The sequence below is a fragment of the Zingiber officinale genome, chromosome 2A (genome assembly GCF_018446385.1).
Source record: "Zingiber officinale cultivar Zhangliang chromosome 2A, Zo_v1.1, whole genome shotgun sequence".
Lineage (NCBI taxonomy): Eukaryota > Viridiplantae > Streptophyta > Magnoliopsida > Zingiberales > Zingiberaceae > Zingiber > Zingiber officinale.
Genome location: NC_055988.1, coordinates 81,412,005 through 81,477,898, shown reverse-complemented (window position 1 = coordinate 81,477,898; position 65,894 = coordinate 81,412,005). Strand labels below are relative to the sequence as shown.

General features: G+C 37.2%; 2 non-coding genes and 1 pseudogene across 2 annotated transcripts; all 3 read left to right on the top strand.

Annotated features, from left to right (window-relative positions):
* Nucleotides 1–24,361: 24,361 nt before the first annotated feature.
* LOC122044598 lies at nucleotides 24,362–24,469 on the top strand. The gene has a single exon (XR_006129630.1). It is a non-coding gene; the product is annotated as a small nucleolar RNA R71 (small nucleolar RNA).
* A 4,166-nt stretch (nucleotides 24,470–28,635) lies between these two features.
* LOC122043736 lies at nucleotides 28,636–40,617 on the top strand (annotated as a pseudogene).
* A 22,150-nt stretch (nucleotides 40,618–62,767) lies between these two features.
* On the top strand, nucleotides 62,768–62,875 carry LOC122044621. The gene has a single exon (XR_006129652.1). It is a non-coding gene; the product is annotated as a small nucleolar RNA R71 (small nucleolar RNA).
* Nucleotides 62,876–65,894: the final 3,019 nt, after the last annotated feature.

Genomic DNA, 65,894 nt, shown 5'->3' with positions numbered 1-65,894 from the left:
GAAATCTTAGTAGATCGAGTGGACCGAAGGGCAGGACAATAGAAGGGGATGAACCCTCTATCACTAGCACTTTTTTTTCCTACAAATTTCCCAATGTAGCAAATATCAACTAGTTTTACTACTTTCCACTTGACAAAACCTCATTTCAAGTACCAAAAAAGGGAGAGATTTAACAATCCGGAAGCTCATAGAGAAATAAATTCAAATAAAACTATTGATTGAGCAAAATTGAAGCGAGTTGAAGCACAGATCGCTGAGAAAATAGAGGGAGAGAGAGACAGAAGAGGACTCACGTCGAACATCCCTAAAGCAAGCACGCTCCTCCTCGCTTTACCCCCTCACCGAGACCGAGAGTGGGCAGTAGACCCACAAAGAGAAGATAAGGGAAAAGACGAAGCCCACGGTGCCAAGCGAACTCCTATTTGCCTTCGCTTGCTAACTGACAACGTCCTCGCTGCTTAACAAGGATCAACAATGGCTCCTTCTCAAGTCGCCAGGAGAAGAGCGAGAGATTAATATGGCCGCTGAGAATTACGAACACAGATTGAGTGGGTGAGAAATAAGGGCGAAAAGTCATGATCACGATTGGATTTTTTTTTTAATTTTTAATTTCCCACACCGTCAGAAAAAATCAAAGAATTCGCTTGTTATCTTTAATAACCTTGCACGTGATGACTCTGTTACTTTGTTGTCGCCTGCCGATCTTCTCCTACAAGATCACATATCATCTCCCTATCTTATTGAAACACATAATACGAAAGCACCTGATATGATATAAGAAAGAATTAAAGAAAAAAAATTATTTTTTTATTACTGATTAATAATTATTATAGACTAACTCATCTATTTATACATATTATCAAGATAATATATGAAAAATATAATAATAAATATAGAATATATTATTATAAATATGGTAATAATGAAAAATATGGTTTGGATTACAATCCAAACATGGTAAATCATCAATAATTAAAATCAATCTTTGAATCTCCTGAATTGCTATCTTTGTCGTTATTACCCCCAACAAATTCAACGGGAGATACTTGAACATTGAGTTTGGTTGTTAACCAATCATATCTTCTAGAGCAAAATCCACCAGTACGATCAACGAAACGACAGATTTGTTAAACTTTGTCTTTGATGAAAGAAGACAACAACTAGAAGGAGACGGTGAGTTGTTGTTTGATGGCTAGAATCTGATCTGTCTCCGAAATAAAAAGCAGCAGAGAAAGAAGGTTGCATTTTGGTGGTTGCATATGCTGGAGTAGAGGAAGAAAATCTGTTATTGTGTGCTGAGCAATGAAAAAAGCTTGCTATTTGGCCATTTAAAAAAGAAACAATAGTTATGGAGAAAAGGCAATAATAATGAACCTGCTATTGTAAAAAGACGAGATAGAAGGAGAAGAAAGAGAGAGGAAGATAAAGAGGGATGAAATTTGATGTCCTTGAAATTAAGAAGATAAAGAGAAAAAAGGAGGAATTGAACCTCACTAAAAAGAAGATAGGAAGGAGAAGAAAAGAGGACAGTAAAAGTAAGAGAGAGGAGCTTTAGCGTAACTTGTTGATTTTGGGAAAGAAAGAGTAAGAGGAAGATATTTGTGAGTAGAAGTTTCTTATCGAAACTTGAAAGAAGAAGAAGCAGAACATTAATGAGGAAAGATAAGAAAAATAATTTCAGACTTTTTTTAGAAGGAAACAACAAGAGAAGGGAAATAAAAAATAGCTGCTAAAAGCCGAAACAACTAGAGAAGGGAGAAGAAAAAGTAGGGATAATTGTCGGGTGGTGAAGCTAGTACTTGGGTGAGAAAGGAGGACAACGGATTTGGGACAAACTATAATAAGAAGCTCGTGGGAAGTTGTTGTACTTCAGCAATTTGTGGAAGGCCATCGACAACAGGAAAAGGACAGCAAGGTGCTTCTACTGCAATATTTTTAAAAAAGAGAGAAGAAGTTTTGCAGTGGAGAAAAGAAAAGCATGGGTCGACTGAGGGTTCAGCTGATAGAAGAACCTACAAGTAAGGAATAAGAAGGAGAATAAAAAGAGAAAGAACAAAGATAAGAGAACAAAGATCGAGAAGGGATTGAAACATGCATTATGGTAAAAAGAAGCAATATAGAAAGAAAGAAAGAAAGTAAGAAGAGCTAGATACTTTAGCAACAGTGATCAATTAGGAAATTTTATTTATTTTTTCTTAATTAATTCATGTCAAGGAAAGTTAAGGAGATTTTATTGTAATTAAATTTTCTTATTTGCCAAAGCTAAAGATTATAAAAGAGGGGGTTTTGGAAGCCTTCAAGGTGAACAACCTCTATTATTTTCTCCCTCTTTTCTTCCTTGGTGTGGCCGGCTCATCCCTTTCTCTTCTCTCCATCCTTGTGGCTGAAACTTTCTTTCCTCTTGGAGATCAAGTGGTGGCCGGTTTCTAGCTTGGAGAAGAAGGAGAGAAAGCTTGCATCCTTGGAGCATTGGTGGTGTTTTCTCTTCATCCTTGGAGGTGCTCTTGTTGTGACCGAACCTTGCAAGGAGGAGAAGAAGGTGCTTTGGTGGTTTCTCATCTCGGAAGATCGTTGCCCACACAACGTCCGAGGTTAGAAGAGGAATACGGTAGAAGACCTAGAGGTTTTTGCTTGCAAAAGAAAAGGTATACTAGTATTTAATTTCCGCATCATACTAGTTTTATTTCTTTGAAAAATACCAAATACAAGAGGCATGCGATTCTAGTATTTCGAATTTGTCTTAGATGTTGTGTTCTTTAATTTTCTTTTCCTTGTGATTTGATTGTTCTTTTTGGTTGACCTAAAGTTATTTAAGGAAATTAAATATTAGCTTACCTTAAAAGGCTTTGTCTAAGCGGTGGTGGTTGTTCCCATATCCAAGAAGGTCATGTGCCTCGCCATGCAGTCCTGGAAGCCAATTTTGGAAATTAATATTTAATGGAATTAATAACCTAGGTGATTTGGATCGAACGTGTTAAGTTCCGCAGGAGATCCAAGTTTAAACCTAAAAGAATAAATAAATTAAACTTTGGATCAAACGTGTTAAGTTCCGCAGGCGATCCAAGTTTAATTTAAAAGAACACATGGTAGCTAGGGAAAGGTTCAGACCTTTGTACAAAATTTTTGTACAGTGTAACCATTAGGTTTTTCGAGTAGCAACCAACACATTCAACCATTAGAATTCTTTAGGGATATAATTGGGACACACTTGAAATAATATAATAGGAATTTAATGAATGATCATATCTCTTTCAATTCTTCAATTAAATAAGATAAAACATAAACACAGTCATAAAATTATAATTTAAATACTAAAACTAATTTTATTCGAGATAGCATAATTGACACCATAAAAAATTGGAACAATTTACCCATTTATACCTAAAGCACAAATCCTAAAAATTTTGGGGCATTAAAGTGATTAAATTACGTACATTACTCAGTTTATTGATAATCGCTATAAAAAAACTCACATATTTCTTCATTCTTTGAATTGAAGAAGATGCATTACAGACTCATTTATAAAATTACAATTAAAACACTAAAATCTAATTTTATTCAACCTAACAAGGACGAAAACACTCATGAACTAAAGTTTCAAATTTTTACACCATTTTATAGAAACATACACAAACAATAATCTTAATTTTATTCTACAAACAAGAATAATAAATCAGTCAAAATTTAGGGCACAAAAACATAACTTACCTTCTACTCGAATACGTGCCTTCGAAATACAACGCAAGCCACTTCTTCATGTTAGCAATCCTCTGGTTGTTCCGATTACCACATTCTTTCTTCTTCATACTCGGCATGCGTCAATGATCCTTGGGTTGAAGGTGAAAGTTTGGTTATGTACTCGAAGCTTTAAGTTCAGCACTTGAAGGTGAAAGTCAAGTTCTACTGCCTCTCTAATTTTTGGCTTCAATGTCAAAGGAATTGTTTTGGACGGTCGCCTATGGTTTAGGGTGGAAGTCGAGAAGGGAGTTTGTTGGAAGTCAGAGTATAAAATGAGTCGGAGGAGCATAAAATGAAGCAAGATGACAATTTGGTAAATTGAAGCAAATTAGGGAGTTGAGAACAGAAAGAGAGGTTTGGTTAGGGAGTGGGAACACATTTTGTCTGACCTAGGAACTGACGAGCGAGTTGAAGTTGCGGTTAAGGATTTAACGGCAATTTATCGATTCAAGATTTACTTTCTTTCAATTTTGATAAATATGCTTTCTTTTTTTGTAATGTGTTCAACCTTTTTGTTTCCATCGAATCGATTAATCCTGAAGATGATTGGATCTAACCTAGAGGAAAAATAATGATTCATCTAATCAGTCAATATTTTTAAATCCACTTTTCACTAGAGAGAAAAATTCCCTATAGTACACTGTAACTAAAATTCAAACCCTAAAATTTTTAATTATCCTTTGGAAAGTTTAACCATCGCATCATGTTATGGGGCTGTAATCTAGTCAACCTTGGTGGGTGTTGTGGAATTTAGGGTCTTTTTAATCGGCTAATGATGCGTCATGTACTTTTTATTTTTAATATATTTTTATTCTTTAATTAATTAAGCTGGCCATGTATATTAGTTTTTCCTTCTAAATTGTGTGAAAATCGAGATTGCACTTAATTGACCTGAGAATGCGAGTGTTTAATGGGAGATTATAAAGTTGGCTACTCAATTTTATTTAAAAAAAAATAAAATCATAAAAACTTAATCAAAATTTTTAATTATATTTTATCGCAGCGTGGCGCAGCGGAAGTGTGGTGGGCCCATAACCCACAGGTCTCAAGATCGAAACTTGACTCTGATAAATATTATTTTTGAAGGGGAGTCTTGACGCAATTGTAAAATTATTATCATGTGATCAAAATGTCACGAGTTCGAATCTTGAAAATAACCTCTTATAAAAAATAATGTAAAACTGCATACAATATATCCGGATTGTTTTTTTTTTTTAATTTTATCGCTGCAATATATTTCAAATAGTTTAGTTACGCTTTTTCTAAGTATAAGCATCATTCATTCTATTCTATGTTCATATTTTTAGATTTAAAATATTTTGAATTAATCTTTTATAAAAAAAGTTAATAATTTATGTGTTCAAAAATCTTTTTAATATTTTATTAGATATATATAATCTGTAAACAATAGCTCCTAAATATTTTCTAGCTCTCAAAAGAGGAAAAAAAGCATTAATTCAAAATTATCTCAGGGGCTTTTTTTAATCACGCGTAGAGATTTAATATGAGATCGAGAAATTTATTTTGCCCGCCTTAATATCTACCTTGAGGACCAAAAGATCGATCCCACGGGTCATTCGAGTTGGTAAATAGTGATTCATTAACCACTTAAAAATACGGGATCGAACCATGGGACTATCGGAGCGTAAATCCTTGGACCCTATGCACCTCATCTCACCCACTACTTGCCTGCTCGGTTACCATGATTTACTTCTCTCGTGATGACTTAGGGTCGGGTGCGACGAAAATACTGGAGGCGAATGATTTCACCTTTTACCACTTGAGGATCAAAAGGCCATGTGATCGGTATGCTTTTCTTGGACAAGTCCTTTACATAATCAGAATTACTTGGAAAAAGTTCAAAATATAAATCCTTTCTCTTTGTTGAGTACAACTGAGGCAAAGCTTCCATGTCTAGAAAATTATGACTACTAAAGAGGCACACTATTGACCTAAGAAAATTTCTAAATATCATGTGAACAAGCAAAAAAAAGTATTAGGGAACTTAGTTACCTGGAAAGCATATGTTTAAAGCATATGTTTGGATTCTGTAGAGTGAGTTAGTACCTTGAGCATTTGTATTAGAGATAATTGAAATAATCACACACTTTTAAGCATAGAAATATCTATTAACTCCCTCTTACAGGTTCAGTATTTCAAAAGTATACACATGATGTTTCTAAATATCATAAGTATCACGTGGGTCAAGAAGAACTGCACGTTGATATGGAAAGTCCAAGTGAATCAAAGAGAATCATACTTTGGCAAAGAAAAGTCCTAACTATAGTTAGGCAAAGGGAAGTCCAAGTTGGTTAAGGGGGGGTCACACATTGGCAACTAATTGCGGTTAGACAAGAGGAAAATCCAAGTGGGTCAAAGAGGACCACACTTGGTGATCAAAAATCCAATAGAAAGTTAGCAAAGTCCAAGTAGGTCAAAAGGTTGATACACTACAAAAAAAAACCTTTAGGAGCGGTTTTAAGACACCTATAGCAGCGGTTTTCAACCGCTGCTAAATCTATTACACCGGTTCAAAACCGTTGCGGAAGTTGGCGATGCTAAAGCCAACAGATGCGGTAAAATTGACCGGTGGTGCATGACTAAGAGCCGGTTCTGATGGGTACCTATACAAGCGACAAGATTTATCAAAATTAAAGAAACTTCATAGATAAAATTTCAAAGAATTCAATAAACATATATATAAATACAATTCCTAAATATAAAAATGAAGCTTAGCATCATAGACACGCTGTAAGCAAACTACAATAATAAACTTGAAAAATAATACAGATAACTTGCAGAAAAAGACAAATTAAATTAAGCGATTCATTGGAAAAATTTACAAATCTACCTGCCAACACAAATGAAAACATAATCGATTATAATTTTTATCACCATTAACATATAAAAATATTGTCACCATATGAAAACTAAAGAAAGAAATTACCTTGAGAAACAAAATCAAAGACAATTTATGATGTGGATGTCGAAGGATGATGCTAGGGTGCAATTAATCTGATGTGTCGCTAGAATAGAGAGGATCGCTGGAATATAGATGGTCGATAGAAAAGAGAATGTCGCTGGAACAAAGAGGGTCGCCGAAATAGAAAGGTTTGCTGGAATTGTGAAAATAATATGAGATGCGAGCATGCTTTTTTTATTAATCTCGTATGTACCCTTTAGAAGCGGTCGTATGTAACCTTTAGAAGCGGTTCTAAACCGCTTCTAAAAGACACTTATAGGAACGGTTCAAATAACCGGTTCTATATGTGTCCAATAGCAACGGTTTACCAACCGCTTCAAAAAAAAACTCAACCGAAACGGTTTTAAGAGCGGTTAAACTTGACCAATTCTATTGGGTCTACTTTTACAACCGCTTTATCAACCGCTGCTAATATTGCGGTCCTAATGTCCAATTTTTTTTGTAGTGATAGGACATTTGGTGGAGAAGTCCCAACAGGTCACGATTGACCGGAGATTGGGCAAGGGATCCCTAGACTTGGGTAAAGCAAGTTACGGCTAGGTAATTGATCAAGTGATCGATTAAGACATGTACCAATTGATCGATTGAGACCCTTTCCAATCGATCAGCTGATTGATTGAGTGCATTTTTTCACGAAGTGCATGGTGAATTGATACGGTGATCGATTCACTATGAACTCAATAGATTAAGTGATTGATTAAAAGGTGGTTTTCGTGAAACACAGTGTACTGCACTATGTTGAACAGATTGGGATGAATTCTAATTGATTGAGGATATTATGAGAGGATTATTCGATTGACTAATAGATTAAGCATGGTCGTGAGCAAACCGAGAGCTTCTGAATTGATCAGGTGATCAATTGAACATGGTTGATTGATTGGGTAATCGATGGGGAGTTGGTTTTTCATGAAGCACAGTAGCTATGTCACGAAAATGGTGAATCAATTGGGAAGGTTCCCAATCGATTATGAGGGTTCTCGTGAGAGAACAGAGGTGATCTGGATCGATTGGGTGATTGATCCAGAAGCACTTAATCGATTAGGTGATCGATTGGGAGAAAGAAAAAAGAATTGTTGCGAGGTTTGGATGGCTGAAGATGCTCGAATCTGACATGGTAATCGATTGGGGGAAAGGCCAATCGAATGAGAACCCTAAGTTATGGGATAAAAGGCGTTCGTCGAGATTCAAATGAAAAATACTTCTTGTCCATTCTTCATCTCTGATTCTTGAAGGTTCTTTTAGCAAAGTGCTGCTGTATTTCCAAACATCAAGAGGCAATCCACAAGAACAAGAGATCAAGAGCAAAGGTCCTTCATTGTTGTATCTATTTCCTTGTTCTTGTTTTATTTCTTGTTCTATCTCGTATTCGCTTGTGTATTTGCTTGTACGAGGTTTCTCCGCTTCAACGAAGGAAGATTTCATAGTGTATTGTAAGTGAGGAGAGTGGACACTTGGATTAGTTACCTCAATGAGATGGATACCAAGTAAAATCAAGGGTGTTAGCATTTGGTTTGAGTTTCTGCTGCAACAAATCATAAAAGAAGCGATTCGAGCCAATCACCACCCCCCCTTTCACTGGAGTGTCCTAACAAACCAGACATTGTATGTGTCCTCAAAATTCTAATGATAATCAACTAGTTGATTCAGAGATGCTTTCTATTTTCGAATTTTCTAATAAAACAATGGGTGCAACTATTTCTAGATAGTTAAATGAACAAGAATATTTTTTTGATTTATTTTTAATTAATTTAATTTTGTTTATTTTTAATTTTTTTATTTTAATTTTATTTATTTTATTTTAATTTGATCTTGAATTTGAATTAAATCCTTAGTCATCTCATCCGATCTATATTTTCAAATAAGGAATCATATAACACTGTGAGATGAATTAGTTTGAATTTTAGGGTTGAGTTTAACTTCATGTTAGATTCAAGTTTAGTTTTGAGTTCAACAAATAAGTATTCTTTGGATAAACTTCTAAGCTATGGTGAGTCACCTGGACATCATTAGAGTAACTATGCCTTCAAAATTTTTCAAATAGTCCTATCCACTGAACTTAATAAATAAATTCTGGTCTAACCAGTTAGGATTCGTAAGAGGTAGTTTCAGTTAATTCCACTAAGCCAAATGCATCAGGTTGAAGCCGTATCTTCCTAGACATGCATAGACAAAGTTTTCCTAACCTACTATCATCCAAAACTTCACCAGCACCATTGATCAAGTTAAACTTTTGTCCCTCCGGGTAAGTTTATTTAATTTGGAGATGCCAACTAATTTGGAGTCTCCCCTAAATTATTGATCATTTCAGTTTAGGTTTTGGATTTATGTCGATTAATTTTATAATTATAGTAGACTTCGTGGTTATTTGAGTTAGTTTTGTAGTTATTTGATTTATTTTCTCTGTTTAAGTTTGAATTATTTGACTTTATTTTATTCTTTAGTTTGGTTGATTTTATATTAATAGATTTAGTTGGATTTTATTTTAAATAATAAATTTTATTTTTAGCTACATAAAAATGATTGAGTCCTACTTGCATGGTAAAGTACACTTTCGGAACTCAGGCTTTAGTTAGTTTCTTCTTTTGACTTATTAGTGATATAAACGTTTTGTTAGACGAGCTGGACTTGTATCTGAGTCTGGATTTATTTTATACAACTCTTTGTGATCCAAGTATCATGTCTAGGTACTTGAATCTAGTTGTTAATTTCTTTAGTAGTTCTTTTAGTTCAACTGCTTCGCCTTTCATCCGGAATTATCCTCTTCAAGTTTTCCAACTTGAATTGGGATTTCAGCTTGAATTGGTTTAGTTGTTGAATCAGAATTTAGTGATTATTAAGTATTTTATTTTCTTTGATTAGTTCATTTATTTGATCTTTAGATGCCGTCAATTTCTAATGCAAGTACACAATAATTTTAAAAAAAATATTTTGCTTAAAGTAGATTGTACCTCAACAAAACCTTTGAAAACGAGTGCGGAATTATGGCTTGATTCGCGTTCAGACTCGTCTTCTATTTCGCTTTCTGATTCTAGTCCATACACTATTAGTGTGCGGTAGTTGGTGTGCCTTTGTTCATCGTTGTCCGATACCTCTGCAGACGATTCATCCCAAGTTGCCTTGAGGCTTTCTTCCTTTTGAGATTTGGGCAATCGATCTTGTAGTGTCCCTTCTTGTTGCATCCAAAGCATGTGATGTTTGACTTGTTGTCGGAGTTAGAGGTGGAGTTGATCTTCTGCAGACCTTTTTTGGTGAAGTTCTTCTTTCTCCTGGTGAACATCTTCCTTACCAGGTTCACCAGGTATTCTTCATCGTCTGAGTCTTGGTAAGACTCAACTTCAAGTTCTAGTTTGGTTCTGGACTTTTCTTTCAATATTCCTGCAATAAAAGCAACACCTTTCTTAGGTTTGGAATTAGCCTGTTCGTGTAGCTCCAATTCACCAAAAAGTTCATCTAACTTTAACTTGGATATGTTTCTTGAAATCTTATAGGCATCTACGATGGATGCCCGCAGTGCATTTCGAGGAAATGCATTTAGAGCACGCCTTATAAGATCACGGTTCTCCATCTGGTGGTCGATCGTGTGAAGTCCGTTGAGGATGTCCTTTCTCCTTTCATGTAGCTGACTGGTAGTCTCACCTTCCTGTATTTTTATATTAAATAATTTATTTAAATATAGATATCTTTTTGTTATCTTTGCGTTGTTGATTCCCTCGTGTAGTTCTATTAGTTTGTCCCATAGTTCTTTGGTGTTTTTGTTTGGTCAATGTAGTTCAGCTCCTCCTTTGTTAACCCGCACTAGATTGTGTTAAGGGACTTGAAGTCAATCTAAGCCGTCTTCTTCATTTCCGGATTCCAATTTTCTGAGCCCATTGGAATTCTAACGTTGTCAATTGGCGGCTTGTGCCCTTTGATGACGTTGAACCATTGGTCGAAGTCAGTTTTTAGGTAGACCTCCATCTGTTTCTTTCAGTATGAAAAATCATCCCAATTGAAGAGAGGGGGACGAACGTGTTGGACCGATGGGCCGGCTAGAAGGGGGGGTTGAATAGCCCTGAAAAATCAAAACGCAAATACCCTTCTCGAACTCTTAAACTAACACTTGCATAAAAATTAACTTAAACAATAAAAAGCAAGAAAAAGAAGAGGCACCGGATTTGACTTTGTTACAACCGGGGTGGTTGTTAATCCAAGAAAGTTGATCGAACTATCAATCTCCTTCAGGCGGAGAAGCCTCTTACAGCAGTGAAAGCACAAAAGACAGAAGCTAAACTAGAACAATAGCGCACAAGTGTTTGGAATGTAAATTACTGAGTTGATTGAAAGCTTCTGGACCAAGGCTACATTTATAGCCTTGGTCGGGGCGCCTGGAAGGGTTCCGAGCACCCTGGGGGGGGATAAAATTTATCCCCCAACGTTCAGATCGAGATAATTCTCGATCTGGTCAAAATTACTGTTCCGGGCGCCCGGAAGGGTTCTGGGCACTCCGGAGGGGTCCGAGCGCCCCGGTCAGTTCCGGGCGCCCCGGACCCCGAAAGTCAACATAGTTGACTTTTTTATCCGGGACCGCTTCTCTGGTTCAGTCCCGCCTCGGTCCGGTTCTTCCGCTTCGGATCCGCTCGTTTGGGTGATCTATGCCTTCCGGAAAAGGGCTCACCCGAACCCAACTTCCGGTCTTCTCGAGCGTGCTTCCCTCCGGCTTCTCATCCCTCGGAATTACCGCGTGTTTCCTTCTCGTCCGCCAGCGTACTCATCCACAGTCTTCGTCCCTCGGTCGTCGACCTTCTCGCTAGCTGCGTCTCTTGCTCCCCGAGCAATCTTCCGCTCCGGCTTTCGTCCCTCGGAACCACCGCGCGCTTCCTTCTCGTACTCCGGTGTACTCTTCCGCAGCGCCTCGTCCCTCGGACGCACCGCGTGCCGTCCTTCTCGCTAGCTGCATCTTCCGCTCGACTACCTGTGTTCCTAAGCTCCTGCACACTTAGACACAAGGTTAGAAACCAACAGGACCTAACTTAACTTGTTAATCACACCAAAACAACCTTGGGGATCCAACAATCTCCCCCTTTTTGGTGTGATCAACCCAAGTTAAGCTAGGGTCAAAACAGACATAACATAACTTTAACTAAATTTGCAATTGAGTACAAAAAATAGAATAAGTTAAATTAAATTATTTTGATTCTACCTCCCCTAGACTTATACTAATCCTTCTCCCCCTTTGATCATACAAAAAATGGGGTTTAAAAAATCTAAGGGTTAAAAGACTTAGTAAATAAAAAAAAAAATTTAAGTCTTTGAAAAAAAATGAGAATTTTCTAAGTAACTGAAGCAGAAATTTTTAGTTTCACGAAAAAGATTTTTAACTTGGGAAAAGTGATTTTGAGAATTTTTCTAAGTTGTTAAAAAAAATTCTTAAGTAAGAAAAATTTTGAAAAAAATTTCTAAGTTTTTTTTTTTAAATGTTTGAATAACTTTTTAAAGCATTATTTAAATTCAACCTTAATGCTTTTTATTAGAAAGTTAATTAAACATTTATTTCGATATTTTGGCTTCTAGGTCGTGGCGAGGCACTTGGCCTTCTTGGTTATTGGAGCAACAACCACTTCCTTAGACAAAGCCTCATAAAGAAATTCACTGTTTAATTTTCTCGCTGAAAGCGCTAATTTCGATTTAGGGTTTAGGCTAAGCAAGATTTAGGAACCCAATAAAGGTTCCAGCCTACTGGGTTAACCAAATGTTTCTTAGGGACATATTTTTTTGAAATGCTCCTAATTTGTCCAGGATGATATTTAAAGAACCAATTTAAATTATTAGATCTTCTAAAATTGGTTTTAGATGGACATGTATGGATTTTTAAGTCTTCTACTTGAATTTTCAAATTTTGAATTTCTAACTTTAATTTTTCATTTTCTAGTTTTGATTTATCTAATTCTTCTAAGGGACACAACTTAGCTAGAATTACTTTAAAATTTTTATTTTCACTTTCTAATTTGCAGCAATCTTTTGTTAAAAGTTTAACGAATTTAAACATTTTATCGGGAGGAAGAGATCGTACCTGACTTACCTTGTCGATCTTGTTTGTTTCTCCCCCTGAGCTGCTGCTTTCTTCCGACGTGTCTCCCCCTTCATCGATGCTCTCGATGCTCATTTCGGAAGAGCTTGAATTGCAGTCGTCGTCTTGATGACTCGCCATCAGTGCGAGTCCGGAGAATGCTTTGACTTCCGATTCGGACGACGTATCGTCCCACGTCGCCTTCAGGGCCTTTCGTTTTTGGATAGACTTCTTTCCCTTTTCCTTGTCTTTGTTCTTCAGCTTGAGGCAGTTGTCCTTGATATGCCCTTCTTCGTCGCAATGGTAGCAGCGGATCGTTCTTTTCTTTCTACCCTGTGGATGGTTAGTTTTTCTAGAATTGTATAACTTTTTAAATCGTCTTACCATCATTACCATTTCCTCGTCGTCGAGAGAAGATTCCGATTCAGGTTCGTCTCTCGAAGCTTTGAGGGCGACGTTGTTCTTTGGCTCCCTCAATCCTGCACATCTTGACTCATGCACTTCAAATGTTGAAAAAAATTCTTCTAATGAAATTTTTTCTAAGTTCTTCGAAATGTAAAAGGCATCTACTAATGATGCCCATTTTGAATTTCTAGGGAAGGAATTTAAAGCGTACCTGAGCGAATCTCGGTTACTTACCTTTTCTCCGAGATTCATGAGTCCGGTGATGATTTCTTTTATTCTGGAGTGCAGATGTGAGACTGTCTCACCTTCTTCAAGACGGAGGTTGGTGAGCTGGTTTCGGAGTAAGTCCCGTCTCCCACGCTTGGCTTCGGATGTTCCTTCGTGTAGTTCAAGGAACTTCTCCCAAAGCTCCTTTGCCGAGTTGTAGGTGCCGACACGGTTGACTTCTTGTGGCGGAAGTACGCTTAGCAGATGGAATTCTGCTTTCTTGTTTGCCACGTACTCGGCCTGCTCTTTCTTTGTCCATTGACTTTTTGTTTTTCCCTCGGGAGTTTCAAAACCGAGTTCCATTGTTAGTATTAAATCAAAATCGGTACCAAAAAATACCTCCATGTGCTTCTTCCAGCTTGCAAAGTCCCCCTCGAATTTTGGCGGGTGGATGTTAGATCCGGCCATCTCGTTGCTTCGTTCGGCGGCTAGTCCTCGTGAAGCGTCTCGGCTCTGATACCACTTGTTGGACCGATAGGCTGGCTAGAAAGGGGGTTGAATAGCCCTGAAAAATCAAAACGCAAATACCCTTCTCGAACTCTTAAACTAACACTTGCATAAAAATTAACTTAAACAATAAAAAGCAAGAAAAAGAAGAGGCACCGGATTTGACTTGGTTATAACCGGGGTGGTTGTTAATCCAAGAAAGTTGATCGAACTATCAATCTCCTTCAGGCGGAGAAGCCTTTTACAGCAGTGAAAGCACAAAAGACAGAAGCTAAACTAGAACAAAAGCGCACAAGTGTTTGGAATGTAAATTACTGAGTTGATTGAAAGCTTCTGGACCAAGGCTATATTTATAGCCTTGGTCGGGGCGCCGGGAAGGGTTCCGGGCGCCCCGACCAAGGCGATAAAATTTATCCCCCAACGTTCAGATCGAGATAATTCTCGATCTGGTCAAAATTACTGTTCTGGGCGCTCGGAAGGGTTCCGGGCGCCCCGGAGGGGTCCGGGCGCCCCGGTCAGTTCTTGGCGCCTTGGACCCTGAAAGTCAACACAGTTGACTTTTTTATCCGGGACCGCTTCTCTGGTTCAGTCCCGCCTCGGTCCGGTTCTTCCACTCCGGATCCGCTCGTTTGGGTGATCTCTGCCTTCCGGAAAAGGGCTCACCTGAACCCAACTTCCGGTCTTCTCGAGCGTGCTTCCCTCCGGCTTCTCGTCCCTCGGAATTACCGTGTGTTTCCTTCTCGTCCGCCAGCGTACTCATCCGCAGTCTTCGTCCCTCGGTCGTCGACCTTCTCACTAGCTGCGTCTCTTGCTTCCCGAGCAATCTTCCGCTCCGGCTTTCGTCCCTCGGAACCACCGCGCGCTTCCTTCTCGTCCGCCGGTGTACTCTTCCGCAGCGCCTCGTCCCTCGGACGCACCGCGTGCAGTCCTTCTCGCTAGCTGCGTCTTCCGCTCGACTACCTGTGTTCCTAAGCTCCTGCACACTTGGACACAAGGTTAGAAACCAACAGGACCTAACTTAACTTGTTGATCACACCAAAACAATCTTGGGGATCCAACAGAACGGTGCTTTGCTATATCCTTCATTTTGGGTCATTTAGAGCTATAGATAGAAAATTAAAGAAAGGTACCAATACTTAGTGTTGGATTAGCAGAGTTTGAGAAGATGAATAAGAAATTTCGAAGAACTCGAGTGGTGTTGCACCAATTTCAAGTTAAAAACCGAACAAGAAATCATTATTTGAGAGGGTAAGTTCTATAAATTCAAATTGAATACGAAAAACTAGAATTCAAAATCAAAATAAAAGAATTCCCCCTAACTTGATTGGTGATTGCACCAATTCAGAGTGGAACCTGCTCTGATCCACTTGTTGGATCGAGTCACACATGAGAGGGCGGGGGGTGAATCAAGTAGTTTTGAAAATCTCATTCTTTTCAGTTTTTTAAAAGATAAGTACACAGCGGAAATTAAGAATAAAAAACACCAGAAAATACAATCAGTTTTACTTGGTTTGGAGCTTTCGGCGACACCTACTCCAAGTCCCAAGTCCTGCAGACCTATCGATAGGTAATAAACTAAAATACCTCTTTCAGTACATCCAAAAAAGGGAATCGAGTACAAAGAATTTAGGCGAAGTGTAATGCACTACACTTCCCTTTTTTAGTAATTAAGTACAAAAATTTTTGTTACCAACAAGTAGGGATCGATGTGAGAGTGCTCTTGTGCCGGTGTCAGTCTGCCGACCATGATCGGAGGTCCTCGAGTAGTCGTCAGGCACAACAAAGTCGTAGCAGGAAGTTGGAGCAGTCAGAACCTCAAATGGACACGCAGTAGCTCGTATATTAGTTGTTGAAAGAAGCTTGGTAGAGATTGCCTTATATAGGGCATGGAAGGGGCCTTCCATATGTGTTGAAGGCTCCTCCAATGGTTCAAATCTGATCTCGAAGTCTGCTAAAGGTTATCGCTGAATCTGTCAACTTTTATTCTCTAGAAGGCACCTTCAAGCCATTGAAGGCGCCTTCCATGAACAGTGCGAAGACGTCTTCTAATGTTTGAAGGCGCCTTTAGGTATTATTCATCCGAAGGCTTTTTGCTCCTTTTACCCTGCAAATTGTGCTAGTCCAAAACTAAAACATCTAACATGCAAAACAAAGTTAGCAAACTGAAAAATAAGTAGTAATTAGCTTCTGTCCTCCCAAGACCAGGAACTAGTCAATGTCTCAGATTATGGATCCAAAATGAACCAAACTTGGACTGACGCCTACTATCCCTCAACTGGGACGCGTTTTCATAAAGTCACTCTTCTCTAGTGACTTACCTTTACTTTCTAGCTTGCAGTCGGTTGACTAGCCTTTTGACCCACCAAGTCTTCAGGCCAGTTGTTCGGTTCGCAAACCCAACTGGACTTCTACCAGTTGTCCGGTCCCGCAGACCCAATCGGACTTCCTGCCAGATATTCGATCGGCCCGTTGACCTATCTGGAGTTCGTACCAACTATCCGATCCCCCGGATCTAGCTGGATTTTGGCCTGGTGTCTGGTTCTTCAGACTTGTCAATTCCTAAACACTCGGTAAGCTATTAGATCCCAAAGCACCTAACTTAACTCTCTTGTCATTCATCAAAACCTGAGTTAGACCGTTAGTGCAATCTGCACTAACATTCACCCCCTAGACTGACCAACAAACCAGACATTGTAAGTGTCCTCAAAATTTTGATGATAATCAACTAGTTGATTTAGATATTATTTCTATTTTTCAAGTTTTTGAGTAAGACAATGGGTGCAACTGTTTCTATATAATTAAATGAACAAGAATATTATGCTTCTAGGACACAAACTCCTGAACTTTGAAGAGGTTAAATCATACATAAGGTAATAGTTCAAGTATATATATACATACATAGCTTTATGTATATTTAATATGTTATCTAATATGTCTTGAAATTACCTTATTTGACAGCCTGTATGGATAACAATTACACCTACAAAATCTATCAATAAGTACAAGTGAGGTAGATCACAAGTTAGAGGATGAATTTATATTTTGTTTCAAATTTATGTAAGTTACCGATTAAATTATTTATTACAATACAATTGTATTATATGTACATTTAATTTATATCATAATTATTGTTATAGGCGAACGACTATAGAATATCAAATGTGCAAAATGAAAGGCTAAAAAATCTTATCAAGACCTCTCTGCAAGATAATAGTTTACTCCGGTTATTATGTTAATGCATCATGACATCTTCGTAACATAACAATCTATGACACCCATGGAAGAAAACAAATAAACGATTGCTTACCCTTGAAAGAGGATAGATCTCGTTAGAGAGAAGAACCATTGATGAATCTAGTGTTCTGTGGCACCGTATGGCTATGACAGCCAACTTGATGCTTCACTACAAAACATGTGGTTGGTTAGTGGTGGAAGGGTGTTGCTTGTAACCAGATCACCCTCGCCCTTGTCCTCATTACAAGCCAAAGAATGTCGATGATGCTTCTACATCCTTCTACTTTCTTCTTGTGTGCATCTGAGCCTTCAGCCAAAAATAAATTATTGGGTCGTTGTCTTCACAAGATGACCCATGTTCACGCCGACGCCCCGAAATCCGTCCAAGCTTTAGACAAAATTGAAAAACGATACAAACCAAAGAATGCCGACGACGCTTCTACATCCTTCTACTTTCTCCTTGTGCGTTTCTAGGCTTTCAGCCAAAAATAAATTATTGGGTCGATGTCTTCACGGCCAAAATCCGTCCATAGCTTTAGACAAAATTGAAAAAAAAAATAGTATTTTATCAGAGCCAAGTTTCGATCTTGGGACCTGTGGGTTATGGGCCCACCACGCTTCCGCTGCGCCACTCTGATTTTACATTATTTATCATTTGTATAATATTATATCTAGCGGTTTTTTGGAACTTATTTTTAAATAAAATAATCCATAATTTATCTGTAAATTAAATTAATTGAACCTAGAAAATAGATTAATTTTTTATTTCTTAAAATGTTTATGCATCCAAGTCCATGCAGAGCTCAGCGCATTTGGTCCAATCCGCAAACTATTCGATCCTCATGGGTACCTAGTATGTGGACTAGGTCACGCACGATACAACGCAAATACTACGGAGCATTGTCATTTAGATGGCTCCTTTGGGTAGTAACAAAGAAGGTTGCTTCAAGGTGTAGTAAATGGGTAGTAATAAGGAAGAGAACACAAAGTAGGAGTGCAAGTCGGTGATCGCCATGGAATCATACTACATCAGGTTTAACATAAAGTGTAGATGTGACTTGTCGACTCTACCAACAAAAAACCTACAGGTCTTGCAGTGTATAACTCGGGATAGATTAAAAAAAACATTTTTCATGAATATACAAATTAAGTATTTCAGATCTTTATAATATGAAATTTTAAAATCAAATATATTTTAGCTCGAGATCTTCAAGTACGAAGTGAAATAGTGTTGGAGCTAAGGAGGTGCCCCCTCTTCCCCTTCCCCTTCCCCTTTCTCTTCCTTTTTATTGATGAAAAGAAACAAGCGTATATATTTTCATGAATATACTAATTAAGTATTTCAACCATAATATAATATGATATTTAAAAATTAAATATATTTTAGCTCGATGATAGTGAAATAGATTGTCTTAGCTCCAACACTATTTCACTTCGTACTTGGATGCTGGCTGTTTGGATGGACCTTTGACCGTTTCCTGATTTATTCTAGTGGTGAGTAAAAAAATTTTTAGGATCGAACCGATCACCTCTAAAATTAATTGGTTTTCAAAACTGAATATATTTTTAGTTGGCACCTAGTATTCAAGTATTTGGTTTGACTAATGGTAGGATGATCGGTCCGGTCCTACGAAAGTTTCTTATCGGCCACTAGGTAAATTAAGGAAATACACATAGAAACTTATCTTAACTATTAATGTTCTCAGATCCACTACCCATTAGGAAGAAAATCCTCTTAGCAATTGAATTTTGAACGTCATATACCTGATCTATCGTTAGAAGACTTATTTCATTATTCTCATATGATTCAGTCGTGCTTTAAAAAATGACGAGTCATTTTCTCTCCATCACCGGGACTTATGCAAGCGCCGGCACTAGGGCCGGTGACATGTGAACTTTCCAGCGATCACTTAGATCTACTTGCAAGGCGTTCGCGAGGTGTTCGTCATGGTTCGTCACGAGAAAGAGAAGATGAACACTATTTATTACGGTTCATTGGTTAAAACATTGTTTGAGAAATTTTTTGATTTTATTAATTAAAAAGAAAAATTAAATTCGTTTGTGTTTAGTAATTAAACACGATTCTAAGTTTTTTGTCATGTTTTAATGGATTAATTAATCCATTCAATTGAATAAATTGAATAAAATAAAAAAGAACGTGAAATCTGTGTCTTGCGAAAAAAAAAAACAAAAATAAAATAGAAGGTTAAAAACTTTATGTTTTTAATTTTTCAATTAATTATGCTTGGATTTAGATTTACATAACTAGCTAATGATCCAATCTGAACTGATCTAATTTATTTGGACTAAACTGGGCCATATCAGATTTAGAAGGTTCTAGCAAATTTCAATCTGGTTCAAATTATTTATTGGTTCAACCAAATCAATTAGGATAGTTTAATTAAATGAGCTTAGATTAAAAAAAAAACTTAATATCCCAATTGGATTAGTTCCAATATGCACAAATCCAGTTGCCCGATCAATGAATCTAGTGTGTTAGTCAACTGGAACACCCCAAATACAAAAAAAAATTATTTTTCTTATTTGTTTGTATATTCTGTATGTATATTGTTCCATATATATATGTGAGAATTATTACTGGTTTGTTAGTTTTGTACGGACATTATTATTTTTAATTCCAGATACCACGACCAATATACACGATGACTAATTGCTATGAATGACAACATGAGCTTTGGGAGGAGATCAAGGAGTTTGATAATGACCCCGGTCACGGAGTCAGATGGTTTATTGGTCGACTTGATCGGATATTCTAGAAAGGAGAACGAGAAGACTTTCTAATCCTGGACGAACACAGAAGATGGGCTCTGATTCAGTCACTGCCAGGATATCTTCGTGATATAGCAGACCAACTAATGGGTCGCTCGTAAGGGCACATCTCATATTTAGAGATATGCAGAGAATTACTTCAATTAGATGGGGATTCTTGAAGAATCAAAAGAGGATCCAGATCCCGAAGAAATGGATCTCGCAGAATCAGATCAGGATCCCGAAGAATGTGTGGAAGATCCAAAAATGGATCTAAATATGGATCAAATGGATGATACCGAGGTTGATCCTGCCTTCATCGAGTCTGGGATGAATGGGATAGCATTGCTCACTATACTAGTATTTTTCCAGGTGGAAGTGCTGCTAGCTTATCTTACAAAGTATAGTTCGGTTGTTATTACTATTACTATGTGTGGATAGCGTTAAGCTCATATTAATAAAATCATATAATAGAAATTGTTGTTATGTACAAATAGTATTATTTTAATGAAAAGTTATGTTATGCATTCATGAACTTAAAAAAAGTATGTTGTGTTAATAGTCTTAATATAATGATTAGTTCGTTAACGATACATTCATTGCATGATAAGTTCATTTAATGATTAGTTAATTTGATGGGATATGTGTAATATAACTGATCAATGTTGATTGGATTGGAACATACAAATCATGAGTGGAAATATAGTTACCATTTGATTTTGTAAATCAATTCTAATTTACACTGAGTCAATAATTAATTACATGCATATAAATTATATTGAAATAATAAATAATCTATTTATTGATTATATATTATGGTAACTAAGAACATCATAGCTGAATTCAATAAGGGATAGAAATTATATGGGATTACTACAAAATCTGACACCTCAAGATATAATATATTCTTGAGAAACAAGAAGTTCTAGAGACTATAAATTAGCTTATGGAAGAACCGGCTGATGGTTCTTACCCATATATGATAGTTGGATATTTTAAATGTTTTGAAAACCATTCTACGTTTTATTTTCTGTTGTATAGTTATTTTGAAACATATGAATTTAAAACTAGGTTTAAAATTAAGATAAACTTGAGTGATTCTCAAAGTTTTTTAGTTTTTGTTAAAACTTTAAAACTATTTTGAATTTTCATAAAAAAAAAATATATTTTTCCTTGTTAAAGGACATTAAAAGAACTTTGTTTTCAAAATTTCATGATTTTTAAATTTTATAGATTTTTCTATGCATTTCTGAAGTTGGCTTCAGAAAGTTAAAATTCAAGCTGTTTTGTGCTAGTCGGCTGCATCAGATGGCAGTCGACTGGTGACTGTGTTTTTCTAGCATTCTAGTTGCAAATTCAGGAGTTGGTTTAGTTTAATTTAAGTCCAAATTTGGTGTCATAGTATGTATGATTGTTTGGTATAATCTTTTTGATGATGTCAAAATGGGAGAAATGAGAAAGTTTAAGTTAGAAACTTATTTTGTTTAAAATTTAAAAATTAAGTGATAGAGCATATGTTAAGGGGGAGCTTGGGTCTTATGCTTCATGTTTATGCTATGCTTGTAGTTTTTCAAGTTATTATTTATGCCTAACTTAAACATATTGTCACACATCAAAAAGGGAGAGATTGTGGGTGTAATTGACCTAGGTTTGATTGGGTACGATCATAGTTTTGATGTGTATGCCAAATAGTTTAAGTTAGGTTTCATATTGGTTTGATATGTGTTTGAGTCATGCAAGACTTGATGGTTAACTTGGTGCGGCCAAGTTTTTGGAAAGCTCATCCTATGGCTCGGGTCTTTGAGATCGGTGAAGGATGGTGCATCCGAGGAATCGTCGGACAAGGAGCAATAGAGTGGAGCTGAGAGAAGCGGACTTCAAGGCAATGCGAAGGATATATGGAGAGGAGTCACCGGCTCGAGTGCATCTAAGGGACGAAGGCCGAGTAAGAAGGGATTCAAAGGCGACTCCGGAGAGGATGAGTGAGTGTGTAATTGGGATCAATCGACTAATGGAAGTGTCAGTCGACTGGTCCAGTCGACTGAGCAGTCGGCTTGGAGCAATCAGAGGCATTTTATTCACTCAGCCAATAACAACCAGTCGACTAGAATCTTTACCGGTCAATCGGTAAGTGATCATTGGTGACCATTGGCAGAATCCCTGATTCTATGAAATAGTTGTTTGCTACATCCAATGGTAGCACCAGTCGACTGATGAGTGTGCTAGTCGACTGGTGCATGTGAAATGGGTTAATAAGTGATCAACTCATTCCACTCTATTTAAAGATGACTTGGAGGGATGAAGGAGATTATTGATTCTTGCTAGAATTCTCCTAAATCATTCCCTCAAGCTTTCAAACCAATTCTCTTCCTCCTAATCTAAGTTTTCATCTTGTAAAAAGGAAGAGAGCTTTGTGAGAGGTTTGCTCTGTCGAGAATGAGAAAGCATTAGCCGGAGATTTCTAGGGACTAATTCACCGACAGATTGAATGATCGTCCACCTAAAGGATAAGCCGTGGAGTAGGAGCAAGCAATCTCTTAACCACATTACATAATCTTATTAGCATTTGCTTTCTCTCTTACTTAGTTTTTACAATTTCAATTCCGCTCTGCACTAACATTGTAAGAAGGCAAACGATTTGGGGTGACCAAGCTATTAAACCCCCCTTCTAGTCAGTCACCAATCCTCAACAAAGTTTTCTAGTGAGGACAAGTCCCATTTGGCGACTTTAGGTGGAGATCCAATTTAGGTCTATTTTAGAAATTTAAATTAAGACCATGACTAGATCTTGGTCTCAGAAAGATAGGGTCTAATTAATACTGCTTATTGTTATTGTGCTAACTTCGTCTTACAAGGTATACTTTATTTTGTTGAACTAACACACATTTTTATAGGGCGAAAGGAGCACAAAATACCTTGGGTGAATAGTACCCAAGGAGCCTTCCATGCGAAGGGAGGCGCCTTGAGTTGGCCGATGGAAGGCGCCTTGGAGAACTTGGAACGCTCCTTCGGCTGGATAACCCAGAAGGCTTCGTTGATGATAAGTGCCACTTTTGTTGGGATAAAACTTGGTGTTGAAGGTGCCTCCAGTGGCGTTGAAGGCACCTTCAACCCTCTTTAAAATGGATACTCAACCAAGGCTTCAAATCAACTTATTCATGACTTCTGTAGGTGATCTTTCGAGTTCCTGGTTGCTCTAGCTTCATCCTCTTGCTGTGTTGCAACACTGCTATGCCCTACTACTATAGAGAATCCATCCGACACTGAGTTCGATCTGAGAATCTTCAAGTGTTGGGTAACAAAAGTGTAGTTAATTATTTAATTACTGCATTAAGTAAAGTGTAGGCTTTTACACATACCCTTTTGATTTTATTGTACTTGATTCCCTCTTCTGGTGGTTCCGGAAAAGGTTTATAATGATTGCCTATCGATAGGTCCAAGGGACGTGGGTCTTAGAGTAGCAGTTGCCGAAGGCTCCAAACTAAGTAAAATCACTCGTGTTCTTTATTTTTCTTTTCCTTTACTTAAGCATTTACTTTCCGTTGTGTACTCATTTTCAAATTAAGAAAAAGACAATTTGTTCTTTAAAGCTATGTGATTAACCCCTCTCTCACGTGCACAACGATCTTATAGGTTCCTCCAAGGTCCATCCACTTCTGAGCTAAACTTTTTTGCAATGCTAAGCTGGGTTTGCATCAAGATTTCTTAGAAATGACTCAAGTACTCTAGAGGATGATGTAGTTATCTAGGCTACTTGGCTATCTAACATCTTCATATGTTGCTCAGAGTTCTCCATCATTTGACTTAATTGCATGATGTCATTTTTAATTTCAAGTTGATTTGCTAAGATCTCCTCAAGTAGCTTTTCAGTCCTTGATGGTTAATAACTTTGTTGTTGTCGAAGCGGGAAGTTCTATTGTTGCCATAGTTGATAGCCCTTTTGTTGACCTAGTTGATAGCTTTGCTCTTGATTATTCTTGTAAGAGAAATTAGGATGATTTCTCCACTCGGGATTGTAAGTGTTGGAGTACGAATTATTTTGTCTCGAATTGAAGTTGTGAATTACGTCACATTGTTTAATCTAAGCTAGTTGTGCAGCAATAGAACCAAGCAGGCAAACTTCTTGAGTTCATTTTGTCCCTCCACGGGAGTCACAAACTCCCATAATTGAGTTAACCAAGTTGGAACCCATTCACTCAAACTTCTTAGACAAAGTATAACCTTCGCAGATATCAAACTCTAAGTATCAAGGTCATATTTTTTGGGTATTTTGATAAGATTTCTATGAAAAATAGTTTCACTTCTTTCCAATGCCCATTAATGGTAATTAAGAACCACACTCTCTATTATATAAATCTTCTGTTTCATCTAAACCTTTGTTCATAAGTGCTCCGCCAGATGCGGAGTCTAGAAACACTTTAGTCCAATAATTGATTCTATTGTCGAAAGTGTGGATCACTAACTATTTTCCCAATCCATGATGTGGACAAGATCTGAGCATACTTTTGAATCTATCCCACACTTCAGAGAGAGATTCTGTATCATTTTGTTTAAAGTTACCAATCTGATTTCATGTGTGTTGTTTTGCTTGGTGGGTAGAATTTGTCTAGGAATGCTTGCTCACACTGCACCCAAGATATAATATTGTTTACTGGTAAAGAAGTGACCCAAAGTTTTGCTCTATCTCTTAAAGAAAAACCAAATAGGAATAGTATTACTGCTTCAGTTGGTATTCCGTTCATGCTTGTTGTTCTACAAATCTCATAGAAAACCTCCAAATGTACCCAATAATTTATAAATCATACTAATCTCATATAAAACCGATGTCTATGAGCGAAAATCTGCGCTCATAGACACTGGTTTTTGGAAAAATCGGTATAAAATACTCAAAGACATCGGTTTTTGCTTAAAACCGTTGTTGTTCCACCGATGTCTATGAGAGTTTTTGTTGTAGTGATACCTTAATTGGAGTCAATAATGCTCTATTTTTGAGGCATTAAGACCTACTGAACAACATATATATCCAAATTAAAGTGCATATATACTCAAATTTTGTATAATTATATCTAATTAAACTACATATATATTTGATTTTAGATATTTTGTACCTAATTATACCAACAGAATAAAAATCAACAAAAATTTCTATAGCTATTTCTTGATCAATAAGTCATATGTCTTTCTTCAATACTACATCGATTTTACCATAAAAAACTAACAGTACAAAACTTCATACAAAGACAAAATTCAAACTCCCATTATACTACATCTGTTTTACCATAAGAAATAAAAGATGAGATAAACTTGTCAAATGTATTTTTCAACAATCCTTTATCATCTTATAATATAGTTCATGCAACACGGGCCTGATAAGTTCTCATCCTCACATCATTTGCAAATCTCCAGATATCATCTATGTCACGAGATAGACACTTCACCCACATGCATGCATAGATGCCACAATCCAGAGTTGTGCCTTGATGATGACACTGTTCTCTCAATACCTCATGACTATCTATGTCTAATCCTAAAAGATGAAGTATGCAACCAGCTAAAAAATGTGCCTACAAAACAGGGAATGGTTTCATACTACTATCTTATGACTTATTAGAGTAGAATATCGTCAAACTCACATAAACTTTAGTCATCCTTACTATAACTGAATCATGATTTGAATTCCACACTCTAAAATTTTCTTCAGATGTTTTAATAACCAACAAATACCAATGTCACCTGTCATTAATTAGGAAAGTGATATATTTGTATCTTCTAAATAGATCTTCATTCAGTTCCTGCAATCTACCCTTGGTCATGGATGTCAACCTTGCAAAAAAAGCTCTGTAATCCATGTTGCGTATTTTCATGTGTTTACCATATAGCTCCAAGTGATGAAACACTTCTTCCTACACATTCAAAGCAAGATATAATCATGTATCTTAATATAATAAGAAATAAAATCAAATATCAACTATCAAATATTTAAATTGGCTACAAACCTACACAGTTGTGTCCATATAGTAAATCTCAAATCCATAAGTCTGACCATGTTTTACATAATCCTCATTAAAACATTTATGATTTGACTTCCAAAAGTCTCACCAAACAAAAAAGAACGAAATATAAGTCTTGTTAAGCTCAGGAACTTATCTTGTCAAATGGCAACACTATAGGAAGATAAAAATCATTTTTATTATAAAATTTGAGAAAGAAGTGTTACAAAAAAAAATAACATATCAAAAATAAACGTACTCCAATTTCTCCCTAGAGAGAAAATCTGTCAACAACTTTCTCTCTTCTTCAAATGCTTCTTCATGCCTACACAAATTGGTTCTCCCTTTATATGCATTCATTTTAGTGTTGGCATGACTCTTGCCATCCTCATCCTCAACATCTACCCTAGAATTTACCTATGAGCCTACATGGTTAGCAACAATACAAAACTATTAGACTTTAAAATAACGAATCGGGAATTCATGTTCCATCACTACAAGAAAAATCCACATAGACATCAGTGGAACAACAACGGTTTTAAGTAAAAACCGATGTCTTTGAGTATTTTACACTGATTTTTCGAAAAATCGGTGTCTATGAGGGTAGATTTTCGCTCATAGACATCGGTTTTTTAGTCGATGTATATGAGCGCATTTTTTTCATTAATAGACACTGGTTTTAACAGCGATTTTTAAAACCCGGTGTTAATGAACCAAAATAAAATAATTAAAATTTTCCAACAATACTTAGCCAAAATTTGCAACACTTCACTATTCCCTCCAAACCTAAACCTATATCGCGCCGTCCACCGTATACCGTCGCGACACCACCACCACTTTCCTCCTAGCCGCTGGCCGTCCGACCATCTCTCTCAGCCTCATCTCCCACTTCCCCTTCCTAGATCGACGCCCCTTCCTGTCTCGATCAGGATCAAGACATGACGCCCTTACTTCTCCGTCCAACCACACCGCATCTCTTCCAACTCCTCCCTTTGGGTGAGAAGAGGAGGCCTTCTTCACATTCCGATCATTTTTAAGCCAAAGCAGAGATTTCCTCAATGAGCGATGACCTTTCTATAACCAGAACCTTTCCTTTTTTTGTATTTTCTCTGTGAGCCCTACCGGTTTCTTTGATCTCATGGAAGAAGCGGTGTAAAAGAAAGCATTTTCGCCCAAATGTCGATCTTGAGTGGAGGAAGAGTAGTGTGCGTGTTGAGATCCAGGATGTTTCCTAGCCCAATCCAAGGGATTTTTTTAGGTCATCTCGTGGATCATATTTCTGACGTTCGCCACACAACCGTGATGCTTGAGTCTTTTACATTCTAGGTTTTGCCCTTTTCTGGTTCATACAAGGGAGAAATCGCATGCCTACCTGCGTTTACCTATTTAATCCGATCTTTTCTCGATTGACGTCTTATGATGATCTGATCTTGACTTCATCAGTGCTTTTTCAAGCACAGTGGAGGAGAAGGCTAAATGGCTCTTTGAGAAGCTGAAAGGTCAGGGATTCTATACCATTGCTTTGCCATCAATTTTCAACTTCCCTTTTTGCTGTAAGGCACCAAGATCTTTCTTCTTATTATTTTTTTGTAATTCTGATCAGTACAAGATATGCTACAGATGCTCAATCCTTCACCTCTCACGTAACTTTCCTTGTCAACTTTTTTAGTGATTATCTAATACAAGGTAGAGTGCAGCTTTCGTTGGTTGAAATGTCCTTTTGCTTTAAGAACCCCAACTACTGATTGCTTGATTTCCATGCTAGCTTGCCCTTTCTGCTAAAGTTAGTTTTGTTTTTTTTAATCTATCATTTTTATTTCACTGGACTCTGAAGTATCTCTGTTTTCATATCTGAGAGTTTCTTCACTTGGAGTTTTGAGATGTTTCTTATAGAGATATTATTGATTAAACAAATTTTACCATATGACATTGTAAATTTACAGTAGAAATTGAGTTGTTTGTTAACTCAATATGATCTTTGGGAATAAACCAGAAATTGAGATGTTTGTTATAATCCAAATAGAGATGACTAACTAGAAATTGATCTGTTGGTTAAAAATTATGTTAGATGGAGAGGAATGTTATTTGATATGTAAAAAAAAGAGAAGTTAAACCTTATTGACTTTGGTGTTAGATTTTGTCGATAACTACAAAAATTATAATGATGATTACGTCTCTTGAAAAGGAACACCAATTAAACATAATTGTACTTTTCAATTAAACATAATTGAAAAGGAAATCTCCGCTTTGGCATTCTTCGTGATGGAAAAGCTCGCGACCTTTATCAGCGCTTCGTGAAAATATTCTCACGAAGGCCTTGAATTCTAACGAACATGGTGGACATGTGAGAGGCATAGGAGCAAATGTCACTCCATTATCCTTCTTCAAGGTTGCTAGAGGGAAGGTGCAAATTGAAGGAATTCGAAGTGATACTACACCGGTTGCATATATAACATCTAAAAGATGTGATTCGAAGGAATTCATTGGGGCTCGATGTAGAGGTATAGTTCATCTTATTCTTACAATATGTATTGTCATCTTTTGTAATTGTTGGATGCTTTTGTAAAGCATAACTTTTTCATCGACATGTACTAAATCCTTGTTACAAGTGTTGTGGTTGTTCAGGCTTGTACATATAAGTGATAGTTCTTGAATTCCTTTAATTGGTGAAACATCTTAGGATTGAGCTTTGCAAATTCAAAGTGTCCCAGATGATAATGTGCAGCTTTTTGGACCTGTAGACTGTAGTATTTTGGTTTGCACTTGTACTCTATGACTTCAGTTATTCAGATCCTAGGTTTAAGTTTGCTTTGGCCTATTTGCATATATTGCAGCATGAAAATAGATGCTGATACACTGTTTTGGCTACACACTTGGGTGCATCTTTTTTTTTTTTTTAAATTTGTAGTGTTAATTTTAGTTCATATTTTTCTTTATCTGCTTGTGACACTGTCTTATGTTTTTGCCACTTTCAGTTATATTGATTATCTCTTTTTGGGTGATTACGTTGATCGTGGCCAACATAGCCTGGAAACTATTACTCTTCTCCTTGCATTGAAGGTATTACTTTCCCCTTAAGCTTGTCAATGTGATCAGTCTTATCCAAGCAAATATTTTTATGAAAATATTTAGCATCAAAGAATTCTTGAAGGTATTACTTTGCACTCTTCTTGTACAGGTTTATGTTTACAAATATGTTGTATCTTTAAACTTTTCAAAATTTTCTGAATCAATGTTACAGATTGAATATCCACATAATATACATTTAATTCGTGGAAACCATGAGGAAACAGACATTAATGCTTTATTTGGGTTTTGTACCGAGTGCATCGAGAGAATGGTACCACTAATTTCTATTTGCTGTCATTATTTAGTTTATCAAGAAAAAATTATGTTCCATATCATTGTTTATTGTTGGGAAACAGGGAGAACAAGACGGAATCTGGGCCGGGCACCGTATTAACAGATTGTTTAATTGGTTGCCTTTAGCTGCTTTAATGGAGAAGAAAGTTATCTACATGTATGGTGGTATTGGTCATTCCATAAATCATGTAGAGTAGATCAAAAACCTTCAACAACCTATCACAATGGAAACTGGCGCAATAGTTCTTATGGATCTGCTATGGTCATACAAATAAATAACTAAAAAGAAATACCTTATTTCTGTGAATAACTATTTCCTATTTCTTATTCATGCAGGTCTGATCCAACAGAGAACGACAGTGTTGAGGGGTTAAGACCAAATGCCAGGGGGCCTGGCTTGGTTACTTTTGGGGTGAGTGATTATATGTTTGGCTCGGACCATTTTCTACTCAATTCCTATACAATGGTTTCAAATTTTTGATCTTTTGATGTGACAACCTGACCAAGTTAGTTATTGAGTTCTGCTATAATAATGACCTCTAGTTGATAGTAAGGGCACATGAGTGTGTCATGGATGATTTTGAACGATTTGCTCAGGGTCATTTAATCACTCTTTTCTCTGCAACTAACTATTGTGGCGAGGATCCATAGCTTTGCTCAATCTATTGTTTGTCTATTAATTCTCCTAATTTTCTTTCAATCTATTTATCCAAGAACAACAAATAACGCGGCGGCAATTTTAGTTTTGGGACGAGATCTTGTGGTTGTCCCAAAGCTAATTCATCCCTTACCTCCTGCCTTCCATTCTCCTGATGTAAAATACCGAAAATAGACGAATAGTAATAAGGGAATTTTTCAAAATTTTTGAAAATTTTCTGGGAATTTTTCGGAGCTCGTATGGACGAATTAACGAGGATAAAAACGGGGCCGGGAAAAGCCTGTTTTGGCTACCCCATTTAAATGAGGAAAAGTTGAATTTCTTAAATTCCTTATTTATTTTCTCTTTGCTTCATTTTTCGCCGATTCCTCTGTTTCTCCTCCCCGACGCCGCCTCTTTGCCCTAGCCGATCCTCTTCTTCGAGCGCCGACCACAGGTTTGCCGAACCACCGCCGATTCGATCGAGCCCTGGTGTTTCCAGTGCGTGCCACTGCCGAGTGTGAGTTGCTTCTCCCCTCTGTTCTCAGCGTCTCACCACCGTGTCTCTACTCGGATTGGTTTCGGACAGGAGCAAGGAGCACGGAGCCGAAGCCCTCCTCTGTCGTCGCCCAGAGCAGTGCCGACCACCAGATCCGACCCAGCGTGCCCCTTTGCTTCTGCCCTAGGTGTCACCCTCTTCTGATCTCTGCGTGCCAACACCAAAGCCGCCGCAACCCTCTTCTTCTCCCGAATTGACCTCCTGCCCTAACATCGGCTGTCTTCTCTTGGCCTTCTTCCGATCCGGAGGATTGTTTTTGTGCCGTCACAGAGCCACCACAGCGAACCCTGGGCCGATTGCAATAGCCTCATCGAAGAGGGCAGCAGCTTCGCATAACTCCGGCTGTAACTTCTAGCAGTACCTTCTTCGACTGAGTGTCAACAAGGGTGTCTCTGGATTGGGGTAAGATGAGTTTTGGAATTATGTTGATTAGAGGTTGTTAGATAGGTTATTGCTTGATTTGTGATCCCCACTTAACGATACCAATTTGATCTGATCTGTAGGGAAAGATTTCAGCAAGGTTGTGCTGTGAATATTTAATTAAAGCTGTGAGGTGAAGTAGGATTTGTTGTGGGGTTGTTACGTGAGTTTTCAGCAGCTACTTCTTCCCACAATGACCAGCGAAGAAATCATTATATCTAGGTGAGTTTTGGATTGAGATTAATACATTGTTGTTAGTATAAATATGGATTACATGGTTAGTAGGATTATGTAGATTGGATTAGCTTTAGATTTTTAATCTAATGTTATGATTACGGTTAAAGGCAGTTAATCCTAGTTAATCGTTGGATTTAATTTAGGAAGGTTGAAGTTTATGGTTTAGGGTTTTTCCCTAAATTGTTCTTAAGGATTTTTATTTAGCTATTTGTTTAAATTTGTAGCTAAATAAAAATGTATGTTTGATATCACAGGACTTTGACGCGAGACGAATATCTCGGAGTCAGATTTGGACCATTTTATCGGAGGCGGGTACTTTTGACTTATGTCATTTGATATACATAGTAGTGAATTTAACAAGTTGCATTAATTATGTTCCTTATTTGTTTCAGTTAGTCACTACCCAATACCTGTTATATGATTGATTGATTTCTTGATTTGCATCTCATGTATACTTTACCTGCTTATACATGTTTATAGAGGTAGTGATATACCATACTTTACCATGTTCAGGACCTAGGTTTTTATACCTTCTGTGTACCTTTGATTTGAGTTGATTCGTTGACCTATGATACACTTTTATATATCTATGGATTAGGTCAGGATATTTTGTTGTTAGTGCCATGCACCATTTGCATGATTGCATGCTGTGCGATAGTCCGCTCCATTATTGTTGAGCACATCGCCAGTTACATGGATCTGCACACACCACCACTCATGGGTTAGTGGTCGATTCAGGCAGAGTGTGTTGCAGCAGGGACTCTGTTAGGCACCGTTGGTCCGCTCATGGGTAGTGTGACACAACGTGTTATCCGGCAGGGATTCCTCCCCATCATCGTGTACCGGGAGTTGAGAGCATTGCGGTCCCCCATTTATGATTTGGGGTAGGAGGATAGGTGTACTCCGAAAGCATACCGTCCACTCGGTCACTCATCAGGAGTAGTGACGACAGAGTGCACGGTTGTCACAGCCCTACCCACTTGGCCTCACTTTTGTGTGAGATGGTTGACTGGCGTCAGGGGTGACCAGGACGCATCATTGGCATCATATGCATGATGCATTTATTGTTTGTGTTTGTGTTTAATGCATTTATATGCTGCATATTGTTTGGATACCTATGTTTGACATGCATACAGGATTTCTATATCACTCGGACTGTTTGTCCTTATACCCAGGTCCTAGTTAGTACAGTTTCTCTCCTGTTTACTTCAGATGTATTTTTATCCTTCTTAGATCAAGAGACTGTACGTATGATTAGTGCTAGGTGTTATTTCCTTACTTTGTATATCAGTTGTACCTGCTGAGTGTTGGACTCACCCCGCCTCAATTGTTGTTATTTTTCAGGTTGATGCTGTCAGGAGAGAGAGTTCCAATCGCTAGTCCCCTGCTGACCATGAGGGCTTAGTAATCTTTTGGTTTTCTTCTTATTTAGTCTATGTTCAGACTTATTCTGTTTTCGATACTATGGATTTTTGATATTATGGATCTGGTGTGAATTTTATGTGTTGATGGATTTTATTTCGATATGTTTTACTACATGCCTACCTGGACGGCAGAAGAGGTGAGTAAATCGGATTTGAGCTTTACGAGTGTAGTGGAGTAGGGTTGATTTCGAGTTAGAGTATTATTCTTCCGTTTACTTGTTATATAAACTGCGTGGAATGTCTGTGGTTGTATTTTATTGTTTTTATTATTCCAGCCGCCTGTGGCTGAGGTATATGAGGATGTAGAAAAGTTTCAGATTGTCCACCGTACAGGGGAGATGTTGCCGAAATTTTCTCGGACAGGGACTCCTCTGGGGCGTGACAATTTAGTGGTATCAGAGCTTAAGTTTTACGATCTTTGTTTTCATATTTTGGATATTTGGGATAACTTGATACCAATTTATTTGGTATCGGAGCGCCAAAGTTTGGCGATACTTGTTTGATTTTCATGTTACGGATTTTCTAGATTTGGTTGATACCAATTTATTGGTATCAGAGTGGGTTATGATACCTGCTTTTGGTATTCTAGATTTTTTTTGGATTAGCGCAAGTTTGCGAGGCAAACTGGGTAGTTATTTGGATTGCACGGATTTTCCATTGTGTGTATATTTTGGATTTCCGTTTCGGATTTATATGGATTTCCGGTGATTTTCATGTTTGGAATTTTCGGGTCAGAAGTTGGGGATTTGACAGCGATGGAATATCTCCAGACGGCATATAGGTATGATGTTTAATTTTATAGTTTATGATAGGTATTAACATTCTTTATGTAGTACCTGTTTGGTTGTTGTAACACATATTACATGTGATGGGTTAGCCATTGAGCATGGTTGACCTTAATAGAGATCAAAGATTATAGTCTCTGGTGATTTTTCATATCATACCATCAGTAGTTTTAGCTTCTGTTACTACTAGTAGGAGATGGAGGCACGTACCCGCCTCTGCTATTGTTAGCTGGGTAATGGATGATACCTACATATTCCTGTTGACTTAGCCAATAGAGTTTTTATACTCATATCTTTTGGATAATAGGGTACCCGATACGATGAGAATTGGTAATTTGGAGAGTTATCATGTTTGATCATTGTTGAGAATGGTTTGAGGTTGAGGGATATTGTGAGATCAGATATTGTGATGTGTTGATTTCTAATGATTTATGAGAGTAAATGTTATGTGGTTGTCTGATGATCTATTACTATATATTTGTTTTGATGATCTATTAGTGGATAATTATTTTGATGATCTATTATTTGGGTTGTCGTTGATGGTGACATAGTGAGTGTCATGTATGATATTCACAGGTTTGATGATTATAGTTGGTGATCAGATTATAGATCGGGTGCTAAAGAGTTTACGGTTGAGTGTACCTATGAATTTTAATAAATCTGGTTAGTTGTGGTTAGTTAACAGGATGTTAAAGTTGATATTTGCTTCCTCTGATATTAGACTATGTGGATAAATAATGATTTGATGTTTTGAATGCTAACTTGCTCTTATGGGGAGTAGAGACTGATTCATCTGATATTATGTGGGCTGATATTTTTGAGGATAAAAATGAAAGTGTCTTGATGTTCTTGAATTCTGACTTTATCTTTTGGGTCGTACACATTTATACATATGATTATTGTGGGTTTCTAGTAGATTATATCTGAGTGGTTAGACATACATGTCTGATTTTTTTATTGGAGGTATTTGTCAATTAAAAATTATGTTGTGGAATGTGCACATATGTTTGAGTGTTTTATTGGTTGTAACTTATTGATTTAATCTGAGTTGTGATATGTGCAGATGTGTTCGGTGTAATATTTGAGGTATTTTATTGATTATATTTGATTTGTGGATGCACTTGTGTCTATTAGGCTTTGTTGGAAGTATTACGTTGATTATACTATTGGCATAGGTGTATATATGCCATGTGAAGTTGTTTGAGGTGTATTGTCGATTATACCTATGTTGATATATGCACACGGGTTCGGTAGGTATTGTTGGAGGTATCACACTGATTTATACCTGTGCTATGAGTGTGTTTGGTGTGTACAAATTGGAGGATTATGTCGATCATACATATATTGTGTGACAATTGTGCCAGGTGTATTGTTGGTAGCAGCATGATAATTCTGCTTATGTTGAATGCAGGGTGTGGAGTGTCTGCATTATGTCATTTGTTGGATTACCCTGTCAACCCATATTCTTATCAGTGGGTGACTCACTACGATGTTGATGGATTTGATTTATTTACTAGGTTGTTTATACCTTTGGCTGCCCACAGTGATCTGTGGTAGAACGACCCGAGATAGTCACTGGTTAGATAGTTAGGTGCTTTGGGCACTTAGGTTTGTTCTCCCACATATTGTGGATTGGTTGTAGCGGAGCATGGCTCCCATATTTATTGTGGATACATATTTCGGATTATTTGTGGTGGAGCGTTGCTCCCACATATTGAGGATTTCTTGTGGTAGAGCGTTGCTCCCACATATGTGGTATTTCGTGTGATGGAGCATTGCTCTTACACTGGAGGATCTATTCTTTGGTGATTTATATCGTTGGTGATCAGATCTGTTTATTGTTGAGGATCTTATGGTTAGGAATGTTGTGATACGGACATTATGTGTCTTGGTTTTACCAGTAGGGCTTGCGGAGCTTTAGATGTTTTCATAGACTCGATGATTTGGGTATCCCTAGGATATTGGATCAGAATTCGTTATAGTTATTGACGACGTGGTTTTATTCCTGATTTGAAGTGTATCACGTACATTATCTTCGCATAATTCTAGAGATGTTTTGACCGAAACGTCTATATGTGAAGATCAGTAGTGCGTATTTTGGTTGTTTTCTGTGAGATGTTTGAGACACACGGTCACCAGTAGGAATATACCGTGGTTCTACAGGAGATCGAGGTTGTTACCATTGGGAGTAAACGGAGTCTATAGAAGAGACTCGCAACTTCCTTTGTTTGGCTCGATATTTCCGGAGATACGTTGAGGGTTTCTCACGGATTGCTATGTTACTTACACGCCTGACCAGGAAAGGCGTGAAGTTCACTTGGACTGAGGATTATGAGATCAGCTTCCAGGTGCTGAAGCGGAGATTAGTGTCGATTCCGATTTTGGTTTTACCTTCTGGAGAGGATGGATATGTCCTCTACACCGACACATCTATTCAGGGTTTGAGCGCTGTTCTAATGCATCATGATATGGTAGACTCCTATGCTTCTCGTCGGTTAAAGGAGCATGAGAAGAACTACCCTGTACATGATCTGGAGCAAGTCGCCATTATTTTTGCCATGAAGATTTGGCGATATTATTTATATGGCGTTACATTTGAGATTCTCACTGACCATAAGAGTCTCAAATATCTGTTTACTTAGAAGGAACTTAGTCTCTGACAGAGGAGATGGATGGAGTTCCTGAAGGATTATGATTGTACCCTTAGCTATCACCCGGGGAGAGCTAATGTGGTTGTCGATGCGCTTATCAGGAAGTCCGGAGGGACTTTAGATTGCCACCGAGTTGTGGTCACAGACGTGATTTAAGATTTCTCCGATTTGGGCCTTGAGGGGTAAGGACATACAGAGCAGGGTACTCTGGTTACCATGGTTGCTCAGTCGTTGATCAGGACGAGGATACGAGAGCCCTAGGCTGCTGATCAGTATTTGCAATTTATTTGCAGCCAGATAGCTTCCGGACAACAGACCGAGTTCACACGAGATGAGGAGGGTGTTATACACTTCCGAGGCAGATTATGCGTACTTCAGTCTCATCCGGTCTTATAGGAATTACTTCCGGAGGCTCATCGCTCATGATTTACTGTCCACCCAGGCGGTACCCGTATGTACCAAGATTTGAGGCGTTTCGATTGGTGGAATGGTATGAAGGAAGACATCGCGTAATTTGTAGCGAGAGGTTTTGTCTGTCAGCAGTTGAAGGCTGAGCACTAGAGACCTACAGGGTTACTTCAGCGGATTCTTATTCCTGAGTGGAAGTGGGATCACATTACCATGGACTTTGTGGTAGGGTTACCGAGGACACGACGAGACCATGACGCGATTTGGGTAATCGTTGATCGATTAACCAAATCTGCGCACTTTTTAGCAATTCAGAGGACTGATTCCCTGGATCGTTTGGCAGATCTGTATTGTCGGGAGATTATCAGACTACATGGTGTTCCGTTGAGTATCATTTCGGATAGAGATCCACGGTTCACGTCTCGTTTCTGGCAGAGTCTGCAGCAGGCCTTGGGCACACAGCTCCGTTTCAGTACAGATTTCTATCCACAGACAGATGGACAGTTAGAGCGGACCATTCAGACTTTAGAGGATCTGCTGAGGTCATGTGTTATGGATTTCGGAGGCAGTTGGGTGGATCATCTGCCGTTAGTAGAGTTTGCTTACAACAACAGCTTTCATTCGGCTATTCAGATGGCACCGTTTGAGGCGTTGTATGGTAGACCTTGTCGGACACCCGTTCTCTGGGATGAGGTTGGAGAGGCCCAGTTGTTGGGACCTTATAGAGCTCAGCAGAATGAAGAGTTGGTCCGTATTATCAGACGGATGATGTTAGAGGCGGAGGATCGCCAGAAGAGTTATGCTGATCGGAGACGCAGACCACTAGAGTTCTCTGTTGGCGACCATGTATTTCTGCGAGTTTCACCTACGAAAGGGGTGAAGAGATTTGACCTCAGAGGTAAGTTGGCTCCGCGGTATATTGGCCCTTTCGAGATCTTGGAGAGGATCGGAGCGGTAGCATACTGGCTAGCACTACCACCGTCCTTGGTAGGCGTGCACGATGTATTCCACGTATCTATGCTGAGTAGATATGTACCTGACCCGACACATGTGCTGACAGATGTCTTAGTTCCAGTTCAGCCTGACGCCCCTTATGAGGAGATTCCGGTACGGATTCTGGACCAGAAAGAGCGTTAGTTGAGGAACAAGACTGTCCGGCTGGTTAAAGTCGGATGGCAGCATCATTCGGACGAGGAGGCTACTTGGGAGCTCGAGGATACTTTCCGAGCTCGATACCCCCATCTTTTCACTTGAGGATGTGAATTAATTTACCGTTCAGCATTTATACTTTATATCTGTTGTAAGTACTTGCTGATGGTAGATAACGAAATTTGGGGACCAAATTTTTATTAGTGGGGGAGAATGTAAAATACCGAAAATAGGCGAATAGTAATAAGAGAATTTTTCGGAATTTTTGGAAATTTTTTGAGAATTTTTCGGAGCTCGTATGGACAAGTTAACGAGGATAAAAACAGGGCCGGGAAAAGTCTGTTTTGGCTACCCCATTAAAATGAGGAAAAGTTGAATTTCTTAAATTCCTTATTTATTTTCTCTTTGCTTCATTTTTTCGCCGATTCCTCTGTTTCTCCTCCCCGACGCCGCCTCTTTGCCCTAGCCGATCCTCTTCTTCGAGCGCCGGCCACAGGTTTGCCGAACCACCGCCGATTCGACCGAGCCCTGGTGTTTCCTGTGCGTGCCACTGCCGAGTGTGAGTTGCTTCTCCCCTCTATTCTCAGCGTCTCACCACCGTGTCTCTACTCGGATTGGTTTCGGACAGGAGCAAGGAGCATGGAGCCGAAGCCCTCCTCTGTCGTCGCCCAGAGCAGTGCCGGCCACCAGATCCGACCCAGTGTGCCCCTTTGCTTCTGCCCTAGGTGTCACCCTCTTCTGATCTCTGCGTGCCAACACCAAAGCCGCCGCAACCCTCTTCTTCTCCCGAATTGACCTCCTGCCCTAACATCGGCTGTCTTCTCTCGGCCTTCTTCCGATCCGGAGGATTGTTTTTGTGCCGTCACAGAGCCACCACAGCGAACCCTGGGCCGATTGCAACAGCCTCATCGAAGAGGGCAGCAGCTTCGCATAACTCCTGCTGTAACTTCTAGCAGTACCTTCTTCGACTGAGTGTCAACAAGGGTGTCTCTGGATTGGGGTAAGATGAGTTTTGGAATTATGTTGATTAGAGGTTGTTAGATAGGTTGTTGCTTGATTTGTGAACCCCACTTAACGATACCAATTTGATCTGATCTGTAGGGAAAGATTTCAGCAAGGTTGTGCTGTGAATATTTAATTAAAGCTGTGAGGTGAAGTAGGATTTGTTGTGGGGTTGTTACGTGAGTTTCCAGCAGCTACTTCTTCCCACAACGACCAGCGGAGAAATCACTATATCTTGGTGAGTTTTGGATTGAGATAAATACATTGTTGTTAGTATAAATATTGATTACATGGTTAGTAGGATTATGTAGATTGGATTAGCTTTAGATTTTTAATCTAATGTTATGATTAGGGTTAAAGGCAGTTAATCCTAGTTAATCGTTGGATTTAATTTAGGAAGGTTGAAGTTTATGGTTTAGGGTTTTTCCCTAAATTGTTCTTAAGGATTTTTATTTAGCTATTTGTTTAAATTTGTAGCTAAATAAAAATGTATGTTTGATATCACAGGACTTTGACGCGAGACGAATAGCTCGGAGTCAGATTTGGACCATTTTATCGGAGGCGGGTACTTTTGACTTATGTCATTTGATATACATAGTAGTGAATTTAACAAGTTGCATTAATTATGTTCCTTATTTGTTTCAGTTAGTCACTACCCAATACCTATTATATGATTGATTGATTGCTTGATTTGCATCTCATGTATACTTTACCTGCTTATACATGTTTATAGGGGTAGTGATATACCATACTTTACCATGTTCAGGACCTAGGTTTTTATACCTTCTGTGTACCTTTGATTTGAGTTGATTCGTTGACCTATGATACACTTTTATATATCTATGGATTAGGTCAGGATATTTTGTTGTTAGTGTCATGCACCATTTGCATGATTGCATGCTGTGCGATAGTCCGCTCCATTATTGTTGAGCACATCGCCAGTTACATGGATCTGCACACACCACCACTCATGGGTTAGTGGTCGATTCAGCCAGAGTGTGTTGCAGCAGGGACTCTGTTAGGCACCGTTGGTCCGCTCATGGGTAGTGTGACACAACGTGTTATCCGGTAGGGATTCCTCCCCGTCATCGTGTACCGGGAGTTGAGAGCATTGCGGTCCCCCATTTATGATTTGGGGTAGGAGATAGGTGTACTCCGACAGCATCCCGTCCACTCGGTCACTCATCAGGAGTAGTGACGACAGAGTGCACGGTTGTCACAGCCCTATCCACTCGGCCTCACTTTTGTGTGAGATGGTTGACTGGCGTCAGGGGTGACCAGGACGCATCATTGGCATCATATGCATGATGCATTTATTGTTTGTGTTTGTGTTTGATGCATTTATATGCTGCATATTGTTTGGATACCTATGTTTGACATGCATACAGGATTTCCATATCACTCGTACTGTTTGTCCTTGTACCCAGGTCCTGGTTAGTACAGTTCCTCTCTTGTTTACTTCAGATGCATTTTTATCCTTCTTAGATCAGGAGACTGTACGCATGATTAGTGCTAGGTGTTATTTCCTTACTTTGTATATCAGTTGTACCTGCTGAGTGTTGGACTCACCTCACCTCCATTGTTGTTATTTTTCAGGTTGATGCTGTCAGGAGAGAGAGTTCCAGTCGCTAGTCCCCTACTGACCATGAGGGCTTAGTAATCTTTTGGTTTTCTTCTTATTTAGTCTATGTTTAGACTTATTCTGTTTTTGATACTATGGATCTGGTGTGAATTTTATGTGTTGATGGATTTTATTTCGATATGTTTTACTACATGCCTGCCTGGACGGCAGAAGAGGTGAGTAAATCGGATTTGAGCTTTACGAGTGTAGTGGAGTAGGGTTGATTTCGAGTCAGAGTATTATTCTTCCGTTTACTTGTTATATAAACTGCGTGGAATGTCTGTGGTTGTATTTTATTGTTTTTATTATTCCAGCCGCCTGTGGCTGAGGTATATGAGGATGTAGAAAAGTTTCAGATTGTCCACCATATAGGGGAGATGTTGCCGAAATTTTCTCGGACAGGGACTCCTCTGGGGCGTGTCACTGAAACATCACAAGAACGTCATATTGAGGATACATGGATGCAAGTATTGCTGCGTTAACTCTTTTGATGTTTGCACTTTATTGTTACATCTATTTGCATTCTTTATGACTTGGAAACAAAATTGTTGCTGTGTTAACTCTTTTAATTTTTTGTGCTCCAGAGACAAATTAATTCTTAGCGATGGATTTGGGTTCAATTCTATCAATAATAAAAATGAAAAACAGTACTAGACATGATTTTTGTTTAAAAATTCATGCGGGCTATGAAGAATGCTCCTAAACATGGAGACACCAACGTTAAACAAACATGTTAACAACATTTAACATCAAAATAGTGTTGTAAATACAGAAATTGATTTTCCTCATTATTATTCTTCTTCTCTGAACTTGGGATAAAAGCTACTGAGGTTCCTACACAATTGGGAGACTTTGCAAAACCAAAGTAACTAATTTATTAGGTTGAAATGATAGATAGATAAGTGATCTCAGTCTTGGCATGGCTCGCATTTTTTTTTTTATGTTCGAAACCTTTCATTTTGTTTTGTATGGTTCTCTCTAAGAGCATGGACCTAGTTATCTTTTGACAGCTGAATATGATTCTTTTACTTCATTTGTAACTGCAAATTCAACTTTCTGATACCTTTTGAACCACTGAAGATCCTTATTGAAAGCATTGAAGTAAGCATGCCTTGTTTACTTGTGGTACTTGAAAAACTATCAACATGATCACTAACCGAAGGTAACAAATTATTTGATTCTTTTCAATTATCAGGTGATTGAAGAGTTTGCTAAGAGTCCATGTTTGGAGCACTACAAGAACCTTGGAGCAACTTAACATTTCGAATAAGATGTAGTAGGAGCATATAGAGCCTGCGTTGTGTTCTCTCTATAGAAAAACGTTCTACTCTTAATTTCTCTTAATACTGGATATATGATGTAGTAAACTAAATTCTTGAGTAAATAAAAAAATATTTAAGTACTAATGAAGTGCAGCTGGTTTGATATATTCCGAAGAAGACATTTGCATGAATGTTCCAATGATATAACATGGGAAAATACGACTGCGATATTGGAATTAACATGATATGGGAATCCATCAATGTAAGTAACATGATACTTTCTTATGTGATGCATTTTTTTCTTTTCTTTTATTTATTTTCTTATATATATGGTTGCATCTATATATGGTTGCAATTCATGTTGACTAGTTAGCATTTTAGCTATTTTCCCCTTGAAATAAAAACTTGTTTTGATGTTATTGTATCATTGGAAATCATATAAATGAATTGATGTTACTCATCTTTATTGCTGCTGAGGAATTTATTTACTTTTCATGTACTCTTAGTGATAAACAGTTATGTCATTTGGGTCAACTACTAATGAATTGAATTTTCATGTACTCTTAGTGATAAACAGTTCTCAGGAATGATAGATATATCACTATATGATGTGGTTGAGATAAATGATGAATGTGTCTCTTTTTAAGCATTCAAATTAGTCATCTTGTTACCTGGTGCTCTTACTACTTTTTCAACTATAATTTTTGGTCTTGGTTTACTAATATATTATTTATGTGTTTTTATAGTTTGCAAATCTCAAGTACTCCAGAGTTGAAATTGATTAAGTGCAGTTCGAATGGGCTGAATGCATGCTAGATTACATTTGAGTAGGAAAGGTATTTTATTTTTGAAAACTTTGGATGATACATGCATTTGCATGGAATGTAAATTGCGTATATTGTCCCATGTCAATTTCTTTCTGATGGTGATATTCTAGGACTTCTGCAGCATGTATAATTCTTCTGTTTTTGTTCTTTGCTATCGTTAAGTAGACCAAATGATACTTTTATTTGATAGATTAGAATACTGGATGTTTTAACTCAGAAAACTAGGCATTTGAAGGTGAAAAGAGGTGAGATTAGGGAAATGAAAGGCGCAAGAAGAATGGAGTAGTATAGCAAGTTGAACAGATTCTGATTCTCATAATTTAATGTAGCCTTAGCTTGATTTTTGACTCACGATGTTCTACCTTGATGTGTTGTTAAAAGAATCTTCTACCTTGATTCTGATATCTATTAGCTTTTGATGAAAAAAGAATGTTTGTATATTTTATGGATACTGTTGTAAGAAGAATATTTATGTAATTTGTGAATATTTGTGTATTTTATGGATACTGTTGAATGAAGAATATTTGTGTAATTTGTGCATATTTGTATATTTTTTTTGGTTACTGTCGATTTTTCATTGTTTCGGAAATCAAATTTGTATTGTTAAAAAATGTTGATATTACATCGGTTTTCCACCGCTGCAAAACCGGTGTCATTAACTAATATTACATCGGTCGTATACCGCTGCCAAAACTGGTGTTATTAACATATAATATTACATCGGTTTTACACCGTTGATGAAACAGTATCGTTAAGTGATACTTAACCGGTTAATAACCAACTCGAACACCGGTGTCGTTAAGTGATACTACACCGGGTTTAACCCGATGTCTAAAATGGCAGACCTTTTATATCGCCTTCATAGACATCGGTCGAAAATGTAATAGACACCGGTGGAAAACCGATGTCTATGAGGGTTTTTGTTGTAGTGAAACGACCTCATCTACTTTTTTTTTCCTCTTCCTCTTGTGTTTTGGTGTTGAGCTAGGCGGAATCTCAAATATTGACGCCTTTCTTTGGCAGCATACAATCAACCCTAGTCCTCATAGTATCTACAATAGAAGATTGAAAAAGGTTGATCTTCTCTGCTTTTGAAGTAGCAATGTCACTACAAAAAACTTGCTCTTCTTCCAATTCATCACCATTGTGTCGATCATTAGTTGAAGCATTCCCCGAATCAGATCCTACCAATCCTATGTCTTCTATATCCAATTGAGAAAGAACATTTTTAACTATCAAATCAACCTCACCATCAAAGTTAGTAGTTGACCCAACATTCACTTCCACATTCACATAGTCAAGCAACCTAGCATGCCCATTCTCACCACCGACTTTAACCTCAACATTCTTATTATCTTCAAAATCTTTCTCACCATCTAAATCTTCACTAACTTTTTCTGCCTCCTTATCATTACTCTTATCTACACCACTTGGTTCAATCATCCTTATCATATTATCAAATTCAGAACATCTCATACAACATGACACCTGAAAAATAAGAGTAATATAGTAAAAAAATATTTTATCATCATTTTTAAAATAATAATTTCATTATTTCTATATTTACTGAAGGACTTCCTTGTATGCCACTTAACAATATCTCCTCCTCCGAAAATGGTATTATAACCATCATCTTTTTACAATTATAAATAAAACATCACTTCTACAATCATATTTAATTTATAAAAAAATATATTACAACTTACTTTATAAAATCAATGGTTGTAAATAATCTCTCAGCAGCATTATGTTTAATTGAAATCTTACACCGTTTCTAGTGAAACAATAGGGGGAAACAACATAAAGAACATGCATGTCCAAACGAAGGGATTCTTTCATATAACCATGCCTGAATATATAAAGAGATTAATGTAATAATATGAAGTATATCAAAATCACACTTTAAAAATTTAAAATTCACCATCAACCCAATGGTACAACCGTCTATATACATTTTGCTCTCAACTTTTCCTTTTCCATTACCGCTATGTAAGATAATTTGGTGGCACAAAAATCTGTATGCTACATCTTCCCACGAGTAATCAAAGAACCTCATCAGGCTATCAATGTACGATATAATAAATCAAGAAGTGGAATAGTGATCAATAGAAAATATAACACAGTTAAATTGAAGACAAATAAACAGTCTAACAAAATCATCTACTTCAGAATCCTTCTCTGATCCAGCTAATAAACCCATATTATCATGAATCGTGGTCCTATTTATGATGCCAACTTTTCCTCGAAATAGTCGAGCAACAAATTTGAACTCCATGCTCAAATCCAGATCAACCGATTGCCGCACATGGTTCAAACCAAGGATGATGCTAAACTTAGTCAATGTGAATGGAACTATAATATTGTCAGCAAATAAGAAAGAATGAGAAATCAACTGCTAGAATATCTTTAAAACTAAATCTATTTCGGTAATACTAATGGACATCTTAGGCATCTCGAGCCATGGAGCAAGTGGAGTGCTTTTAATCCTCTCTTTTTGTCTAATACCCAAATTCGGTAACACTTTATCAAATACTTCTCTGAAATATGTCGGTGAACAATGAGAATAAGATTACTTGCTTCTCTTTCTCTTTCTCCCCACAACATTCTTTATTTGTAGAGGTTTCTTTCCCATTTATGTATAAAAACAAATTAACAATTTAGCGAAAATAAATTAATTTATCAGTCATACCATTAAATACAAAACATACAAAATTAGATATCAGACCACTTAAATTGAGTACATTATTCAGTTTATTGATAATCACTACCTTTTAATCATTCAATTGAAGAAGATAAAACACAAACACATTCATTCATAAAATTATAACTTTAAATCCACAACCTTATTTTATTCAAACTAATAATATCAACAACACTAAAAATAGGAACATTTTAGCCAAAACTATTCTATTTATAATTCATAGCATAAAGTATAAACCATGGAAAATTTGGCATCAAAGCTTATAAATTGAGTTTATTATTCAGTTTATTGAGGCGTAGTTCATTAAAATTGTTGGTTGCTACTCGGAAAACCTAGAGGTTTCACTGTACAAAAATTTTGTACAAAGGTCTGAACCTTTTCCTAGCTACCATGTGTTCTTTTAAATTAAATTTTGGATCGCCTGCGGAACTTAACACGTTCGACCCAAATCACCTTAAGTTATTAATTCCATTAAATATTAATTTCCATAATTGGTTCCCAGTACTGACGTGGCGAGACACATGACCTTCTTGGATATGGCAGCAACCACCACCGACTAGACAGAACCTTTTATGGAAAGCTAATATTTAATTTCCTAAAATAACTTTAGGTTAATCGAAAAGAACAATCAAATCACAAGGGAAAAAAACAAAAGAACACAACATCGAAAAACATATTCGAAATACTAGAATCGCATGCCTCTTGTATTTGGTATTATTTCCAAAAATAACTAGTATGATGCGGAAAGAAAAATTACTAGTTATACCTTTTAGAAAGACCTCTTGATCTTCTACCGTATTCCTCTTCTAACCTCGGACGTTGTGTGGGCAACGATCTTCCGAGATGAGAAACCACAAATCACCTTCTTCTTCCTTGCAATTTCGGCCATCAAAACATCTTCTAGGATGAAGAGGTTTGGCCACCACCACCATGCTCCAAGGGATGCTAGAAACGAGGCTTGCTTTCTCTCCTTCTTCTCCTTCCTTGATCCGGCCACTAACAAAAGCTCCACCAAGAGATAAGTTTCGGCCAACAAGAGGAGAGGAGAGAAATAGGGCCGGCCACACCACCAAGGAAAAGAGGGAGAAAAATAGAATAGAGTCGTTAGCCTTGAAGTCTCCTCTACCCCCTCTTTTATAATCCTTGATCCTGGCAAATAAGGAAAATTTAATAAAAATTTCCTTAATTCTTTTTCCATTGAAAAGGAAAAATTATTTAATTAAAATAGTTTTCTTTCTCAATTTTATTTGGCCGGCCACATAAAAGCTACAAACAAGGAGAGTTTTAATTAATTAAAACTTCCTAATTTGTCTCCAGAAATTTATAAAATTTCTCCAATAATTTAATCCCTTCATTGGTTTATAAAAAGGAAATTTAATAAATTAAAATCTTTCTTTTAAACATGTGGATAAAAAGAAAGTTATCTCTAAAAATTAAAATCTCTTTTAATCTACAAATAAGGAAATATATCAAATCTTTTCTCAATCTTTTGTAGAAACTAATAAAAGAGAATTATTAATTTTTAAACTTTCTTTTAAATCATGAACATGGTTAAAAAGGAAAGTTTTCTTAAAATTTAAAATCCTCCTTTAATCAACAAATAAGGAAAGATTTTAAATTTTAAACTCTCTTTTAAACATGTAGATGATTTACAAATAAGGAAAGTTTTTACCAAAAATTAAAACCATCCTTTTAAACTACAAATAAGGAAAGAGATTAATCTCTTCTCTTAATCTTTTGTAGAAAACTATAAAAGGAAATTTTTAATTTTTAAACTCTCTTTTAAAATCATGATATCCACATAAGAAATAATTTTAATAAAAATCCTTTTTAATATTCTAGTGGCCGACCACCTAAGCTTGGGACCCAAGCTTTCGCCAGCCACCTACATGGCTCATCCACTTGGTCTTGGCCGGCCCTAGCATGGGTTCCAAGCTAGCTTGGCCGGCCCCATTGGATGGGTAAGAAGGTGGGTATGCGGTGGGTATAAATCTCTATATACTAGAGGTTACGATAGGGACCGAGAGGAGGAATTGGTTTTGGTCTCCCGATGAAATTAAGCATCCCGTGTTCGCCCCGAACACACAACTTAATTTCATCAATAATAATTCATTCCACTAAAGAACTATTATTGAACTACCGTACCAATCCCAAATTATATTTTGGGCTCCTTCTTATTATGAGTGTGTTAGTCTCCCTGTGTTTAAGATAACAAATGTCCACTAATTAAGTAAGTTACTGACAACTCGCTTAATTAATATCTAGCTCCAAGAGTAGTACCACTCAACTTCATCGTCATGTCGGACTAAGTCCACCTGCAGGGTTTAACATGATAATCCTTATGAGCTCCTCTTGGGGACATTCTCAACCTAGATCACTAGGACACAGTTTCCTTCTATAATCAACAACACACACTATAAGTGATATCATTTCCCAACTTATCGGGCTTATTGATTTATCGAACTAAATCTCACCCATTGATAAATTAAAGAAATAAATATCAAATATATGTGCTTGTTATTATATTAGGATTAAGAGCACACACTTCCATAATAACTGAGGTCTTTGTTCCTTTATAAAGTCAGTATAAAAGAAACGACCTCAAATGGTCCTACTCAATACACTCTAAGTGTACTAGTGTAATTATATAGTTAAGATAAACTAATACCTAATTATACTACGACCTTCCAATGGTTTGTTCCTTTCCATCTTGGTCATGAGCTACTGTTTATAATTTATAAGGAACCGATAACATGATCTTCTGTATGTGACACCACACACCATGTTATCTACAATATAAATTAATTGAGCAACTACATTTATCATAAATGTAGACATTTGACCAATGTGATTCTTAGGCTTTTAGTATACACTCTAACAAAAATATCCTTAATATTTCAATCATGTCCCAATTATATCCCTAAACAAACAATGAAGATCTAGAGAATGCTTGAAGATCATTCATAACATAAGTAGCGAAGCTTAGAATACATAACATATGCACATATGTTTATCTCGATACATCCATCAACCTTCATTACAAAAGAAAAAAACTACTTAGTATCATTTATAACACCAAGAGATTTCAATTGTTGTTGTATCTCATCTAACATTCCTGCAACCTTTAAACAATGGGTATGATGCTCATATGCTAACTCTAACTGTGTATCCATAAGTTTAGTTAGCATCTCAGATTGGCTGGGTTTACTAGAATTCGAAGTGGAAGTTGAGCTTGATGCAAATGTTGAGCTCGAAGGTTTCTTCTCAGTATGGGTAAAGGTGGCATCTTGTTTCTCTTTGTATGCTATAAATGCTATTACTGCTTCCTCACTAGTTTTATAGGACTTGTGTACAACTCCGCTAAATTTGTTAACTTGCATTTGTGTTTTTCCCAAGTGCTATAAATGTCATGCTTCCATCCAACAAACACAACATATGTCTTGCCCTATAATTGCAACAAAATTTTCCCAACATTTCCAAAATATAATAAATAATCAAAAACCGAAATTGAAATAAAATGGCTCACCATATCCAAACTTATTTACTCCTCTTCCTTCTTCTCTTAATCGGTTTTGATGATCACGACGTGTTTTCTAGTCCACTTGTATATGGGAAAAACCACGTGAGATGCACATGCTCATTCCGTTAATTATAAACAACGGAGTTAATGGGAAGGATATATTTAGACACATTTAAAAAGATAAGGGACGCATTCAACCATTGGAATTCTTTAGGGATATAATTGGGACACAATTGAAACAATATAATAGGAATTTAATGAATGATCTCGCGTATTGATAATTATATCTCTATCAATTCTTCAATTGAATAAGATAAAACACAAACACAGTCATAAAATTATAATTTAAACACTAAAACTAATTTTATTCGAGCTAGCATAATTGACACCACAAAAAATTGGAACAATTTACCTATTTATACCTAAAGTACAAATCCTAAAAATTTTGGGGCATTAAAGTGCTTAAATTACGCACATTACTCAGTAGATTTATAATCACTATAAAAAAAACTCACATATTTCATTCATTTCTTTAATTGAAGAAGATGCATTACAAACTCATTTATAAAATTGCAATTTAAACACTGAAACCTAATTTTATTCATCCTAAAAAGAACGACAACACTCATGAACTAAAGTTTCAAATTTTTACACCATTTTATAGAAACATACACAAACAATAATCTTAATTTTATTCTACAAACAAGAATAATAAATCGGTCAAAATTTAGGGCACAAAAACATAACTTACCTTCTACTCGAATACGTGCCTTCGAAATACAACGCAAGCCACTTCTTCACGTTAGCAATCCTCTGGTTGATTCGATTACGACATTCTTACTTCTTCATACTTGGCATTCGTCGATGATCCTTGGGTTGAAGGTCAAAGTCTGGTTATGTACTCGAAGCTTTAAGTTCAGCACTTGAAGGTGAAAGTCAGGTTCTGCTGCCTCTCTAATTTTTGCCTTCAATATCGAAGGAATTGTTTTGGGCGGTCGCCTATGGTTTAGGGTGGAAGTCGAGAAGGGAGTTTATTGGAAGTCGGAGTATAAAATGAGTCGGAGGAGCATAAAATGAAGAAAGATGACAATTTGGTAAATTGAAATAGATTTGGAGTTGAGAATAGAAAGACGTTTGGTCAGGGAGTGAGAGTACATTTTGTCTAGTTGAGAACAGAAAGAGGTTTATTTAGGGAGTGAGAACACATTTTGTTTGACCTAGGGACTGACGAGCGAGTTGAAATTGCGGTTAAGGATTTAACGATAATTTATCGATTCGAGATTTACTTTCTTTCATTTTTGATAAATATGCTTTCTTTTTTGTAATGTGTTCAATCTTTTTGTTTCTATCGAATCGACTAATCCTGGAGGTGATTAGGTCTAGCCTAGAGGAAAAATAATGATTCATCTAAATAGTCAATATTTTTAAATCCATTTTTCACTAGAGATAAAAATTCCCTATAGTACACTGTAACTAAAATTCAAACCCTAAAATTTTTAATTATCCTTTGGAAAGTTTAACCATCGCATCATGTTATGGGGCTGTAATCTAGTCAACCTTGGTGGGTGTTGTGGAATTTAGGGTCTTTTTAATCGGTTAATGATGCGTCATGTACTTTTTATTTTTAATATATTTTTATTCTTTAATTAATTAATCTGGCAACACGTATATTAGTTTTTCCTTCTAAATTGTGTGACAATCGAGACGACACATAATTGACCTGAGAATGCGAGTGTTTAATGGGAGATTATAAAGTTGGCTACACAATTTTTTTTTTAAAAAAAATAAAATCATAAAAAAATTAATCAAAATTTTTTATTATATTTTGTCGCAGCGTGGCGCAGCGGAAGTGTGGTTGGCCCGTAACTCATAGGTCTCAAGATCGAAACTTGGCTTTGATAAGATATTATTTTTGAAGGGGAATCTTGGTGCAATTGTAAAGTTGTTATCATGTGATCAAAATGTCACGAGTTCGAATCTTGGAAATAACCTCTTACAAAAAATAATGTAAAACTGCATACAATGGATCCGGATTATTTTTTTTTTATTTTATAGCTGCAATATATTTCAAATATTTTAGTTTACTCTTTTTATCAAGTATAAGCATAATTCATTCTATTCTATGTTCATATTTTTAGATTTAAAATATTTTGAATTAATCTTTTATAAAAAAGTTAATAATTTATGTGTTCAAATATATTTTTAATATTTTATTAGATATATATAATCAGTAAACAATAGCTCCTAAATATTTTCTAGCTCTCAAAAGAGGAAAAAAAACATTAATTCAAAATTATTTGAAGGGCTTTTTTAATCACGCATAGAGATTTAATATGAGATCGAGAAATTTATTTTGCCCACCTTAAAATCTACCTCGAGGACCAAAAGGCCGACCCTACGGGTCATCCGAGTTGGTAAATAATGATTCATTTACCACTTGAAAATACGGGGTCGAAATCATGAGATTATCGGGGCGTAAATCTCCGGACCCTGTGTACCTTACCTCACCCACTACTTACCTACTCGGCTATCATGATTTATTTTTCTCGTGATGACCTAAAGTCGGGTGTGAAGAAAATACTAGAGGCGAACGATTTCACCTTTTGCCACTCGAGGATCAAAAGGCCATGTTATCGGTATGCTTTTCTTGGACAAGTCCTTTACATAATTAGAATAACTTAGAAAAAGTTCGAAATATAAATCCTATTTCTTTGTTGAGTACAACGGAGGCAAAGCTTCCATGTCTAGAAAATTATGACTACCAAAGAGGCACTATGGACTTAAGAAAATTTCTAAATATCATGTGAACAAGCAAAAAAAGGTATTAGGGAACTTAGTTACCTGGAAAACATAAGATGTTTGGATTTTGTAGAGTGAGTTAGTACCTTAAGCATTTGTATTAGAGATAATTGAAATAATCACACACTTTTAAGCATAGAAATATCTATTAACTCCCTCTTACAGGTTCAGTATTTCAATAGTATACACATGATGTTTCTAAATATCATAAGTATCACGTGGGTCAAGAAGGACCGCACGTTGACAACGAAAATCCAAGTGGATCAAGAAAAATCACACTTTGGCAAAGCAAGTGCAAGTTGGTTAAGGGGGCCACACATTGGCAAGGTAAAGTCCTAACTGCGGTTAGGCAAGAGGAAAATTCAAGTGCGTCAAAAAGGACCACACTTGGTGATCAGAAATCCAATAGAAAATTGGAAAAATCCAAGTAGGTCAAAAGGTTGATAGAACACTGGTGGAGAGGTCGCAACAGGTCACGATTGATCGGAGATTGGGCAAGGGATCTGTAAACTTGGGTAAAGCAAGTTATGACTGAGTAATCGATCAAGTGATCGATTGAGACATGTACCAATTGATCGATTGAGATCCTTTTCAATCGATCAGCTGATTGATTGAGTGCATTTTGTCCCGAAGTGCATGGTGAATTGATATGGTGATGGATGCACTATGAACTCAATAGATTAAGTGATTGATTAGAAGGTGGTTTTCATGAAACACAGTGTACTGCACTATGTTGAATCGATTGGGATGAATTCTAATCGAATGAGGATATTACGAGAGGATTATTCAATTGACTAATCGATTAAGCTTGGTCGTGAGCAAACCGAGAGCTTCTGAATCGATCATGTGATCAATTGAAGATGCTTGATCGATTGGGTAATCGATGGGGAGTTGGTTTTTCGTGAAGCACAGTAGCTATGTCGCGAAAATGGTGAATCAATTGGGAATGTTCCAAATCAATTATGAGGGTTCTCGCGAGAGAACAGAGGTGATCTGGATTGATTGGGTGATCGATCTTGAAGCACTTAATCGATTAGGTGATCAATTGGGAGAAAGAAAAAAGAATTGTTGCAAGGTTTGGATGGTTGAATACGCTCGGATCTGACATGGTAATCGATTGGGGATAAGGTCAATCGAATGAGAGCCCTAAGCTATGGGATAAAAGGCGTTTGTCAAGATTCAAATGAAAAATACTTCTTGTCCATTCTTCATCTCTGATTCTTGAAGGTTCTTTTAGCAAATTGATGCAGCATTTCCAAACATCAAGAGGCAATCCATAGGAACAAGAGATCAAGAGCAAAGGTCCTTCATTATTGTATCCATTTCCTTGTTCTTGTTTTATTTCTTGTTCTATCTCATATTCGCGTGTGTATTTGCTTGTACGAGGTTTCTCCGCTTCAACGAAGGAGGATTTCATAGTGTATTGTAAGTGAGGAGAGTGGACACTTGGATTAGTTACCTCAACGAGATGGATACTAAGTAAAATCAAAGGTGTTAGCATTTGTTTTGAATTTCTGCTGCAACAAATCATAGAAGAAGCAATTCGAGCCAATCACCCCCCCCCTCCTTTTGCCGGGGTGTCCTAACAAACCAGACATTGTATGTGTCCTCAAAATTCTGATGATAATCAACTAGTTGATTCAGAGATGTTTTCTATTTTCAAATTTTCTAGTAAAACAATGGGTGCAACTATTTCTAAATAGTTAAATGAACAAGAATATTATTTTTATTTATTTTTAATTAATTAAATTTAGTTTATTTTTAATTATTTTATTTTATTTTGATTTATTTTAATTTCATTATATTTTATTTTAATTTGATCTTGAATTTGAATTAAATCCTTAATCATCTCATCCAATCTATATTTTCAAACAAGGAATCCTATAATACTGTGAGATGAATTAGTTTGAATTTTAGGGTTGAGTTTAACTTTATGTTAGATTCAAGTTTAGCTTTGAGTTCAACAAATAGACATTCTTTGGATAAACTTCTGAGCTATGGTGAGTCACCTGGACATCATTAGAGTAATCATGCCTTCAAAATTTTTCAAATAGTCCTATCCACTGAACTTAATAAATAAATTCTGGTCTAACCAGTTAGGATTCGTAAGAGGTAGTTTCAGTTAATTCCACTAAGACAAATGCATCAGGTTGAAGCCGTATCTTCCTATACATGCATAGACAAAGTTTTCCTAACCTACTATCATCCAAAACTTCACCAGCACTATTGATCAAGTTAAACTTTTGTCCCTCCGGGTAAGTTTATTGAATTTGGAGGTGCCAACTAATTTGGAGCCTCCCCTAAATTATTGATCTTTTCAGTTTAGGTTTTGGATTTATGTCGATTAATTTTATAATTATAGTAGACTTGGTAGTTATTTGAGTTAGTTTTGTAGTTATTTGATTTATTTTCTCTGTTTGAGTTTGAATTATTTGACTTTATTTTATTCTTTAGTTTGGTTGATTTTATATTAATAGATTTAGTTGGATTTGATTTGAAATAATAAATTTTATTTTTAGCTACATAAAAATGATTGAGTTCTACTTGCATGGTAAAGCACACTTTGGAACTCAGGCTTTAGTTAGTTTCTTCTTTTGACTTATTAGTGATATAAACATTTTGTTAGACGAGCTGGACTTGTATCTGAGTCTGGATTTATTTTATACAACTCTTTGTGATCCAAGTATCATGTCTAGGTACTTGAATCTAGTTGTTAATTTCTTTAGTAGTTCTTTTCGTTCAACTGCTTCGCCTTTCAATCCGGAATTATCCTCTTCAAGTTTTCCAACTTGAATTGGGATTTCAGCTTGAATTGGCTTAGTTGTTGAATCTGAATTTAGTTGATTATTAAGTATTTTATTTTCTTTCATCAGTTCATTTATTTGATCTTTAGATGCAGTCAATTTCTCATGCAAGCACACAATAATTTTAAAAAAAATCTTTTGCTTAAAGTAGATTGTACCTCAACAAAACCTTTGAAAATGAGGCTTGATTCGCGTTCAGACTCGTCTTCTATTTCGCTTTCTGATTCTAGTCCATACACTATTAGTGTGCGGTAGTTGGTGTGCCTTTGTTCATTGTTGTCCGATTCCTCTGCAGACGATTCATCCCGAGTTGCCTTGAGGCTTTCTTCCTTTTGAGTTTGGGCAATCAATCTTGTAGTGTCCCTTCTTGTTGCATCCAAAACATGTGATGTTTGACTTGTTGTCGGAGTTAGAGGTGGAGTTGATTTTCTACAGATCCTTTTTGGTGAAGTTCTTCTTTCTCCTGGTGAACATCTTCCTTACCGGGTTCACCAGGTATTCTTCATCGTCTGAGTCTTGGTCAGACTCAACTTCAAGTTCTAGTTTGGTTCTGGACTTTTCTTTCAATGTTCCTGCAATAAAAGCAACACCTTTCTCAGGTTTGGAGTTAGCCTGTTCGTGTAGCTCCAATTCACCAAAAAGTTCATCTAACTTTAACTTGGATATGTTTCTCGAAATCTTATAGGCATCCACGATGGATGCCCGCAGTGCATTTCGAGGAAATGCATTTAGAGCACGCCTTATAAGATCACGGTTCTCCATCTGGTGGTCGATCGTGTGAAGTCCGTTGAGGATGCCCGTTCTCCTTTCATGTAGCTGACTGGTAGTCTCACCTTCCTGTATTTTTATATTAAATAATTTATTTAAATATAGATATCTTTTTGTTATCTTTGCGTTGTTGATTCCCTCGTGTAGTTCTATTAGTTTGTCCCATAGCTCTTTGGCGTTTTTGTGTGGTCGACGTAGTTTAGCTCCTCCTTTGTTAACCCGCACTAGATTGTGTTAAGGGACTTGAAGTCAATCTAAGCCGTCTTCTTCATTTCCGGATTCCAATTTTCTCAGTCCATTGGAATTCTAACGTTGTCAGTTGGCGGCTTGTACCCTTTGATGACGTTGAACCATTGGTCGAAGTCACTTTTTAAGTAGACCTCAATCTATTTCTTTCAGTATGGAAAATCGTCCCAATTGAAGAGAGGGGGGCGAACGGTGCTTTGCTATATCCTTCATTTTGGCATTTAGAGCTATAGATAGAAAATTAAAGAAAGGTACCAATACTTGGTGTTGGATTAGCAGAGTTTGAGAAGATGAATAAGAAATTTCGAAGAACTCGAGTGGTGTTGCACCAATTTCAAGTTAAAAATCGAACAAGAAATCCTTATTTAAAGGGTAAGTTCTATAAATTCAAATTGAATACGAAAAACTAAAATTCAAAATCAAAATAAAAGAATTCCCCCTAACTTGATTGGTGATTGCACCAATTCTGATTGCACCAATTCAGAAGGCTTTTTGCTCTGTTTACTCTGCAAATTGTGCTAGTTCAAAACTAAAACATATAACATGCAAAACAAAATTAGAAAAGTGAAAAATAAGAAGTAGTAATTAGCTCTTGTCCTCCCCGGACCAGGAACTTGTCAAGGTCTCAGATTAAGGATCCAATATAAATCAAACTTGGACCGGCGCCTACTATCCCTCAACTGGTACGCATCCTCATAAAGTCACTCTCCTTTAATGACTTACCTTTACTTACCAGCTTGCAATCGGTTGACTAGCCTTTTGACCCACCAGATCTTCATGCCAATTGTCCGGTCCACAGACCCAACTAGACTTATGCCGGTTGTCCGGTCTCACGGATCCAAGCGAACTTTTTGCCAGATATTTGATCGGCCCGTTGACCTATATGGACTTCGCACTAGCTATCTGATCCTGCAGACCTAGCCGGATTTTAGCCTGGTGTTCGGTTCTTCGGACTTATCAATTCCTAAACACTCGGTAAGCTATTGAAGAGGTTAAATAATACATAAGGTAATAGTTCAAGTAAATATATACATACATAGCTTTCTATATATTTAATATGTTATCTAATTTGTCTTCAACTTATCTTATTTGACAACTTGTATGAACAACAATTACACCTACAAAATCTATCAATAAGTTCAAGTGAGGTAGATCACAAGTTAGAGGATGAATTTATATTTTGTTTCAAATTTATGTAAGTTACCGATTAAATTATTATTACAATGCAACTGTATTATATATACATTTAATTTATATCATAACTAATGTTATAGGCGAACGATTGTAGAATATCAAATGTACAAAATGAAAGGCTAAAAAATCTTATCAAGACCTTCTGTAAGATAACAGTTTACTCAGGTCATTATTTTAATGCATCAGGACTTCTTCGTAATATAACAATCTATGATATCCATGGAAGGAAAAAAAATAAACGATTGCTTACCCTTATAAGAGGATAGATCTCGTGGGAGAGAAGAACCATTGGTGAATCTAGTGTTCTATGGCACCGTTTGGCTGTGACAACCTGCTTGATGCTTCGCTACAAAACCTGTGGTTGGTTAGTGGCGGAAGGGTGTTGATTGTAACCAAATCACCCTCGCCCTTGTCCTCATTACAAGCCAAAGAATGCCGATGATGCTTCTACATCCTTGTACTTTCTTCTTGTGTGCATCTGAGCCTTCAGCCAAAAATAAATTATTGGGTCGTTGTCTTCACAAGATGACCCATGTTCATGCCAACGTCCGAAATCCGTTCATAGCTTTAGACAAAATTGAAAAGCGATACAAACCAAAGAACGCCAACGACGCTTCTACATCCTTCTACTTTCTCCTTGTGCGTTTCTAGGCCTTCAGCCAAAAATAAATTATTGGGTCGATGTCTTCACGGCCAAAATCCGTCCATAGCTTTAGACAAAATTGAAAAAAAAAAATAGTATTTTATCAGAGCCAAGTTTCGATCTTGGGACCTGTGGGTTATGGGCCCACCACGCTTCCGCTGCGCCACTCTGATTTTACATTATTTATCATTTGTATAATATTATATCTAGCGGTTTTTTGGAACTTATTTTTAAATAAAATAATCCATAATTTATCTGTAAATTAAATTAATTGAACCTAGAAAATCGATTAATTTTTTATTTCTTAAAATGTTTATGCATCCAAGTCCATGCAGAGCTCAGCGCATTTGGTCCAATCCGCAAACTATTCCATCCTCATGGGTACCTAGTATGTGGACTAGGTCACGCACGATACAACGCAAATACTACGGAGCATTGTCATTTAGATGGCTCCTTTGGGTAGTAACAAAGAAGGTTGCTTCAAGGTGTAGTAAATGGGTAGTAATAAGGAAGAGAACACAAAGTAGGAGTGCAAGTCGGTGATCGCCATGGAATCATACTACATCAGGTTTAACATAAAGTGTAGATGTGACTTGTCGACTCTACCAACAAAAAACCTACAGGTCTTGCAGTGTATAACTCGGGATAGATTAAAAAAAACATTTTTCATGAATATACAAATTAAGTATTTCAGATCTTTATAATATGAAATTTTAAAATCAAATATATTTTAGCTCGAGATCTTCAAGTACGAAGTGAAATAGTGTTGGAGCTAAGGAGGTGCCCCCTCTTCCCCTTCCCCTTCCCCTTCCCCTTTCTCTTCCTTTTTATTAGATGAACAAGAAACAAGCGTATATATTTTCATGAATATACTAATTAAGTATTTCAACCATAATATAATATGATATTTAAAAATTAAATATATTTTAGCTCGATGATAGTGAAATAGATTATCTTAGCCCCAGAATATAGTGTAGTAGTTAAACCTTCTAAATTTAAGAATGTTGGCTGTTTGGATGGACCTTTGAGCGTTTCCTGATTTATTCTAGTGGTGAGTAAAAAATTTTTTAGGATCGAACCGATCACCTCTAAAATTAATTGGTTTTAAAAACTGAATATATTTTTAGTTGGTACCTAGTATTCAAGTATTTGGTTTGACTAATGCTAGGATAATCGGTCCGGTCCTACGAAAGTTTCTCATCGGCCACTAGGTAAATTAAGAAAATACACATAGAAACTCATCTTAACTGTTAACGTTCTCAGATTCACTACCCATTAGGAAGAAAATCCTCTTAGCAATTGAATTTTGAACGTCATATACCTGATCTATCGTTAGAAGACTTATTTCATTATTCTCATATGATTCAGTCGTGCTAAAAAAAAAACACGAGTCATTGTCTCTCCATCGTCGGGATTGATGCAAGCGCCAACACTAGGGCTGGTGTCTTGTGAACTTTCCAGCGATCACTTAGATCTGCTTGCAATTCTAGCAGAGCAAGGCGTTCGCGAGGTGTTCGTCATGGATCGCTCGGAAGGGCACATCTCATATTTAGAGATATGCAGGGAATTGCTTCAATTAGATGGGGATTCCTGAAGAATCAAAAGAGGATCCAGATCCCGAAGAAATGGATCTCGCAGAATCAGATCAGGATCCTGAAGAATGTGGGGAAGATCCAAAAGTGGATCTAAATATGGATCAAATGGATGATACTGAGGTTGATCCTGCCTTCATCGAGTCTGGGATGAATGGGATAGCATTGCTCACTATACTAGTATTTTTCCAGGTGGAAGTGCTGCTAGCTTTTCTTACAAAGTATAGTTCGGTTGTTATTACTATTACTATGTGTGGACAACGTTAAGCTCATATTAATAAAATCATATAATAGAAATTGTTGTTATGTACAAATAGTATTATTTTAATGAAAAGTTATGTTATGCATTCACGAACTTAAAAAAAGTATGTTGTGTTAATAGTCTTAATATAATGATTAGTTCGTTAATGATACATTCATTGCATGATAAGTTCATTTAATGATTAGTTCATTTGATGGGATATGTGTAATATAACTGATCAATGTTGATTGGATTGGAATATACAAATTATGAGTGGAAATATAGTTACCATTTGATTTTGTAAATCAATTCTAATTTACACTGAGTCAATAATTAATTACATGTATATAAATTATATAAATTATATTGAAATAATAAATAATATATTTATTGATTATATATTATGGTAACTAAGAACATCATAGCTGAATTCAATAAGGGATAGAAATTATATGGGATTACTACAAACTCTGACACCTCAAAATATAATATGTTCTTGAGAAACAAGAAGTTCTAGAGGCTATAAATTAGCTTATGGAAGAACCGGCTGATGGTTCTTACCCATATATCATAGTTGGATATTTTAAATGTTTTGAAAATCATTCTATGTTTTATTTTCTGTTGTATAGTTATTTTGAAACTTATGAATTTAAAACTAGGTTTAAAATTAATATAAACTTGAGTGATTCTCAAAGTTTTTTAGTTTTTGTTAAAACCTTAAAAATATTTTGAATTTTCATAAAAAAAAATATATTTTTCCGTGTTAAAGGACATTAAAAGAACTATATTTACAAAATTTCATGATTTTTCAAATTCTATAGATTTTTTTCTGCATTTATGAATTGGGCATCAGAAAGCTAAAATTCAAGCTATTTTGTGCCAGTCAACTACATCAAATGGCAGTCAACTGATGACTGTATTTTTCCAACATTTTGGTTGCATATTCAAGAGTTGTTTTGGTCAAATTTAAGTCCAAATTTGATGTCATAGTATACATGATTGTTTGGTATTATCTTTTCGATGATGTCAAAGGGGGAGAAATGAGAAAGTTTAAGTTAGAAACCTATTTTGTGCAAAAATTTAAAATTAAGTGATAAGTCTAAGTTAAGGCGGATCTTGGGTCTCATGATTCATTATTATGCTATGCTTGTAGATTTTCAAGTTATTATTTATGTCTAACTTAAACATATTGCCACACATCAAAAGGGGGAGATTGTGGGTGTAATCGACCTAGGTTTGATCGAGTACGATCATGGTTTGATGTGTATGTCAAGTAGTTTAAGTTAGGTTTCATATTGGTTTGATATGTATTTGAGTCATGCAGGACTTGATGGTTAACTTGGTGCGGCCAAGTTTGGGAAAGTCTCATCCTATGCCTCAAGTCCTTGAGTTTGGTGAAGGATGGTGCATCCGAGGAACCGTCGAATGAGGAGCAACGGAGTGGAGTTGAGGGAAGCGGACTTCAAGGCAATACGAAGGATGCATGGAGAGGATCCATGAGTTTGAGTGCATCTAAGGGATGAAGGCCGAGTAAGAAGGGCTTCAAGGGCAACTCCAGAGTGGATGCGTGAGTGTGTAACCAGGATTAATCGACTGATGAAAGTGTCAGTCGACTGGTCCAGTCGACTGAGCAGTCGACTTGGAGCAATCAGAGGCATTCTATTCGCTCAGCCAGTAACGACCAGTCGACTAGTATCTTTACTAGTATACTGGTAAGTGATTGTTGGTGACCATTGGCAGAATCCCTGATTCTGTGAAATAGTTGTTAGCTACATCCAATGATAGCACCAGTCGACTGATGAGTTTGCTAGTCGGCTGGTGCATGTGAAATGAGTTAATAAGTGATCGACTCATTCCACTCTATTGAAAGATGACTTTGAGGGATGAAGGAGGTTATTGATTCTTGCTAGAATTCTCCTAAATCATTCCCTCAAGCTTTCAAACCAATTCTCTTCCTCCTAATCTAAGTTTTCATCTTGTAAAGAGGAAGAGAGTTTTGTGAGAGGTTTGCTCTATCGAGAAGAAGAAAACATTAGCTGAAAATTTCTAGGGACTAATCCATCGACAGCTTAAGGGATCGTTCACCTCAAGGATAAGTCATGGAGTAGGAGCAAGCAATCTCCGAACCATGTTTCTTAATCTTGTTAGCATTTGCTTTCTCTCTTACTTTGTTTTTATTGTTGCTATTCTGCTATGCACTAACATTGTAGGAAGGCAAACGATTTGGAGTGACCAAGCTATTGAAACCCCCCCCCCCTTCTAGTCCGTCATCGATCCTCAATAGAGTTTTCATGTGAGGACGATTCCCATTTGGGGACTTTAGGCATAGGTCCATTTTAGAAATCTAAATTGAGACCGTGACTAGATCCTGATCTCGGGAAGATAGGGTCTAATTAATACTACTTATTTTTATTGTGCTAAATTTGTCTTGCAAGGTATACTTCATTTTGTTGAACTAACACATTTTTACAAGGTAAAAGGAGCACAAAATACCTTGGGTGAACAGTACTCAAGGCACCTTCCATGCGAAGGAAGACGCCTTGAGCTAGCCGATGGAAGGCGCCTAGGAGAGCTTGGAAGGCACCTTCGGCTGGGTAACCCAAAAGGCTTTGTCGACAATAAAAGCCACTTTTGTTGGGATAAAACATGGCGTTGAAGGCACCTCCAGTGGTGTTGAAGGCACCTCCAGTAGCGTTGAAGGTACCTTCAACCCTCTTTAAAATGGCTACTCGACCAAGGATTCAAATCAACTCATTCACGACTTCTACAAGTGATCTTTCGAGTCCCTGACTGCTCCAACTTCATCCTCTTGCTGTGCTATGACACTGCTACACCCTACTACTACAGAGAAACCATCCTACACTGAGCTTGATCCAAGAATCTTCATATGTTGGGTAACGAAAGTGTTGTTAATTATTTAATTACTGCATTAAGAAAAGTGTAGGCTGTTACACCTGCCCTTTTGATTTTATTGTACTCGATTCCTTCTTCTGGTAGTTCCGGAAGAGGTTTAAAGTGATTGCCCATCGATAGATCTGAGAGACTTGGATCTTAGAGTACGAGTTGCTGAAGGCTCTGAATTAAGTAAAATTGCTTATGTTCTTTATTTTATTTTCCTTTACTTAATCATTTACTTTCAGTTGTGCACTCATTTTCAAATTAAGAAAAGACAAGTTTTTCTTTAAAACCACGTGATTCACACCCCTTCACGTGTGCAACGGTCCTACAGGTACCTCCAAGGTCCGTCCACTTCTGAGCTCAACTTTGCTGCAATGCTTGGCTGGGTTTACATCTAGCTTTCCTAGAAATGACTCAGGTACTCTAGAGGATGATGCAGTTATCTGGGCTACTTTGGCTATCTAGCATCTTCATATGTTTCTCAGAGTTCTCCATCATTTGACTTATTTGCTTGATGCCATTTTTAATTTCAAGTTGATTTGCTAAGATCTCCTCAAGTAGCTTTTCAGTTCTTGATGGTTGGTAAATCTATTGTTGTCGAGGCTGGAAGTTCTGTTGTTGCTCCGGTTGATAGCACTTTTGTTGACCTAGTTCATAGCTTTTCTCTTGATTATTCTTGTAAGTGAAGTTAGGATGATTTCTCCTCCCAGGATTGTAAATGTTGGAGTATGGATGATTTTGTCTCGAATTGAAGTTGCCAATTATGTCGCATTGTTCAATCTGAGCTAGTTGTGAAGTATGTTTTGTCCCTCCACAAGAGTCGCATACTCTCATAATTGAGTTACCCAGGTTGGAACCCATTGACTCAAACTTCTTAGACAAAGCATCAACCTTCGTAGATATCAAACTGAAAGTAACAAGGTCATATTTTTTGGGTATTTTGATTGGATTTCCAGGAAAAATAGTTTCACTTCTTTTTGATGTTCATTGATGGTGATTAAGCACCACACTCTCTATTATCTCTTCAGCTTCATCTAGAAATTGTTCATAAGTGGTTCGCCAGATATGGAGTCTAGAGACACTTTAGTTTGATAACTAATTCCATTATAGAAAGTGTGGATCACTAACTATTTTTCCAATCCATTTTGTGGACATGATCTGAGCATACTTTTGAATCTATCCCACACTTCATAGAGAGATTCTGTATTAGTCTGTTTGAAGTTAGCAATCTGATTTCATGTGTGCTATTTAACTTGGTGGGTAAAATTTGTCTAGGAATGCATGCTCACATAGCACCCAAGATATAATACTGTTTATTGGTAAAGAAGTGAGCCAGAATTTTGCTCTATCTCTCAAAGAAAAACCAAATAGGAATATTCTTACTGCATCAATTGGTATTCTGTTCATGCTTGTTGTTCCACAAATCTCATAGAAAACCTCCAAGTGTACCCCATAATTTATAAATCATACTAGTTTCACATACATATATACCTTAATTAGAGTCAATTATGCTTTGTTTTTGAGCCATTGAGACCTATTGAACTACATATATACCCAAATTAAACTACATACATTCTCAAATTTTGTATAATTATATCCAATTAAACTACACATATATTTGATTTTAGATATTTTGTACCTAATTATACCAACAGAATAAAAATCAACAAAAATTTCTACAACTATTTCTTGATCACTAAGTCATATGTCTATCATCAGTACTACATCTATTTTACCATAAAAAAACTAACAGTACAAAACTTCATACAACGACAAAATTCAAACTATCATCGTACTACATTTGTTTTACCAAAAGAAGTAAAAGATGAGATAAATTAGTTAAATGTATTTTTCAACAATCCATTATCATTTGATAATATAGTTGATGCAACACGGGTCCAATAGGTTCTCATCTTCATATCATTTGCAAACCTCCAGATATCATCTATGTCATGAGATAGACACTCCACCTACATGCATGAATAGATGCCACAATCTAGAGTTGTGCCTTGATGATGACACTGTTCTCTCAATACCTCATGACTGCCTATGTCTAATCCTGAAAGATGAAGTATGCAACTAGCTAAAAAATGTGCCTACAAAAAAGGGAATGGTTTTATACTGCTATCTTAAGACTTATTATAGTAGAATATCATCAAACTCACATAAACTTTAGTCGTCCTTGTTAGGATGTATATGTTGATGCAATATTCCCTAGGTCAAGGTTGAATTGGTTAACCAAGCCTGAGTCTTGGTTTGGGTTTCGATGTTTGACAATATATTGGGTTTATATGATATGGACAATGCATGTGCAGTTGTTCATTTGGGGAGATTGTTGATACAATTCTCGTTTGGTCAAAGTTGACCAGTTAAGATTGTGAAGAAAAGTCAAGTAGGTCAAATTTGACTGGATACTTGACTGAAAGTCCTGGTGAGTGAAGCCAGGCAAAAGGAAGTCCTAGTGAGTGAAGCTAAGCAGGAGGAAAATCCTGGTGAGTGAAGCCAGGTGAAAGACCTAGTGAGTGAAGCTAGGCAATTGGGAAGTCCTGGTGAGTGAAGCCAGACACGGGGGAAATCCAGATGAGTCAAGGTTGACCAGACATCTGGTGAAAGTCCAAGTAAGTCAAGGGAATGACTGGATACTTGGCAAGATGAGGAAAAGTCCAAGTAAGTCAAGGGAATGACTAGATACTTGGCAAGATGAGGAAAAGTCCAAGTAGGTCAAGGGAGTGACCGGATACTTGGCAAGATGAGGAAAAGTCCAAGTGGGTCAAAGGGATTGACCGGCCACTTGGTTGGTGAGGGAGTCCTAGTAGGTCAAGGGTGATCGGATGCTAGGCATAATGTTCCAACAGGTCAAGGATTGACCGGATGTTGGTTTGGGGGCTTTGGGTCTTGGTTTTGGGCAAAAACCAGCATCTGGATCGATCAGCTGATCGATTGAATGCTTCCCAATCGATCAACAGATCGATCGGGTGAGTCCCTGCGACAGAGCTCCTCCTAATCGATCAGCTGATCGATTGGGAAGAAATGTCGCGAGCACAGAATGCCTCTGGATCGATCAGGTGATCGATCCAGAGATCCCGATCAATCAGTGGATCGATCGGGGTGGCGCGCTTTGTCGCGATAAGCCCTGGATCGATCAGCTGATCGATCCAGGCGAATTTCTAGAGCATAGAGGCGCTCTGGATCGATCCGTGAATCGATCCAAAGCCTCCCCGATCGATTAGGAAGCATCCAATCGATCAACTGATCGATCCAGATGCTGGTTTTTGCCCAAAACCAAGTCCCAAAGCCCGCAAACCAACATCCGGTCAATCCTTGACCTGTTGGAACATTATGCCTAGCATCCGATCACCCTTGACCTGCTAGGACTCCCTCACCAAGTGTCCGGTCAATCCCTTGACCTACTTGGACTTTTCCTCATCTTGCCAAGTATCCGGTCACTCCCTTGACCTACTTGGACTTTTCCTCATCTTGCCAAGTATCCAGTCATTCCCTTGACTTACTTGGACTTTTCCTTATCTTGCCAAGTATCCAGTCATTCCCTTGACTTACTTGGACTTTCACCAGATGTCTGGTCAACCTTGACCCATCTGGATTTCCCCCGTACCTGGCTTCACTCACCAGGACTTCCCAATTGCCTAGCTTCACTCACTAGCTTCACTCACTAGGACTTCCTTCTGCCTGGCTTCACTCACCAGGACTTCCTTCTGCCTGGCTTCACTCACCAGGACTTTCAGTCAAGTATCCAGTCAACCTTGACCTACTTGACTTTCCTTCACAATCTTAACTAGTTAACTTTGACCAAATGGGAATTGTATCAACAATCTCCCTAAATGAACAACTGCACCTGCATTGTCCATATCATATAAACCCAATATATTGTCAAACATCGAAACCCAAACCAAGACTCATGCTTGGTTAACCAATTCAACCTTGACCTAGGGAATATTGCACCAACAATCTCCTCCTTTTTGATGTTTGACAATACCTCTTGTTAAGTTAGGAAATTTGGCTACTCCCATAGCCTCAACTCCCTTTATGCCAATATATGAATGATGGTTCCCTTCATTCTCCTCCTTTCCTAGAGGGCAAACTCCCCCTTTAGGTACTGAAGGCCTAACTTAACCATGTATTCTCCCCCTATTGACACACATCAACAACATGCCCTCATCTCTGGGCACACATCAAGAACAAACTCTCCCCCTGAAGAGTTACCCAACGTTGTTTACAACTTCACTCGTTGCTCATAACACAATAA